Source organism: Salvia miltiorrhiza, chromosome 2 (assembly GCF_028751815.1).
Source record: "Salvia miltiorrhiza cultivar Shanhuang (shh) chromosome 2, IMPLAD_Smil_shh, whole genome shotgun sequence".
In the NCBI taxonomy this organism is placed as follows: domain Eukaryota; kingdom Viridiplantae; phylum Streptophyta; class Magnoliopsida; order Lamiales; family Lamiaceae; genus Salvia; species Salvia miltiorrhiza.
In genome coordinates, this window is record NC_080388.1 from 36,833,751 (window position 1) to 36,905,839 (window position 72,089).

Sequence of the window (72,089 nt, forward strand, 5' to 3'; positions counted from 1 at the left end):
TCTTCATACTACACATTTTTCCGTTTCTTCACCCAATAAATAACATTTTATAATAATGTATCCACCATGTCACTTATGCATAATCAGATCAATCATCATTTACATTATTTTTCATGTCACTAGCTACTTCAATATAATTACTCGCAATTAAGTAATTAATCCACAAAGCCCTTGGCATCAAGAGTTATCTTAGATCTACTATTGTGGTTTCAATAATTGACTATATCTTCTTGATTAATTAATTTAGAATATTTACAACCAATATGAGGACTAAAATGTGCTCAGTCTCCACATACACAGACCGAGATCTCTATACCACACAAAGACCTCTACACCACATAAAGGACGAAAAATTATGCAAATGACACAAAAGATGGAAAAACTATGCAAATGAATTATTATTTTATTTTAAAAAAAATTACAAGAAGTATCTATTATATACGGGTGTAAACGAACCAAGCCGTTCGTGAACTATTCGGGGCTCGGTTCGAAAAAAGCTCGTTTGAAATTCGTTCATTTTCTAAACGAGCCGAATTCGAGCTCGATAAAATTATCAAGCCGAACTCGAGCCGTGCATGTTCGGCTCGAACCTATTCGCGAATAGGCTCGCGACTATGTTTGCGAATAGGCTCACGAATAGGGTCACGAATATGTTCGCGAATAGGCTCGCGAATAGGTTCATTAAATAATAATTTTATATATTTTATTTGTTAAATATTTTTTAACTAATAAAAATAATACTCATAATTAAAAAAAATTACTACTAACTTGATAAATTATCTATTTGTTAAAAATAAATTATAAATTATGATTCATAAATAGTCTAATAATATATGAACAAATATAATTTTTTTTATTTTAATGAAATCTTAATATATAAATAAATAATTCGAACCGAGCTCGAATTCGAGCTTGAAATTCGAGCCGAGCTCAAGCTCGAGATAAACGAATAATTAACGAGCCGAATTCGAACCAAACTCGAGCTTGGTATTATATAAGCGAGCCGAGCTCGAGCTCATTTTTAGGCTCGAATTCGAGCTCGAGCCGAACTCGAGCCGAACCAAATCTTAACGAACCGAGCCCCCGAGCCTGGAGGTATTCGGCTCAGCTCGGTTCGTATACAACCCTACTATTATACAATCAAATAAGCTGTTAGGTCCGGAGGGTCTCGAATAGGTGTATGGGGGGAGAAATACACCTATAGGCTATTTTTCAAAATCAAGGTCTCAAAACAGAGATCAAAAGCGAAACTACAAACACAAACTCAGACACCTGTTTACTGAAAAGAGTTTTGACCAAAACAGGGTTGACGACTGATACTGAAAGACTCTTCAGTAAGGAGTTATCAGTTAAGTCACAAGAACTTAACTGATGCACATTAGGCTTCAGTCGAGTTTGATAAACAGAGATGTTATAAATCTCACTGACTATCAGAGGACAGATCAGTCAGATTGATAACACACGCAGCGGAATTTTTTTGTTTCGCAATAGCCTTTTGGGTTGAGCACATTCTTAGTCTTATGTATCTCTTTGCAATTAATCAGTTTTCAGTTGAAGTGAGGAAGAGCACAAGTAAGAAATGAAATACTGAAAGCTGTAAATAACACAGAGATTTTTACGTGGTTCGGAAAATACTTCCTACATCCATGGTCGGTTGATAGACTAACAACTTCACTCTGCAAGTGCTTACGGGTGCACTGCAAACCGATGCTCGTGCTTACAAGTGCACAGCAAACCGAACCGTGTGCTTGGGGGTGCACACAACCGAAACAACTGAAGATCCAATCTTCAGTACCAACACACTTTGTTGGATTTCTCACTCTTAGCACGAACTGACACTAGGACCTCACGAAGACAAAGTACCTTCCTGAACTCCTTTGCAACTCAAACACTCGATTCTATCGGTCGAAGGGAGGTTTGAAATCTTGCCAACTGAACTTCAAAGAACAAGTTCTTTGGAGTTTGTTTGACCTAGGCTTTGGATAATCAAGGTTTGCCTAAGGTCTAAGAGAATTTATGTAATCAGCAGTGACTGATTTTTGGCTTTGGGATTCTCTTCTTCGATTCAAGCTTTGGGGAATTTGAGCTTTGGCTAAGAAGCAACTTTGGCAGAGCTTCAGCTTATGTTGTTGAATCGGTGAAGATTGAAGTGATCCTCGAGCGCTACTTATAGGAGAAGTCTTGAATAGATCCGTTGGCGGAGAAGGTCTTCAAGATTTCTTCCGTTATAGAGTAATTTGAACTCGGGCTGAGGCTTCAATCTTTGAGGTTCCTTATTTGGTGAGAACGGCTATGTTGAAGAGCAGGAGATGCGACGTCTCTGACAAAGTAGTTACCAAATAGGAATGGCCTCTGCAGAGAAAAGACGATTCTGAGATCTCTACATTTAATGCGACTGTACTTCTGGAGTATGTGGCTTCCTTTGAATGTTGGAGGTTCAGTCCGAGGAAGAATGTTTAACCGATACTTGACTTTAGTATCAATCCGCTGATTCCACGTGGCTCGCATTAAGTAATCAATTCTAGACTGATTCTTCAACTGCTGCTTCAGTCGGTAACTTCAATCTTCAGTCCTTCGTTCTTCAGTCTTCAGAACATCAACTAAACTAGAAAAATAACTCTAACACTTGAATTCGAGCAGTTCTAGTCTATTACAAATGAAACCTATGAATTTTGGTATCATCAAAATAAGGATTAGGATATTCCATAAAGTTCCAAACATAAGCAATACATATGCAGGCGGGACCTCTACACCACACAAAGGTGGAAAAACTATTTGCACGTAGGTGAGACCACTATCCACACAAAAATAGGAAAATTACCCGCACGCAGGCGGAATCGAACCCAAGACCTCTCATAAATGAGAGTTTTTGGGTGTCTCAGACTCTCAACTTTGCCACTTGAACTAAACCACATTGGCAACACAAATAAATTATTGGTTACGAACTACGATCCTATCAAGGGGATTCGATATATGTTTTTTTCGGTGAATATTGCTAGAATAATGATAATATGATGTTATACGTTTTTAGGTTCATATTTATTACAGTCAAATGCAAATTTATTAATGAACTAATTAACAAGTCATTATCTTGGTTGGATACATGATCGATGATCTATTTCTTCATTTATGTGAAGAAAATGAATTTCAAGTAGCGCCTTAATTACTTAATTTGATTTTTTTGGATCAATATGTGCCAATTAATGTGCAAAATTAAAGTCCTTCCGACATCCTCTTAATTTTCTGAAAGTGGCTGGCCCAACAGAGTGCCGTATTTAGATCTGCCCTAAAACTTAATGATTCTCAACTTCGTATATTTCTTTATGAATAATTGATTATACATAATGGAAATAAACCTTCCCTTATTGATGACAATTGCAGAAGACCTTCCCAACTATCGATATTTGCATAGAGAATCCATCACCTATTCGCCGTTACAAGCATAACGTACCCATCATTTGATGTGACAATTTTAATTATGAAAGAGAATTAGCATATCTTAGTACACTCTAATTAAAATTATCTTACTCTAATTAAGATTACCACATCAGTGGTGGTCACATTATACTTGTCCACGGTGGATAGGTGATCGTTTCTGTATTTGCATATAGAGCTCTAACATTTATTTGATTATTATATATGTTATTATCTTTTTCGTGTAAGATATTGATTGATCAATTGAGTTGATATGCCAGACGATCTAATACAAGACTGCTTCTTAATTGATAGTTAATTTTCAACTCACACAAATTATGTAAAAAAAAAAAGGCATATTTGCTATAAAAATCACAACCTGAATTTGATTTTCAACATATTTTATAAATTATCGCAACACCTTTTGATTTGTGGTAAAATAGGCACGCTCAGTACATTTTATCGATGCCTTTTCGACTTCAATTTCTATACGACGTTGTACCCTAAGTGATATGCGGTGAGTATATGTTCAAATTTTTGCAAGCGTAGACAAAAAAATTGATGTTATGTTATTTTTTTTCTGTCATCGTAAGAACTCGGGTATGCTTAGTTCATGAAAAATGATTTTTTCATAAATTTTCGATAATTAACCTATTAAAATATTATCACCAACTAGAGAATCATACTCACAGCTTAAGAGTAGTGTATACATTTATGGTTCCATCATCATGAACAACTCTATGAAGTGAATTAACAATTTTAAATTAATGTTAAATCGAGCTATAGAAGTAGAGAGTGACAAATGTGTAAGGAAATTAGTACTGGTAGGGGACGCAACGACCAATAGTTAAGCGTATTTATGTGTAGCACATAAGTGTTTGGGTACCAAAATAGAAAAATATAACATATGGTGCAAAAAAATGATTCTTGAAGCTATATTTGGACCACTTAGTTAGGTTAGCTGACAATCTATATAGTGAGGGGTTGGTCACAGTTGATAACATTGTACGTGCCCGAAATGTCGCAAAAGCTGCTCCAATTTATCTCCATGTCTTTTCTCCCTTTCAATTTCTACATTATACTTTGGATTTTTCAAAAAATATCACCGACTAATGCTTTGATTTTGAAAAACCTCCAACTTCACAAAACCTTTGTGTTTGTTTTACATGATGCATATGGTCAGAGGCCCTCAATTATCAACATTTTACGTGCCCGAATTGCCTTCCAAAGTGGTTTGTGGATTTGTATGCTCTTCAATTTCTTTGAAATAATAATAATAATAATAATAAAAAGCATGAATTTTATGTGAAATGGTGTTTCTAGATCGCAGTTCAGCTCAATTATTTCTTTTTGATATATTACGGCAACTTTCGTGGAATTTTTAAGGGGTATTGGCTTGTAAATATTCAAATTTTTTTTTCTAGTTTTGCACTCAACTTTAAAATCTGCGTGCAAATACCTGAACTTTGTATTTTCTTTTGATTTTGTATCTGGCGAATTTTTACCCACAAATCGTTTCTAACATGCACTACAAAAAAACGCACGATTACCGACGGCATTTTGCCGTCGGTAATAAGACACGGCCGCCGGTGATAAAGGTTACCGGCGGCAACTCGCCGTCGCTAACCGGCTCGTCGGTAATGCCATTACCGACGGCGATTGGCCGCCGCCGGCAATTAACGGCGGCGAAGCCGCCGGCATTTCCGCCGTTAAATACCGTCGTTGAACGGCGGAGAGTTGCCGGAAAATTACCGACGGCAAATGCCGTCGGTAATTAGCGGCGGCGAGATCACCGTCGGTAATTTCCACCGGACGGTGGTGGCGCACACGCCGGAGTTGTTCAAGGTATTACCGAGGGCAAAATGCCGTCGGTAATTACCGACGGCATTACCGACGGCATTTGCCCTCGGTAATATTTTTTAATTTATTTTTTTTATTTTATTTTATTTTATTTATTTATTTATTTATTTATTTATTTATTTTATTGTATATCCACAATTTATTTCGGTATTTATACAGTATTGCATAATTTAGACGAACTTCCCAGTCGGTCACCCATCTTAGTTGTGCTCTAAGTCAAGCACGCTTAACCTTGAAGTTCTTTTCGAATGGTCACCAGTACAGAACACTCGTATTATTGATATATATAGTATCTATTAATTCATTTAAAGTCTACTTCAATATACAATATCATATATATTCATAACCTTAGTGGTGAGGAGCAATATATGCAGAGTAGGGAGAGAGTACAAATCAGAGGAACCACTCTCATCAGAGGAGCCGTATGGGTCAGAAGAACCATTTATACCAGAAGGATTTCATCCATCAGAGGAATGACTCTAGCCAGAGGAGTCATCCGCACCAGAGAAGTCATTCTTGACAGAGGAGCCCTCTCCTCCAGAGAAATCATCCGCGCCGGAAAGGTCACCATCGTCAGGGAGGTCATCGTCATCAGAAAAGTCAACTCCATCAGAGAAGTCACTACCGCCAGAGGAGACGCCCTTGCCAGAGAAGACGTGTTTATCAGAGGAGTTCTTCATGACAGAGAAGACGTGTTTACCAGAGGAGTCCCTCATGCCAGAGATGTCAATATCACCAGAGAAGACGCCTTCGCCAGAGAAGACATTTCCATCAGAGGAGCCAATAAACGCGCGGGAAGGTCTCCCGCGTATTATCGAAATTACCAACGTACCCTTCCACCACGCAGGACGCATGCACCGAAGATGTTTTTACTATTTTACCCCTCCGCTTGTAAATCTATAAATAGGGTCCGAGCTCGTGTATTATTTCTTACGCTATCTCTTATTTTCCAAATACAACAGTCATTTTTCTCTCTCGTATTAAGTTTCCGATCATTCTACTTCGCTCTTTCCGATCAGTTCCAATAGGTATAGTTTACTGTTTCATCGTGTAGTTTTAGGTGTTGGTTTCATTAAACACCAACTGGCGCCGTCTGTGGGAAAAAATGGGCTAAGGCGTGAGAATTCCACCCCCTGCGTATGCAGATCCGGAATCGTCGCCGGATTTGCATGCGTAGGTCCCAATTACGCCATCATTCGGAGGTTTCAAGTTATTGTAGATCAGTTTTTATGTTTTCGTGCAAATTTACTTACAAGTTCGGGAGATCTACGTTCAATTGTGTTTTTGTGCATGGGGAAAAGGTGGCGACGGTTATAAATTATGAATTAGGGAAAATTTACGTTTCTTCACTGTGGATCGGGGTAATTATGGGCAAATGTGAGTTTCCTTTGGAGAATGGAGAGATTATTCGTAGATCTAACGGTTTTATCGGTGAATTATGGAATTTTAGCTCTGTTTTTGCTTAATGATTGACTCTGTGTTGGGGATTTGTGGGTTTGCAGCGATAGGGTGTTAGTTAGCACTCCATTTTGGTTATGATTGGGCTTGCGTGGTTGATCTGTGAGTGTTTGTTGTTCGCGGATGGTGCTTATCAGTATTTTCCATGTTTTTATGGTTAATCCTCGTGTTTTATCGGTGGATCGGGGAATGGTGTTTTGTTTCCGTTATGATGAGGCTGATACTGTTAATTTACTGGTATTTTTCATTTAAGAAGGATGTTTATCAGTGTTTCCATGGTTTCTATGGTTAGTCTTCGTTGTGCTTGGGCTCGTGTGGTTAAATCTGTGGGTCTTCTCCGTTTAAGGTTGATAATTACCGTTACTTCATTTGCCTGAATGACAAATCTTCGTTCTATACCGTTGGATCGGAGTTGCTGCCCTGTTTTTGTTCTGTTGGCTCTGTGCTGGGGGTTTATAGACGCTTTTCGTTTAAGGGAGGGGGTTTATGGGCGTTTTCCATGATTTTCGTGGTTAATCTTCGATTTCGGTGATTGAATTGGGAAGTTATGCTTTGATCCTGATGTATTGGAGTTCTTTGTTGCGGATTTATGGGTTTTTGTGGTTAATCGTCGATGTCGAGAGTATTTATTGTCGTTGATACAAGAGTTTTACCTCAATAATATGATGATTAAACACTTTGTCTTAGTTATGGTGAGATCCATATTGTTGTTTTGTGAATGATCTTCACTTATGGGAAACGATTATTCATGCTTCTCCATGTTTTCCTTGACTAATCTTCGAAATTATTAGCTTCGTCTCTTACATAATTCCTTTTCTTATCATGTTTAATGCAATCGTGCTAACGTATCTTCTGGTGGTAGCTCTGTTTGTATTTATCCCTGGGTATTTTGCGTCTGTTGAAGTTTTATTGAGGGCTCTGTTTTCTCAATCTATACTCTGGGTTTATTTCCCCGAGTGTAGAATTACTTGGAAGGGAATTTTTTAACGGTCTCTGCACCGGAAGCCGGGATTTCTTATTGGATTTCTTACATTGGGACCCCAATCGGTAATAAGGGGTTTATTCTTTCGTCGTTAGAATAGCTTCTCACTTTGTTTATGTGTAGGTACCATGGGATCATCAGATGCACACCGCAACCTAGAAAGGGAGTTCGACTCCGCTGCTCTCACCACTGAGATGCCACCTTCATTGTTCCCGGGCCTCCAGGGCAATGCTACCTTCACTGCCCCACCAGGGTTTCAGGCTATCCCCGCCACTCCGTTGACTGGGTTGAATGCAAGCCTCCAGAGATCTGCTCTGGTGACTCCAGGATCTGACATGCCATGCTTAACTCCCGCGTCTGGAGCGGGACAAATCACGTTTGGATCGATGGAACAGATGATGGCGCTACTTCACTACTCCGCTGTGCGTCAGGCACTAGGAACTCCCATGTTGTCCGCTGTTCCCACTGTAGCTCCACTGGGGGGAACGGCTACTCTGCAGGGCGTTGAGGCCCCACCTCCCGCTGCTCAGGAGGTAAACACTTTAGCAATCAACAAACAAGCTGCGATGCCTCTGGAAGTGCAAGGGGACCCGGCTGACAGGGAAGTGGAAAGAAGACCAGAGGGGAGTCGGGTCAGACTCAACAGTGTTGTGAGAAAGGAGAGGGTTGACGAGTCTGATAGTCAGTCCGTCTCCTTGGTGTTCGAAGAAGAGAGACCGAGGGAGAAAGCTCGGCTAAAAAACCAAGTGTCTCAGCTGAAACATCAACTCCAGGATCTGGAGGAATCACTGAGGGAGAAATCCCGAAGGGAGGACAGGGAACAAAGGTCAGGAAAATCGCACCGGGTGGAGAAGTCCCATCGATCGGAAAAATCGCGCTACACAGAGAGATCAGAGGAAAGAGAGCCGGAGTATTCCTCTGGCAGACATGAATATAGAGTCCACAAGCGCCACGCTCATGAAGTACCCAGGGACAGAAGGGAACAGGGGAGGCATAAGGGGGACAAGAGAGCTAAGACATCGAGGTTCCACCCGATCCACAACCGCAGTCCTTTCTCGGACGATATTTTGGCAGATGCCTTACCTAGAAGCTACAAGCCCATCTCACTGGATTACGATGGCACTACCGATCCGGAGGTACACCTCAATCGGTTTGAAGGGTTGGTTACGTTGCACATGTACACGGAGGGCATCAAGTGCCGGATCTTCTCCACTACCCTTACTGGACCAGCCCAGTTATGGTTTGGGACGCTGCCCCCAAATTCCATTCACTCTTTCGAAGAATTACAGACTCGTTTTTTGCGTCAGTTCGCGAGTTCACGGAGGGTAGGGAAATCAGCCCTTTCGCTGATGGATATTAAGCAGGAGCAAGGAGAAACGCTTCGGGAGTACACAGCAAGGTTTAATCTTGCTGCTCTGGAGGTGCCAGAGGCAGAATCGCAAATTAAAAACTGCGCCTATGTCAGAGGACTCAGGCCAGGAATCTTTTTTGACGAATTACAAATTCGACCAGCAAGGGATTTTGATGACATCATGGCAAGGCTGCCGGGGTATCTACAGTTGGAGGACGCCAAAATGGCGAGGAAGGTGGAAAATGAGAAACACAGAGTCAAGAAAGCTGAGGAAGCACCCGAACGACAAAGACAGCAAGATAGGGCCCCATTCAGAGGGTTGCCTCCTAGGGTACTCCCACCCCAGGGAGGAATGCCATCTAATCAACAGCGCACAGTGAATGAGGTTACGCGGTTTGCCGAATACACGCCCTTGATTAAACCACAAGAAGAAATTTTTCATCTGATAAAGGATCAGCCGTTCTTTAGGGCACCGGGAACCTACCGGACTGGGCCGCCGCAGGAAGGGCCTAACAATAAGTTGTGTGAATATCACAATGCCTTCGGGCATTATACTAAATATTGTGGACACCTTAAGCACCAATTGGAGTTATTGGTGCGCCAGGGATGTCTCGACCCCTTCATTGACAGGGGAAATGAAGGTCAGAGGAGGACTGATCAGAGGGATCAGCGGGATCAGAGAGATCAGCGAGATCAGAGGGATCAAAGAAATAACCGGGATCAGCGACGAGAGCAGGGGAACAACAACAGAGATCGCAGGCTCGATGATAACCAGGATAATCGCAGAGAAGGGGCTGATAGACAAAATCTTCCTCCCCCCCATATAGAAGGGAAGTTCACATGATTTGTGGGGAAAACGGGATGCCCACATCAAATAGGGCTAAAAAGCAAGTCGTCAGAGCAGTCAAAGCAGGGTATTACCCTAAAAGGGTCATGGAAGTCACCAGCGCGGCAGAGGAGCCGGCAATCACTTTTGGAGCAGAGGATATACGCACATTAATGTATCCACATGATGATGCGCTGGTCATCACGGCAGACATCGCCGGCTGCATTATTCACCGTATTTTCGTGGATTCGGGCAGCGCTGTAAACATCTTGTACAAGGAATGTCTCCAAAATATGGGAATTAACGCTCATGTTGAGCCGACAAATGCTCCTCTGTTTGGGTTTGGAGGAGAGATGGTCATGCCCCTAGGGTATGTAGAGCTGCCGTTGATCCTTGGCAGTACAGTGGCGGGCAACAAAACAAGGATGGTACGTTTCTTAGTGGTGGATATGCCCAAACCCTCGTACAATGTCATACTCGGCCGGCCCGCCTTGACGGCGTTCAAGGCGGTTATCTCTTTATTTCACCTAAAAATGAAGTTTCCAATCGAGGGTGGAAGAGTGGGAGAAGTTTGTGGCGATCAGACGACATCAAAAGCATGCCACGTGCAAATGCTCACACAGTCAGCGGGGCAGAAAAGGGAAAGATGGACAGAGGGGTCGAACGCCCGGAAGAGGGGGAAAGTGGGCGAGGTGCATGCCCCAGCAGAAGAACGCCAAGAGTTGGCGGATTTATTAAAAGACAGAGACTCCACAGAGAAAACCGCGCTGGTGTCCACTAGCGATGTTTGCAATATGATAGAGTTATTTCCAGGAAAAGAGGGTTTCCAGACTAAGATTGGATCGGCCATGAGTGATCAAGTCAGAGAGGAGCTCATTGGTTGTCTCCGGCGAAATGCGGATGTGTTCGCTTTCAGCACCGCAGATTTGAAGGGAATCGATAGAGGGTTGGCGGAGCATTGCCTCAACGTGGACCCTAAAGTCAAGCCGGTAAAGCAGCGGACAAGGAATTTTGGGGCTGAAAAGGACGCTGCCATCAGAGAGCAGGTCTATGAACTATTGAAAGCTGGGCATATTGTGGAAGTGCAATACCCAGAGTGGATCTCAAACGCAGTGATGGTACCCAAGAAGACAAACACCTGGAGGATGTGCGTGGACTTCCGAGATTTAAACGCCGCTTGTCCGAAGGACCACTATCCTCTGCCGAGGATTGACCAATTGGTGGACTCCACTTCAGGATGTGCCTTATTATCCATGATGGATGCGTACCAAGGGTATCATCAGGTAAAGATGAACAGGGGAGACATCGCCAAAACGGCCTTTGCCGTCTGTTGTGGCGTATATGGGTGGAAGAGTATGCCGTTCGGTCTTAAGAATGCAGGAGCCACATATCAGCGGATGATGGAGAAAATTTTCAAAGAACAGCTTGCTAAGAATATCTCAGTATACGTAGACGATATGCTCGTACGGAGTAACAGGGCAGAGGACCATGTGGCGGATCTGGAAGAAATTTTCACAGTAGTCAGAGATCACAGACTCATGTTGAACCCAGCCAAGTGCACTTTTGGGGTCACAACAGGGAAATTCTTGGGGTATAAAGTCACACCAGCAGGGATTGAGGTCAACGCCGACAAGGTCAAAGCTATTTTGGAAATGACACCGCCTAGAGGAATCAAGGAGGTGCAGACTCTGAACGGGCGTATCACTGCCCTAAGCAGGTTTATATCGAGATCGGCAGAACGGAGCATGCCGTTTTTCAAAGTACTGAGGAAGGGAACCAAGTTTTTGTGGACAGAGGAATGCCGCGCGGCATTCGAGGATCTTAAAGTATACCTAGCGAAACTCCCCACCCTGACCAAGCCGGTCCCGGGAGAAACGTTGTATTTATACATAGCTATGGGAGAGGAGTCAATCAGCTCTGTGCTAATCAGAGAGGAAGGAAGTCATCAGAGACCTATCTATTTTGTCAGCAGAATTATTCAGGGCCCTGAGCTCAACTACACAGAGATCGAGAAGGCTGCTCTGGCGGTCATGATCACGGCAAGAAAGCTGAGGCCTTATTTCCTTTCACATCGAGTGGTGGTACGCACGTCTTTACCTTTTAAACAAGTTTTGGGGCGCGCGGATTTGTCGGGAAGAATGGTCAAATGGGCTGTGGAACTAGGGGAATATGATGTAGAGTACGAGCCACGAACGGCGATCAAGGCAGCAGGCATTGGCAGACTTCATACAAGAAACAACTCGTCGTCCCATACCAGAGTTCTGGGTGGCTTATGTGGATGGGTCAGTGACAAAAGAGGGGTGCGGAATCGGGGTTTATATTACTTCGCCGGGTTATGGGACATACCAGTTCGCCATCAAATTCACCTGTCGGTTATCTAACAATGAGGCGGAGTATGAGGCCGTGGTCAGAGGGGCTCATATCCTAGTCAGAGCTTAAAGCTGAGTGTGTCATTATAAAGACAGACTCCCAGTTGGTTGCACAACAATTCTCGGGAGGTTACAGTGTCAAGGATCAGAGGATGAAGGCGTACCATACCAAAATTAGCGAAATGAAAGAAAAATTCATGGAGTTTAAGCTCGAACAGATTTCTCGGGAGGAGAACACGAAGGCCGACCTACTGGCGCGCATGGCTAGCGCAGTAGAGCAAACTTGGAGCGACGAGATCATTTTACTTTGTGATACCAGAGAGATGGAAACTTCGCAGGTATTCTCGGTAGAGATCAGAGATGATTGGCGGGCTCCGATTATACACTTTCTGAAAACAGGGGAACGACTAAGCAGAGAGTCCAACCAGAGGGCTCGCTATGAGAATTACTGCCTAATCAATGATCAACTCTTCAAAAGATCTTTTACTCAACCTCTGCTAAAATGTTTATCGCCAGAAGAAGCTAACTTTGCTCTGAAAGAGATTCATGCAGGTTGCTGCGGCGGGCATACCGGATTTCGAGACCTTGTACGCAAGATCATTCGGGCAGGTTTTTATTGGCCTCACATCAACCAGGAAGCCAGAGAGTTTGTCCGCAAGTGTGAAGCTTGCCAGCGGCATGCCGGGAAAATCAACATACCAGGGGAGCCCATGGGTGTAATGTACGCTGCTTGTCCGTTTCGATAAATGGGGCATTGATATAGTCGGGAAGCTAGCCTACAGCACCTGGAGGGAAATGCTTTCTCATTGTGGCAGTGGACTATTTTTCCAAATGGGTCGAAGCTGAGGCCGTGAGCAAGATCGATGAAGTTACAGTGGAACGTTTTATCTGGAGGAATATCTGTTGCAGATTCGGAGTGCCACGCATTATCGTGTCTGATAACGGGACTCAGTTCACGGGGCAAAGGATCGCGGATTTCTGCGACCGAATGGATATCACACAGCGTTTTGTCTCGGTGGCTCATCCACAGGCAAATGGACAAGTAGAATTGGCTAATAGGACCATATGTGAGGGAATCAAGAAGAGGCTAACTCAGAGCAGAGGGAAGTGGGTAGAAGAGCTGGACACCGTCCTCTGGGCTCATCGAACCAGTCCAAAAACGGCGACAGGGGAGGCACCATTCACGCTGGTGTATGGATCCAATGCGGTGATACCAGCAGAGGCACGACTAGAATCATACCGGATTACCACGTATGACACTGAGCACAATGAGGAGCTCCGCCGAGCAGAGCTGGACTTGGTGGAAGCACAGAGGGAGGAAGCCCGTATCAGAGCGGCCAAGTACAAAGGCATCATCAAGGCGGGATATGACAAACGGGTCAGAGTGAGGAAATTGTCGAAGGGAGATTTGGTTCTCAAGCGAGCTGATGCATTAAAGGCGGTGGGTAAGTTCGAAGCCAATTGGGAAGGGCCATACATCGTCACAGAGGTTTTGGGAGGCGGTGCGTACATATTGTCGGATTCAGTACGGCAGAGCTCTACCCAGACCATGGAATATAAACACACTCAAAAAGTTCTATGTATAACTGCTTCTTAGCAGGAGTAATCACTTGTAGACCGGATACTCTTTTTCCCCACAGGGGTTTTAACGAGGTCCGGGGCCATAATATCAATAAAACAGATATGTGGTTCTAGGGAATTCCCTGGTGTTGTGTTTGTTTATTTCAATTTTTGTTTTCTTACATTACATATGCTACCTAACATGTTCGTGCAGAGCACTGCACATGTCACCAGAGGGGGGAGTAGGGTGTATACCCATAATCCTCAATTTTTAAATTCAAAATGCAAACTGCTTCTTAGCAGGACAAGGGAGAAATAAATACAAAAACTGCTTCTTAGCAGGCCAAAGGGAAAACAAGCATCAGGGATGGACGTCTCTCTTTCCACGATCCAACACTACGAGTTCTTCTTCGTGGCTGGGACACGCTCACCTTTCAGATCTACTCCAACTCTACCCTGTGTATGCAGAATACCAAGAAAAACAACAAGTCAAAATGCCAAAAAGAAAGAATACAGAGGAGGAACAAACCAAAGGCCAGATCTGAGGAACCAACGCTCAGATCCGGAAACCCAACGCCCAGATCTGGGAAATCAACGTCTAGATCTGAGGAGCCTGGTTACAAAACACTCAAGCAAGGGAACTCCACTCGTTACAACCACAAAGTTAGAGATCTACACCAGAAGCACAGGGGAAAAGGCGAAGCCCTCAGGGATGTGAGTGTTTAGAGGGGAAATTCCCTTACTTGAGTGCCTTACAACTGATCTAGGGAGGCGAAACATCAGCAGATCCAGGGTTTAAAGGATCGGAAGAGGATATATATAGAGGCGATACCGGGCTTAAGAAATGGGCTAAGGGGTAATGGGCCCGCATGAGCTTATGGGCCGGAGAAGGGAGTAAGAAATAATTGGGCCAACATGTTCATAACAGAGTATTGCACATGTCACCAGAGGGGGGAGTAGGGTGTATACCCGTAGGTCCCAATTTTTAAATTCAAAAATTGCTTCTCAGCAAGGATTAGGGCAAACCAGAGGAATTACGCTCCACCAGAGCAGAGGGGTCATGCTCAACCAGAACAGAGGTTGCTGACAATCGTAAGCCGCAAAAGTTGGTTGTGCCGCCCGGGCCCTCCATGCTCCGCGCAGAGATAGCACTTAATCATAAGCCGCGAAAGTTGGTTGCACCCCCCGGGTTTTCCATGCTCCGCGCAGAGGTTGCTTTAACCGTAAGCCACGAAAGTTGGTCGCACCCCCCGGGTCTTCCATGCTCCGTGCAGGGTGTTCCTGTCAATCGTAAGCCGCGAAAGTTGGTTGCGCCACCCGGGCCCTCCATGCTCCGCGCAGAGATAGCACTTAATCATAAGCCGCGAAAGTTGGTTGCACCCCCCGGGTTTTCCATGCTCCGCGCAGAGGTTGCTTTAACCGTAAGCCACGAAAGTTGGTGGCACCCCCCGGGTCCTCCATGCTCCGTGCAGGGTGTTCTTTCAATCGTAAGCCGCGAAAGTTGGTCGTACCAACCGGGCCTTCCATGCTCCGCGCAGAGGTGGCACATAATCGTAAGCCGCGAAAGTTGGTTACACCCCCCGGGTCCTCCATGCTCCGCGCAGAGGTTGTCCTTAACTGTAAGTCACGAGAGGTGGTGTGCACCCCCCGGGTCTGCCAAGCCTCGTGCAGGGTGTTCACTTAACCGTAAGCCATGGAAGGTGGTGTGCATCCCCCGGGTCTGCCAAACTCCGTGCAGGGTGGACCTTTAACCGTAAGCCACGAAAGTTGGTCGCACCCCCCGGGTCTTCCATGCTCCGTGCAGGGGGTTACTATTCAATCGTAAGCCGCGAAAGTTGGTTCGCGCCATCCGGGCCTTCCATGCTCCGCGCAGAGGTGGCACATAATCATAAGCCGCGAAAGTTGGTTACACCCCCCGGGTCCTCCATGCTCCGCGCAGAGGTTGTCCTTAACCGTAAGTCACGAGAGGTGGTATGCACCCCCCGGGTCTACCAAGCCTCGTGCAGGGTGTTCATTTAATCGTAAGCCGTGAAAGTTGGTCGTGCCACCCGGGCCTTCCATGCTCCACGCAGAGGGTTACTATTTAATCGTAAGCCGTGAAAGTTGGTCGTGCCACCCGGGCCTTCCATGCTCCACGCAGAGGGTTACTATTTAATCGTAAGCCGTGAAAGTTGGTCGTGCCACCCGGGCCTTCCATGCTCCACGCAGAGGGTTACTATTTAATCGTAAGCCGTGAAAGTTGGTCGTGCCACCCGGGCCTTCCATGCTCCACGCAGAGGGTTACTATTTAATCGTAAGCCGCGAAAGTTGGTTGCACCCTCCGGGTCTTCCATGCTCCGCACAGAGTGCTCAAGCTTGAATGGGAAGCAGCTTGGATGGGAAGCAGCGCGGATGGGAAGCACGAAATCGCCAGCAAAGAAATCAACCAAATCCTCGTCAGAGGAGGCGGTGAAGTCCTTTCCAGAGGAATCAACCAAATCCTCGTCAGAGGAAGCGGTGAAATCTTTTCCAGAAGAATCAACCAAATCCTCGTCAGAGGAGGCGGTGAAATCCTTCCTAGAAGAGTTAACCAAATCCTCGCCAGAGGAGTCATCACCATCCTCACCAGAGGAGGCATCATCATCCTCGCCAGAGGGGTCATCACAATCCTCGCCAGAGGAGTCATCACAATCCTCGCCAGAGGAGTCATCTCAATCCTCGCCAGAGGAGTCGTCTCAATCCTCGCCAGAGGAGTCATCACAATCCTCGCCAGAGGAGTCATCTCAATCCTCGCCAGAGGAGTCATCTCAATCCTCGCCAGAGGAGTCGTCATAATCCTCGCCAAGAGGAGTCATCACAATCCTCGCCAGAGGAGTCATCTCAATCCTCGCCAGAGGAGTCATCTCAATCCTCGCCAGAGGAGTCGTCATAATCTTCGCCAGAGGAGTCATCATGATCCTCGCCAGAGGAGTCATCTCAATCCGCAGAAGAGGAGTCATCACAAGAAATTAAAGCAATTCCAAGGGAGGGGATTAGAGAAGCATCAACAACAATCATAATAAACCAATTCAAATCAACAGGGGAAAGACGGAAATATAAACCCCACCTCAACAGGCAGCGAAAACAACACAAATAACAGAGATAAAAGAAGCAAGGAGGTGAACGACATTTCATTAAAGCACGCTCAAGAAGCAAAGCTGTACATCAAAAAACCGGCGGTAAGTGTTTAATTGGTACAAATTAAAGAGTTACAAAATTCTCTTTTGGTAAAGTCAGGAGAGAAAGGGGAAACATCAAGAGGGAGGAACAGGGGCAGCTTGGGCAACAGCAGAGGAGACGGGAGCAGAGGCAGAGGGAGCCCGGGAAGGAACACCACTTGCAGAAGCATGACCCGAAATAGTTTTCTCTGAGAACACGGGCAACAGGCCAGTCTCCTTCGCTTGGGGAAGACGAACTCCCAAATCCAACAACGGCGCAGCCTCCTGCACATACAGATCCTCATTCTGGTACAGATTGAACAGCTGTTCCACCGCGGCAGAGGAAGGGGCAGAGTCGGTGAAGGCAGAAGCCGCTAAGTCAGAGGGCAGGGGAGGCTCCAGGCCGAACTGAGAAAATGTTCGAGAACTCTCGCCAGAGGGATCCCGCAGCCGGTTCACAAAGCGCGCCAGGGTAGCAGAGAACGCAGGCGCATATATGGGAGCAGAAGGTAGCAAGTCAGATCCAATCCCAAGAGAAAAATAGGGAATGGCTTTCTCTAGCACCGGGTACCACCACTCTGGCTTCTCTGGAGAATGTGCAGGGATCCCCATCCGCTTATTTATCTCCTCATCCTGGAGATTATCCATCAGGGCTTTGAAATTCAAAGTGGCAAGTTGCTCCGGGGTGGCCCCCGCCATCTCCAATGCCTTGGAAGCTGTTTGCTCTATCACATAAGCAAAGAGGGGTCCAAAATCCGCCAAATACTCGGGAGTCTTTTTGAAAGCCTCCAGAGTACCTTCCAGCATCAACCCCAGGAAATGTTGACCCCGCGGAGACAAGAAATATTCCAGGCGTTGATCTCGAGCCCCCAGAACGAACGCGCGGTTCTGAGCTTCCATAAGTATCCTCTTCCAACCCCGCCTGGCTTCCCTGTAGTCTCTTTCATAACCAGCTTTGAACTTGACTAAGCTTTCGTGGCTCTCCTTTGTGGCTCTCGACAACTCGGAGGCCAAGGACGCTCTCTCCACCTCCACCTGAGCTAATTTATCTTTCAAGATCAGCGATCTCCGCTTCAGCTTTACTCAGACGCTCTACTACCCCGGCGACATCATCATCACGCTTGGCGATGTCCGCCTGTTCCTTCTCCCGTTCTTTCTCAGCCATTCTCGTAGTCATGAAGGCATTAACAGCCCCCCACATCCCTGACTCCACCTGCAAGAAGATAAAATGGGTTCCGAACAAAACCGTAAAAAGGTTAGTAATTTAAAAAAAAATTCTTAATAAGGAGCATAACATGCAGGATACCTGAAGAGCCAACCGGCAGAGCTGAGTAGCTAAAGCCGGTCGGGTCAGCTTCCCCATCTTCTCTTGGTCCTTCGAGTGGACACGAGCTATCAAGGCGTCAATCAATTCCTGCCCCGATAAGCTCGAAATCGGTCCAGGAACAAGATCCTCTGGTTCGTCAGTCCGAGGGCATTGCAGCTTTGCCCTTACCCTTTCCACCGGCAGAGGGGAGAACCTTGGAACCACCAGCTGACTTCTTCGCTGGCCCTTTGCCCTTGTCCCCAGCAGGAGTGAGAATCTTCACACCACCAGCAGACCTCCTCGTTGGCTCTGAGGACTTGCCAGTCTTTTTCAGGCTTTCCTGTCTCTCCTTCTCACCCATAGAGATCAGGGAACCTCTCTTCTGCTTCTTCGTAAGATCAGCAAGGGTGGCATCGGGAGCCGAATCAGGTGAAGGAACCTCATCAGTAATATCCACGACTTGGATATCTTCTTCACGGGTGCCAGTGACATCACCAACGCTGGAGTGTCTACCCCTGCGAACAAGGGCCCCCGCATCAACTTCCTCCGCATCAAAGGGGCGCGAAGCTTCCACATTCCTCTCTGGGATCTCAACTACAGGGGGAATAGGGATCAGTTCGGACCCAGCAGGTTGCTCCGAGGGACTTATTCCGGAAGCAGAACCGCCCGAGCCATGTGCTCCGCGGCCAGCAAGAGAAGGGGTGTCAGGCAAATTGTCCCCACATTTCGATCTCCAAGACATATCTGCAAACCAAAATTTCACACCATTAAAAGCAGGGTAACAAGAGCTAATGTATTTTCTAATGTATATTTTTTACCTATTGATCTCTCTGGATACAGGGGAAACAGACCATTATATGCCAGAGAGGAATTGTTCTCGGCCAGGTACCTACAGTCTAGAGGGTGGGCCTTATTCATAGCATTAAGGTGAGCTATAATATTCTGGTCACGAGTAGAAGGGACTTCGGAAGAGGCTGGTTTATAAGTAGTGCGACTTGTATGCCATTCCAGCGCCGAAGCACCATAATCGCGCCAGTTGCCGAAAGGGGTGCGCACATAACAATAATATTTCAGGAAACCCTTATCGAAAGAATTCAGAGAGGAAAGGAAGGTGGTAGGATATTTCGGGTGAGCAGCAAAGCTATACAGGGGATTGCCCTGCATGCGGAGAGTCTGGGTCTGACAGAACAATTTGGCGGTGTCCCCAACACCGTGAGCTCGACACAAAACATGAAAGGCATATAATCTCCTAATGGCAGAAGGAGCGACTTGGAAAAAGGGGATGTGAAAATAGTTACAAACATCAACCAGCAGAATAGGAGGAGGGAGTCTCAAACCAGCATCTATTTGAGCTTTCCAAACAACTATCACCTTGGGATGACGAAGGCTTTCAGGAGGCGTTGAATCCTTACAAAAGGCCTCGAATTTTAAACCATCAGGACGCCTACATTTGCTTTTCAATTTTTCCACCTCCGCGACACTAAGGCGGGATGGAGGAATACGTTTGGGGGGTAGGCGGGGCTTTTTCCCTTTTCTCCTAGGTGGAGAAGGAGGGGGTGCAGTTTGAGATTCGTCAGAAGTAGAGGGGGAAGGAAGATTTTCAGGATCTGGCCGCGTTGGGGAGGAAGATGAAGGGTCTTGGGCAGAAGGAGAGGGCGAGCGAGAGGGATGAGGGGCGGAGGTGCAGGCCATGATGGGAGATGCCAACCCTAGGGTTTCTAGCACGCTCAATCAGAGCACCAACAGTTATACCACTACACTACGATTAAATACAAAATTGCAGTGAAGAGGATACACGAGTTACCTAGACCGGAAAAAGATGGACGGTAAAACCTGGAGCGGAAGGGTCGTGGGAGAATGCCGGAACAGTGAGGAAATCGCCGGAAAATGCAGAAAATTCGCTCGGAAAACTTGGAGAAGAAGAATAGTGAAAAAAGGGGAGTTCGAATCGGCTAAGTAAGATTGTACGCGGGTAACCACCAGCACGCGGGATGAACGGCACGTGGCATAAGGAAGAAATCAACGGATGGGAATTAGGACGCAAAAGTTTAAAAAGTAACCTCGGGCACGGGGAAAATACTGTAGACTGGGCAGACATTTAATGCGGATGACGTCATCCACGCGGGCGAATCCTCTGACTAGTTGCACCTCTCCAGAGTGAACTAGCCAGGCCAGGGAGCGGGAGTAACAAAAATGCCAGAGAACAATTTACAGGGTCTCTTTTTACTCTCATAATGTCAAAATGTCAAAATGCTTATGTCTTTATGATTTACAGGGGCCAAGGAAAATAACAAAGCTTTGATGCTGATAACACACCACTGGTTGAACGCGAAGAATACCCGGTTCAACCAGACTAGAGGGGGGAGTGGTTGGTGAGGAGCAATATATGCAGAGTAGGGAGAGAGTACAAATCAGAGGAACCACTCTCATCAGAGGAGCCGTATGGGTCAGAAGAACCATTTATACCAGAAGGATTTCATCCATCAGAGGAATGACTCTAGCCAGAGGAGTCATCCGCACCAGAGAAGTCATTCTTGACAGAGGAGCCCTCTCCTCCAGAGAAATCATCTGCGCCGGAAAAGTCACCATCGTCAGGGAGGTCATCGTCATCAGAAAAGTCAACTCCATCAGAGAAGTCACTACCGCCAGAGGAGACGCCCTTGCCAGAGAAGACGTGTTTATCAGAGGAGTTCTTCATGACAGAGAAGACGTGTTTACCAGAGGAGTCCCTCATGCCAGAGATGTCAATATCACCAGAGAAGACGCCTTCGCCAGAGAAGACATTTCCATCAGAGGAGCCAATAAACGCGCGGGAAGGTCTCCCGCGTATTATCGAAATTACCAACGTACCCTTCCACCACGCAGGACGCATGCACCGAAGATGTTTTTACTATTTTACCCCTCCGCTTGTAAATCTATAAATAGGGCCCGAGCTCGTGTATTATTTCTTACGCTATCTCTTATACAACAGTCATTTTTCTCTCGTATTAAGTTTCCGATCATTCTACTTCGCTCCTTCCGATCAGTCCCAATAGGTATAGTTTACTGTTTCATCGTATAGTTTTAGGTGTTGGTTTCGTTAAACACCAACTGGCGCCGTCTGTGGGAAACAATGGGCTAAGGCGTGAGAATTCCACCCCCTGCGTGTGCAGATCCGAAATCGTCGCCGGATTTGCATGCGTAGGTCCCAATTGCGCCATCATTCGGATGTTTCAAGTTATTGTAGATCAGTTTTTATGTTTTCGTGCAAATTTACTTACAAGTTCGGGAGATCTGCGTTCAATTGTGTTTTTGTGCATGGGGAAAAGGTGGCGACGGTTATGAATTATGAATTAGGGAAAATTTACGTTTCTTCACTGTGGATCGGGGTAATTATGGGCAAACGTGAGTTTCCTTTGGAGAATGGAGAGATTATTAGTAGATCTAACGGTTTTATCGGTGAATTATGGAATTTTAGCTCTGTTTTTGCTTAATGATTGGCTCTGTGTTGGGAATTTGTGGGTTTGCAGCGATAGGATGTTAGTTAGCACTCCATTTTGGTTATGATTGGGCTTGCGTGGTTGATCTGTGAGCGTTTTTTGTTCGCGGATGGTGCTTATCAGTATTTTCCATGTTTTTATGGTTAATCCTCGTGTTTTATCGATGGATCGGGGAATAGTGTTTTGTCTTCGTTACGATGAGGCTGATACTGTTAATTTACTGGTATTTTTCATTTAAGAAGGATGTTTATCAGTGTTTCCATGGTTTCTATGGTTAGTCTTCGTTGTGCTTGGGCTCGTGTGGTTAAATCTGTGGGTCTTCTTCGTTTGAGGCTTGATAATTACCGTTACTTCCTTTGCCTGGATGACAAATCTTCGTTCTATATCGTTGGATCGGAGTTGCTGCCCTGTTTTTGTTATGTTGGCTCGTTATTATTATTATTATTATTATTATTATTATTATTATTATTATTATTATTATCCTTATTATTATCCTTATTATTATTATTATTATTATTATTATTATTATTATTATTATTATTATTATTATTATTATTATTATTATTATTATTATTATTATTGTTGTTGTTGTTGTTGTTGTTATTATTATTATTGTTATTATTATTATTGTTATTATTATTAGGGATAATTGCGTGAAAATACACAAACTTTGCCAAAAATCCATATTTGACGCGAAGTTGTTGTTGAAATAGAAATTTTATTAGAAAGGAAAAAAAGAAAGACAAGAGCAGTCTTAAACACCCGCGAGAAACCACGGGTAAACGAAAACAAACACCCAAACTATGAGAAAATATTTAGAGATTCATCCTCATCCAAAGAGTCGTCGTCGTCCAACATATCTCCCCATCTTTTAGAAACCACCGCCGACATAGCTCGAGCAACGTTGGAAGAAGAATGAATCACAAAATTTTGTAGAATCGCACCTCCATCCTGAGCATGTTGGACTTTATTCAAGAACTCCACTGGCACAATATGTGCTCATGCGCCCTGCAAAACGGCACCATCCGCATGACTCTTACTCATATCCATACCATTCTTGATTATACGCCGGAGCCGGTGCTTTATAGAGGAATCAGAAACCCTCCCCTTCTTGGTAGAACCCTTTGGGCGCCCACGGCCGCGAGGTATGGGAGAATCCTCCTTCATCGCCTTTCCTGGCATCACCACCAAAGCTAGATCCGATTGCGGGACCTGAAGCATAGTCTCCGCAGAGGAAGACGACCCAAGTTGGGCCTCAGGGAGGACCTGATGCAGAAACACCGCAGAAGAGGGAGACCTGGGTCGGGCATCAAGAACAGGCTGCCCACCAGAACCCGTCGGAAATGGTTCCCGAGGTGAAAGGGACGCCGAGGGGTGAGGATCCTCAAACGGCCCCTTAGGCAAAGGCTGCGTGTCATGTCGCTCTGGAGTATCCGCTTCCTCTTCAACCGAAAATTCCCCCTCCTCAACATCGAGACCAGCAAATTGATTTTTTCCCGTGGCCAGAGACTCCTGCTGCTCTTTAGGCTTCCAGTTACTAACTTTAGCAGGAGGCTTGAAAGTATTCAACACCTGTTTGCTGACTTCCTTCGCTGGCATATTGGCATCCTTGTTCGTCCCCTGATTATTGCCTTCCTTAGTTGGAGCCTGCTTGGAATCATTACCATCGGCATTGATTTTAAGCCGCTTGCATTCATCGAGAACGTGGCCTGTTATTTTGCATAGAGAGCAGTAGCGAGGCAAATGTTCATAGACAAATTCCACATAAAAGGAAGTAATATCGCAATCAATTGTCATAGAGTCAATTAAAGGAAGAGACAAATCAATCTCAACAAGCAATCGAGCAAAACTTCCCACTTCCCGATTTGCCGAAGCGCCATCCAATTTGATAGGAAATCCTAACGTACGTCCCATGGCTGCAAAAACCTCTGGGTGCCAATATTCAGCGGGCATATTATATATGCGAACCCAAACTTGACTGAGGGAAGAAATCTCCTTATGAGGATCAAAGTTGCGAGTCCATTCACGCAATCGAAGTGAGCCAGAAGAAAGATCCCAAACCGTTTTGGCCTTGGCTATGTCTTTGTCTTGTTGCGTTCCGAACTTCAGCGTGAAAAATCCTTTTCCCATCGGAATCAATTGCCAACCATTTTTCAGGTTCCATAAACGTTGCAAGTCGGATTTGATGTCTTGTGTAGATCTCGGTTTGTCACCCTTTTGTAGGAAAAGTCGCCCAATAGCGGCATGCTTAAAGCCCTCCAAGTTCTCATCAATGAGGGCCTTAGGGATGGTGAGTGAGAAACCGCTCCCCGTTCTCTCGGAATTCAGCGAAGTGAATTTGTGGATGAGTAAATCAGGCTTCCGCTGAGACGATGTATGAAGCAGAGATGCAAAGGTCCTTTTCGTAGCCTTAGCAGACCCACTGTCTCCAGTATCCGCGATCGGCGCAACACTTGTGTGAACAGCCTTTGGCGTCGGTGTGGTAGCCGCACTTTGTGCCTGAAAACCAGAAAAGTTGGCTCCATGGTTCGCATCTCTCACCAGATGGGAGTTCGGGGAGAAGTTGTTAGAGATAGGAGGGAAATCAAAACGTGAAGGCAAGGCCGCCGAGGAGTTCGGGGCTGCGAGAGCCTCCGGCGCCGTCATCAGGAGATCGCCACTTTGAGCAGCTGAGCCGTGAGCGCCGGTGGAAGTCCGGAGTCGCGGCCTGCCGGAGAAGAGCCCTCGCGGTGGGGAGTCTGGATCGGAAGGCGCGGCGTGCTATCAGCGCCGCCGTCCGAGCAGATGAGAGCAGCTGCGCCTTGAACGCCGGTGGAGGGCGGCGTCGTCGGTGACGATCTGCTGCTGCTGCGAGGAGCGGAGGGCCGATCTGCTGCTGCTGCGAGGAGGGCCGATCTGCTGCTGCTGCGAGGAGTGCGGCGTCGTCGGTGACGCAACGGCCAAGGAGAAGCCGGGGAGGGGGAGATGGCACCGGCGTGGCTCCGCACACGCACAGTTGGTCAAAAAGCTTGTGCTTTCATTTTTCGCGTGGGGGACAAAAGCTCCCTACTTTTTCAATCTATTTGACGCGAAGTTAGGATTTTACATTTTAATACACCAACTTTTGTTGTTGTCCAAATTTGACACGACTTAATTCTTAAAAATTCAAAAAACAACCCATTTTTGTAAATAATTATACAAAGACCCACTTATGTTATTATTTGGGACATTTAAACCAAAACAAGATATTTCCTTATGATGTTTTCTTTTAATCTTTAATTCGCGCCTAAAATGGTTTAAAAGAAAACATCATAAGGAAATATCTTGTTTTGGTTTAAATGTCTCAAATTATAACATAAGTGGGTCTTTGTATAATTATTTACAAAAAGGGGTTGTTTTTTGAATTTTTAAGAATTAAGTCGTGTCAAATTTAGACAATAACGAAAGTTGGTGTATTAAAATGTAAAATCCTAACTTCGCGTCAAATATGAATTTTTGGCAAAGTTTGTGTATTTAGGTGCAATTTTCCCTTATTATTATTATTATTATTATTATTATTATTATTATTATTATTATTATTATTATTATTATTATTATTATTATTATTATTATTATTATTATCAAATAGTTAGTGAAAGATTAGTAAAAGTAATCATAATGCATAAACACTACCCTTTTAGTCTTTTACACCACCTTTTTCAGCTTTCTTAGTCTCCGTGCCGAACCCCAACTGAGAGTTTTTTTGGTGGACGGAGGGAGTAATTTTTTTTGGGCTGGAGGGTGGGTGGGGGGTTAGCGGTCAGAAAATCAAAATTTTCTGTCATATATACTTTTTACATTTAGTTTTAGTCATATTTGTTTACATTTAATTTTAGTCAATTACGTAATTTGGATGTAGATTGTTTAAGGCCCTTTTTGTATCATCGAATTTGTCTTTAATTTTTTTCTTTAAATTTGATTTAATTTATTAATTTTTGGAACTATATATATATATATATATATATATATATATATATATATAGGGTTAGGTTATATTGAGAAGCTCAAATGTGTTGAGAAGTTGAGAAGCAATTTAATAGATGAACATGCCAATTAGTTTTTATGAACACGAGTTTGATCTGGGGTTCGATCATTGGCGATGACGTATTTTTTAACAAATTAAATAGATTCGTATGTTCGTTAGTTATATTTGGTATCTTCAAAGAATTTATTGATATAGGGTCTAATTACCATGTTCATCAAAATGTACTAAGTGGTTCATCTATCACATTGCTTCTCAATTTCTCAACATATTTGAGCTTCTCAATTGAACCACTCCCTATATATATATATATATATATATATATATATATATATATATATATATATATATATGAGTTTTGATATGCTGAGCGACTAAAGGTGAGCGACTATGTGGGCGACAATCCTAATCAGCATTTCTTTATTAATTTTTTCCACACGCTTATAAAATCAAAATTTGTTGTCTTATAGAGTATTATTGATTCAAGATTTAAGAACCCTTGCTCCCTTGTTTTACAAGCAAAATGGTCGATAAAATGAAATCAGAAAATCATCTATTTTTTCATGTCAAATTGATGAATAAAAAAAGCAACAATGGTTGCTTTGCAAATTTGGATAGTTTCAAACTGCTTCGCAAAGTCTGAGAGAAGAGAGCAAGCAAAGGTTCTCATTATTTCTGTCGATGTTAATTTTTGTCTAATTTGAAATCCAAGTAAAAATTGAATGATCTGAATACACATAGGAGAAGATCCGTTGTAGACACAATTGGCGCAAGGAAACAAAAATCAAGAAGAAAAAATAATTAATGAATTGGGAACAACAATTGGGAAAAAAAGAAAACAACGTGAGAAAGATGGAAACAACAATTGGGTAAGTTATACAGAGAGAGAAAAAGAAAGAGATAACAATTGGGTAAGTTGGGAAGAGAGAGAAAGAAAGAGATGGGAGAAAGATAAGCGAGTGAAAAAAATATTAAAAAGTGCTGATTAGGATGAGTGCTCACGGATTCGCTCACCTTAATCGCCCAGCGCATCAAAACATTATATGAGTTTTGATATATATATATATATATATATATATATATATATATATATATATATATAGATATGGTTGGGTTCATGTGGATCTCTATGCTTATAATAGATCCGTAGATCCAAATCTAGACCACACATTTATGACATGTGGCGCATCAAGATGCATAAAGGCATTTCAAGGCAAAATCTGGAGAGGGGTAAAATTGGAATGTAATTTTCGAAATTAAAAAAAAAAAATTAGATTTTCTCAAAATAGGTATATTTTAGATGCATAAAGTTTCATACGGGAATGCATGAACTTTCATATAAAAATGCATAAAGTTTTATATAAAAATGCATAAGATTTCACCACACCCCTGAACCCCACCCCACCCCACCCCAGAATCCCACCCCCTACCCCCCACCCCCCACCCCCCTCCCAAATTTTTTTATTTTTTTATTTTTTTAAAAACTGATTTTCTGACCGCTGACCCACCCCTACCCCCCACCCCCCACCCACCCCCCACCAATTTTTTTATTTTTTTTATTTTCTCAAAAACTGATTTTCTGACCACTGACCCCCCACCCAATTTTTTTTTGAAAAACTGATTTTTACATGCATAAATAAATTACATGTTTTACATGCATATATTTTCACACAAAAATGCATATACTTTCACACAAAAATGCATTACTTTTTCTGAAAAAATATAATTTTTTTGGGCTGGAGGGTGGGTGGGGGGTTAGCGGTCAGAAAATCAGTTTTTAAAAAAAAAAATTTGTTGGGGGGGTGGGTGGGTGGGGGGTGGGTGGGTCAGCGACTCAACAATCAGAAAATCTGTTTTGAAAAAAAAAAATTAGGGTGAGGGGTGGGGGTGGGTGGGGGGTCAGTAGTCAGAAAATCAGTTTTTTTTTTAAAAAAAAAAAATTGGGTGGGGGGGTTTGGGGTGGGTGTGGGTGGGGTGGGGGTGGGGCAGTGGTGGGGTGGCGAAACTACCAGATTTATTAAAATGAAATGCATTTTTTGTATAATTTAATGCATTTTTATGTGAAAACTTTATGCATTTTTGTTTGATTTTATATGCATGTGAAACATACCTATTTTTGGGGGGTGGTAATGGGGAGGGTTGGGGGGTGGTGTGGGCTGGATTGGGGGGGTGGTGCGGGGTGGGGTGGTGAAAATACCAAAACTGTAAAAATCAAATGCATTTTTCTGTTCAAAGTTATGCATTTCATGTGAAAACTTTATGCATCTTCGTGGAAAACTATATGCATCTAAAATATATCTATTTTGAGAAAATCTAAAAGAAATATATATATTTTTTTAATTATTAAATCCAAAAATTACATTCCAATTTTACCCCTCTCCAGATTTTGCCTTGAAATGCCTTTATGCATCTTGATGTGCCACATGTCATAAATGTGTGGTCTACATTTGGATCTACGGATCTATTATAAGCATTGAGATCTATATGATCCCATTCCTATATATATATATATATATATATATATATATATATATATATTAATTTATCAAATTTTGGCCCGACCTGCCTGGCGGCCCGTATAGGGCCGGGCTGGGCTTCATTGTTCGAGGCCCGTTGAAATTTTGGGCTGGCCCGACCCGGCCCAAAAAATTGCCTAGGCCCGCTGGGTTAGGCTGGGCCGGCCCGGCCCGCAAGGTTTGACAGCCCTACCCATGAACAATACACTAAACATTCACTTCATAAAAAAATTGAAAATGAACCGACCTTGACCAATTTTCTTGATGAAAACCCAATTTTTAGGATGTCATAGTCATCCTGCTCCGCATTGGATGAAATTTATAAGCTCGTCTGTCAAAAAATGATAAACCAATTAACGATTGACTAGCGTATTTGCTGAATTCAAAATGCCATCATCCCGCACCAGTTCATCGTTCTCGTCTCCAAATAGTTGATATTTTGGAAGAGCTAGCGTTTTCATGAAAGCAAGAATGAAGATAGCAAAACTCTCAAACTATACTCAAATAAGTTGAATCGCATATTACAATTTATGCATATCATTTTAACTGTACTATGGTATGATTGATAGATAATAATTACTCCATCCGTCCACGATAAGTGTGGTGTGGATAGGAGGGCACGAGTTTTAAGAAAATAGTGTGGGAGATGTGTATAAAGTAGAGAAAGAGTCCCACCAAAGTTGAATTGTTAGTTAATTAATAAATGATATATGAGATGAGTTTTTTGTAAATATTGTGTGTGAATGAGGTAAAAGTATAAATGTATATTTCCTAAAATGGAAAGACCACACTTATCGTGGACGGAGGAAATTATAGTTATCTTTATTTAAAAACAATGCCTCAATATAATAAATAAATATATTAAGTATCTTTAAACTAAAATACACATCTGTGGCACAAATATATTACCATTAGACGTAATTCATGAATTGTTTAAATTTAATCTATACCATTATTAAAAAAAATTATCCTCAAGGAATTTTACCAAAAAATTAAATATTCCCTGACACAACGAAGTTGAGGCATAGTTCTTTTTGAGCCGTCCCAATGTACTTGAGTTGTTTATTCTTCTTTTTCGGGCAAAAATCTTATTTAACTCAATTAATCTTTTTGGCTCTCATCTCTAACTCGTCACTCACACTCTTACTTTCTCTCTCTCTATTCTCGAACAAATCCCTCCTTCTCCATCTCTCTATCTTTTTGCACTGGACGACCTTTTGTGACTTATTTCATTGCGATCAAATGCAAACGGCGATGTCGTAGTTTGAGACGCACTACAAGAAAATGCGGTCCAAACAACCAAATTTTCAGTAGCAAAACACAAAAAATGATTGTTAATAGATGCAACGATCGATTTAACGATTGTTTGTATGTGTTGTTGTTTGTATCGTCGTTTTCGACGTTAACGGTAGTTTTTTTCGATAGTTACGTTAACAACCATTTTTTAAAAAACAACCACCATTTTTTTGGTATTTAAATACTGTATTTTCGTCGGATATTTATGACATAACAAAAGTATAACGATCGAACGTACAGTCATTAGATAACGATCGTTTCATTTCGATCGTTGATTGTCCTTGCTATTTAACGATCGTTTCTTAGACAGTCGTTAGTTAACGACTGACATTTATTTTTAAATATACATTTATTTTTAAAGTAGTTTTCGATCGTTAAATAAAAAATTATGCTTTTTTATTATTATTATTTTATTTTTCTATTTTGTTTAACAAAATAAGTAACACGAAATCAAACTACAACAATAGCATTGAAAATCCAAAATGCATAAAAGTAGCAAATATGTCCACAAATTTAGACATTCATGATAAAAGTATTCAAAGTATGTATCTAGTAGTGTCTAAATAAAACGAACTAATCAAAGGTTAGGGTGAGACTGATCGTAGGCATTCAAGGAGGAAGGTCGATATATCTGCATGAGGTGCATGATTTGCATCTACATCTCCTCAATCTTATGGTTTATATCCTCATTTTTCCGTTTTCTTTACTCTAGCTCCTCAGTCAATGTGGCGAGCTTAGCCTAAAGAGCAAGTGAGTGAGGAACTTGGGAGGTGCTAGTGGACTGCGTGCTAGATCCGCCGGGGGAAGATATGATCTTCGACATCATCATACCTAACCCCATGATGCGCCCCTTAAGTCAAGAGTCACGACTTCGCGAAAGATGCGATCCACGTATGATGATGCGAAAGAATGGTGGCAGCGCCTCAGGGGATTAGGGTTTGAGAGAGAAAGGGAGTGCAAAAGTAAGAAAAGAGAGAGACTGTGTTTTTTACATACAAGAAAGAAGGGGCCACTACTACAAAATTTCACATACATAACACTTCATACATAACGGTTTTTTTAAAAAACCGTTATGTATGAGCGCATTTTCTAGAAAAGACAACGGTTTTGAAGAAATCCGTTATCTATGTAGTGTTATCCATAACAATAGATAACAGTATGATGTAATCCGTTATCTTTTAGCGTTATCTATTAGTTACATACATAACGGTTTATCCAACCGTTAAGCCAACCGTTATCTATTAACACTTTTTTACAACAGTTTTTTTACCGTTAAGAAATGCGCCTCTCAATACTGTTATGTATTAACATTATTTTTTTTCTTTTTTTAATAAAGTTTTTTTTAATTGTTATACTTTAGGTAAAATTCGAAACCTAACTCCAAATATGATTTTCAAGCTTCTGCTCCAATACTCCTAACACACCCGCCGCCTCCCCCCGGTGACGCCGCGCCGGACGACGCTGCACGAGCAACCGGACGCCGGTGCCAGTGAGTCAGTGACCGCCCCTGCCCCCACCCACCCTGCATCGCGTTGCCTCTGACGCCGCTCTTCTCGCAGCAGCAGATCGAGCGGCGGAGCACCCTTCTCCCCTCCACCGAGCACGAGCAGACCACCCCTCTCCTTCGCCGACGCCGCTCTTCTCGCAGCAGCAACAGCAGATCGGGCGTTTTGCTTCTCCGTCTGACACCTACCACACCCGTCTCTCTCTCTCCGTCCGTTAGGCCTAGCAGCTGTCGCCGGTCGAGCTCTCAATCGCAGACCCTAGGAGCCGCCGATGTCGCCGCCGCCTTCTACAATAGCCACCACCAAGGTAGAATCCCTAATTATTCATCCCTTACGCAAATCTCATTCCAAATCCCTAATTTTTGAACTTTGTTGGTAACAATATGATTTAGATTAGGGCTTTTGCTCGAATTTTTTAAATTATCTGAAGCTATTTTGCTCAAATTTTTTAATTTTGTCAAGCTATTTTGCTCAAGTTTTTGAATTATCTCTTTGTTATTCGATTTTCCTCAATTGTAAGAATGAAACACGTTCTCATACATAATCACTTTCATTTCTTCATACTGTTACTGAGACCAGTCTGATTACAATGTTTCTTCGGAGATCAAATCTAGTTTGGATGAGGTTGAAATCAAAACTTGAGAAAGAAAGGTGAGATGAAGATTATTTGGACAGTCACGTTGTCAGCATAGTTTACACATCATAGCTACCTATTTAGCATTACCTGAAACATTATTTGTTTTTTCTATTCTTTGTTTTCTTTTTCTAATTGCTGCATTTGTTAATCTTTCTAGGAAAGAAGAGTAACAAATGACAAGTTCTCATTTCCCATATACTTGTGCTATATGGTTTATGCTCCTCTTTACATTGCTGGACCAATCATTAGCTTCAATGCATTTGCCTCGCAGGTTTGTTCTGGCATTCACCCTAACTTAATGAGGTCTTAATTTGCTCAAAAATAGCACCAAATCAATCTGTATTTTTATACATTGTGTTCCAAATGAATATTTTTACTTGAATATCCATTTTGTTTTTTAACTTGATAGCATTGGGGTACATGTTACATAGTGATTTGTCATTAAAAGGTTCCTTCATACACTAATCCCCTTTGTTAACCAGAAGAGTAGGACATGGATACTTAAACAAAAGAGTAATGTAGTACAACTGCTCAATGCCAAATTCTCTTCAACACATGGTGAATTTGCTTGTACCATTTTCTTTTGTTCTTTCCTTTATTGCCTATGTTTAATTTTAATATTCCCAAATTAACACATGTTTTTTTGCACAAACCGTATCCTACAATTATGAATGGTTTCTTTAGAAGGTATTTATAAATATATTTTCAAATTTCTGGCAGTTGGATTCTCCCCAGAACATATACTCATCCCGAGATATTGCTTGGTATGGATTCCGATGGGTTTTTTGTCTTTCACTAATGGAAGTCATGACACAGTTCTTTTACTATAATGCCTTTGCTATTAGGTAAGCATTTAAATTTATAGCTATTTATAACAAGGCGGTATTAAACTTTATACATTGAGAAATTGAATTATTGTCTGCAGTGGTTTGTGGAAACAATTGTCTCCAATGGACATCTTTATCATTGGATATGGTGTAAGTTCTGCTCTTAATATGCTTTGGTTCTCCTAAAACTGAAAGCAGTTCTACTTCTGTGAATACCTACTTCTACTGTATTCTAGCTGTTGAAATTAGTCTTTGTAATTGTGAAATGTGGAAAAATCTAATTAACTTATGAAGAGTTCCTAGCTGCTTATCACTTAATGTGATTTGAATACGAATTCCATCATGTGTGTGTCTCTTTCTGGAAAGTTGAGTAGCATCTGACTTAGAAGTGGGCATGGCTCAAACTCTTATGCTGGGTACTAAAGGTGGAACTGCAGTGCTTAGTAATTGCTTTCTCTTCACTTGGCCATTCTTACATCTTCTCCTGCTCTATTGACTTGTATACATTATTTTTTTCTGGATGAAGTTGTTTGCTGATATTTTATTGTTTAGGTATTGGAAGTTGTCTCTAATGGTTTCATCCTGACAAATCTTCTCATCCTCAAGCTCACCAATCTTTTGTTAAGTTGAATAAAGCATTTAAAGATTTACAGGATCCTGAGAAGGTGAGGTTTGTTAAACGTTTATGGCTTTGTAATAACATTTTGATTTTTATTTTATTTTATTTTATTTATCTCTGCTTCTATCTGTGCTGTGCTTGTGAATAGTTTGGTACATGCGTTGAACCGCTGGAAATTTAATTGATTCGGAAATAAAATGCTTCTTATTCGTTGTCACTTGCCTAAACCTCTGGACAAAGTGGAAGACTTTTTGTGCTTATATGCTTCTAACTACACAGGAAATGAGAGAAGTACATTAGTGTTGCAGAATCTCATAAATTAATGCATTGTATAAAGCTAGTTTTTGCCTCTTTGCTTACGAATAACTAAAACCATATGCATGTTTCTTGATGTTTTAAGTATATGATTTTTAATTAATCTTTGTATCTTAATCTATTACCATTTTTTGTAGCGAAAAGCACTAGATGACAAGTTAAAGGAAAAGGAGGAACGAGAAGCATTTCAGGTACCAGTATCTCCATGATATGATAGTCTGTTAGACACCTCCTGCTGTTTATACTTGCAGAAAAATGTTCTATATTTGCAGATAGAGCTGAAAGCAATGCGTGAAGCTGCTCAATGGAGACGTCTTCAAGGTTTAGCATCTTCTGTAAATTCCTTGGTGTTGCTTGCATGTGATGGGCTTGAAGCTCTGAACAGACTGAAGTAATATAATTATTCATTAATTGCTTGGCGTCTATATTGTTTGTTTGCTAGGGGAGCAGGTGGGAACTCAGATTTCAGTGATGAAATGGGCAATGAACTTAGCTAAATGAGTGCGGCACCTGGGCTAAGGTGATTTTCGTGCCCAATCTTTTTTTTGTTGTCTGCTTTTTAGATTAAATGTGCCTTATACTTCATGTATCCATCTATGTCTTGCATGCTGCCATATGTTTTGGTGTAACTGTAGGTTCTTGAATCGGGCAGCGCTGAAGAGTCTAGATGAGTTTGGAATAGAAGGTTCCATGATAAGTCCATGGAAAAGATGCTGCTATTTGGGCGATATTAAGAAGCTGGTGCTTGTATGGTGGGAGAATTGTTAGACAGAAATGTATGTGATGTTTACTACATGCGCATGTAGTAAAACATGTATTAACAGGCAACTTGTGTAGCTCGAATTGTTGGATGCTATGTTATATATGCTAATATTATCTTGTCAATCTTATTTTATTATTTGAATTTTTCTTATTGATTTTTAGATATAAATAAAAGAAAAAATTGAGAATAAATGAAAAATATGCGGAAAACTGTCATCTAATACATGTAAAACTGTTATCTATAATGAAAAAGACAACAAAATAAAAGTCATGTATTCTAATTAAAGATAACGGTTAAAATCGTTATAAAAACTGCAAAAATCGTTATAAAAAGTGCAAAAAATCGTTATAAAAAGTGCAAAAAACCGTTATGTATTCTATCAAAGATAACGGTTAAAACCGTTATAAAAAGTGCAAAAAACTGTTAACTATGATAAAAAAAAATTAATACATAACGGAAAAATCTTAATACATAACGGTGAAAAACCGTTATGTATTCTATCAAAGATAACGGTTAAAACCGTTATAAAAAGTGCAAAAAACTGTTAACTATGATAAAAAAATAAATAAAAAATTAATACATAACGGAAAAATCTAAATACATAACGGTGAAAAACCGTTATGTATACCCTTTATAGATAACGGATGCGTACTGTTATGTATGACGCATCGTACCGTTATCTATGCTACTATACATAACGGTTTTGAAACCGTTGTGTATGACGTATAGAATAGATAACACCACTATACACAACGGTTTTTTTGCTCATAGATAACGGATTTTATCCGTTATCTATGAGCGTTTTTCTAGTAGTGGGCGGAGTCATTCTGTCCAAAACATTTATTTTAATTATAATTTATTGAAATTATGTTTGGGGAATAACTAGTGATTTTCACTATTTTGTATGACTAATCTAAAATTCGCCTCAAATTATTATTACGGCTTTTAGGACCCATTTGTAAATGTATTGTGGAATAAAATTATATTATTTAGTTAATATAATAACAATTAATTGTCTAGAGTAATTTTCAAACTATTTTTCTAAAAATATAAACTATTGCAATCAGAGTTATACGTAAAAATACTTAAATATCTTCTTACATGAATAAAGCTGGATAAGATGGTGCCTTGAAAAGATTTTTCCAGACGCTCTAGGGTTTTTCTAGGGTTCTGAGAAAAGAGTCGTTCGCAGCCGCACGCGAGAGTTTCTTCTATCTGGTGAAGGGATAGTGAGTGAGTTTGAGCATTGTTCTGATCTAGGAGAGGGATTGGACATGGATCCCGAGGAAATCCAACGACTTGTGGATCAACTAAAATTGGCAGAAGAGTCGGATAAATCTAATGTGGCTCTCACTGCCACGCTTACGGAGAACCTACGAAGCAGTACTAAATTATGTCTAGTGGGAAGAATCTTCACTTGCAAGCAAATAAATCGTGATTTATTGCTCTCACAGTTACTGATTATTCTTTAGACGCAACAAAGGGTTGATGTGGAGATTGTGGGGCCCAATCTCTTTATTGCACAGTTCAACTCTATTATGGACAAGAAGCATGCGTTACACGATGGCCCTTGGCACTTTTTTCAAGGATTTGTTGTCTTTTGCTGAGATAGAGGGTTTTCAAAACCCTTCAGAAGTTAAATTTGAGACATTTACGGGATGGATCCAATGCCATAACCTGCCCGTGGAATGTATGCATCTGAATGTGGTGAGACGAATATGCGAATAGATTGGAACAGTTATTGAAATTGATATGGGAGTAGGGGGCTGTGCATGGGACGTTTTGCAAGAGTTAGGGTTTGTTGGAGCCTAAACAAACCTCTCCAACGCTTCGTGCGTTGACTGCTTGACGACGCAATGGAGGGCTCTATTATTCTTCTTTTGTATGAGAAGTTACCAAAATTTTGTTTTAAATGTGGAAAGATCGGCCATCTGCTACGTTTTTGCGAGGAACATACAAGGGGTAATAAGGAATTGAAATATGGTACATGGCTTATGGCACCAAAGGCATTCGAGGCTTGTAGGAGGGTCAGTCCCCATATGATCCTGGCAACTGGAGGAGCCTGTTCCTCGAGTCAGAGTCGTGGAGAGAGTGGTGACTCGACAAGACTGACCTCGAGGGGGAAATAGGATGGAATGAAGGTTATAAATAAGGCCCAGATTGAGACGGGGGTAAGAAGCAAACAATCAGACACGAGTAGTAGCACTGGGATGGATATACGTGACAAGGATAATCCTAGTTTGGGTATCATACAGGACCGAACTGAGAAGACACCAACAAGGGATAAGGAGAGGAGTATAAGCAAGGGAGGGACTGATGAGGGGAAATGGAAGGAGCAGGGGGGGGGGGGAAATGGGTTTATGCAGATGGAGATGGAGGGTGGAGCGGAAGCTGAGGACCAAGGGGTGAGGGAGATTGTTGTGGAGACTGGTACATGTAGCAAGGGAGGTGAGGGTGACGGTGCTCGTAAGACCAGTTGGAAGAGGAGAGCTAGGGAGGATACTATTCAAGAGGAGGGAAGAGGGAGGTGAGGAGGTCGTAGAGGTAGGGGATCAGCCCGAGTACGGAAGGGAGAGGGGCAGCGCGAGGGAGATGAGGTCGTGGGGGGACTGGTGAGGGAGTGGAGAAAAAAAAGAGTGACTGATGGCCCGAGTGTGGAACTTGCTGGAAAGTCCCAAAAGAAAAGAAAATAGGACTCTATACTAGAGGTGGGTATAGAGACCCCTGTATCAAAACACCCACGCTTGTCTGAGGAAGATGATATAAATGTAACGGCTGAGGCTGTGGCGTAGCCCCGCTGAGAGCAATGAGTTGTTTAGCTTGGAATGCGAGGGGACTAGGAAACCCCAAAGCATTCCATGAATTTTGGTGTTTAATCACCGCAACCTCCTTGGGGATTATTTTTGTGTGTGAAACAAAACTCGTTACTAGCAAATGTACACGATGGAAAACGCAGTTGGGATATGATGGTTTGTTTACGGTGGATGCGAGGGGCAAGAGTGATGGTTTGGCGATCATGTGGAAACAACCGTGGGATGTCCATATAGTTTCCTATTCTCAGGGGCACGTGGACTGCATGGTGCATATGGGAGAGACGTCTTTTAGGCTGACTGATTTTTATGGAAGTCCTGAGACCGAGAACAGAAGGTTCTCATGGACTTTACTGAAGCGATTGAGTGATCAAAATGGGATGCATGGTGTCCCATAGATGGTGGCGGGGGATTCCAATGAAATCCTCACAAGTTCTGAAAAGATGGGTGGAAGGGATTCCACCTCGGCAGAAGCAAGATTTCCATGAAACTGTCATGTATTGCAGGTTGCACGAGTTCGAGAAACCAAATACTGAATTTACTTGGTGTAATAAGAGAGAGAGAGAGCTATGATGTTTGAAAGGTTGGACAGATTTGTGATTAACCGTGAATGACAAGGCATGTTTGGTTGGAATGAGGTGAGGGTTTTTAGTTACTTTAGATTTGACCATCGGCCCATCTTTTGTAGTTTTGAGAAAGAACGACAACCTATCATTTGTTGGGGAAAGGGTCATTTTCATTTTGAGGATAAATAGTTTATGGAGAGAAATTTTGTGCCGGATTTTTTATGTGAATGGTCTTCGCTGAGTTTTGAACCAGATCTTTCTACCAAGCTGGAAAGGTGCCGAGTTTTTCTGCAGAAATGGGCAGGTAAGAAGTACGATGCTCTAGGTAAGGAAGTGGCGAAACTCAGGAAAGACAGGAATGAGATGATGAAGATGGTGGGCAGCAAAATCAATGAGGCAGATTTCTCGAGATTACTAGAAAGATTGCAAAGATGGTGGAGGAGGAGGCGCGCCATTGGAAACAACAAGCGAGGGTGAATTGGCTTGCTAATGATGATCGAAACACACGTGCTTTTCATGATCAAGCTTCAAAAAGGCGGAAGAAGAATACTATTAAGCAGTTGAAGGACGAGAATGGTGATAAGGCGAAGGTTATCCAGAGGTATTTTGCGCGGCTGTTTACTTCTTCGAATCCCAGCGCTAATGATATAAACAAGGTGGTTAATACTATTGAGGAAAGGATTCAGACGACGATTATGAGACTCTGAATAAGCCTTTTGATACGGAGGAGGTTAAGAGGGCCATGTTTGACATGCACTCGACTAAAGCACCTAGTCCGAATGGGTTTAATGCCTGATTTTTTCAGCAGTTCTGGCCTGCTATGGGTGATTTTATCACTAAGGAAGTGTTGGATATTCTTAATAGGCGCAGAAGAGTGGATGGGTGGAATGACACCCTCATTGGTCTAATACCGAAAGTGGATAAACCGGAGAGTGTGGCGGAGTTTCGACCCTTGAGCCTATGCAATACGTCGTACAAAATAGTCTCCAAGGTTATTGTGAATAGACTTCAAGGGGTTTTGGGGAGATTAATTGATCAAACGCAGAGTGCGTTCATCAAAGGCCGGCAAATTACAGATAATATTCTTATCAGTTTTGAATGTCAACATTAGATTCGTAGCAAAAAGAAGGTATGGTTGCTTTCAAACTGGATATGAGCAATGTTTATGTAGTGCCCCAAAATATTTTTAACTACAAAATTTTTAAATTCTTTAATTTTTTGCTATTTAAATTTTAAGTCTTATAAGTCGCGCCTAGATATTGCATGAGCATGAGCATTTTAATTATAATAAATTCTAAGCATTCATTATTATTATTATTATTATTATTATTATTATTATTATTATTATTATTATTATTATTATTATTATTATTATTATTATTATTATTATTATTATTATTATTATTATTTTAGGTAAGATTTACCCTAATTTACTTTTCCTTTCTTATTAAATCTAAATTTTGGTAAGATTTCTTCTTGATTGATTCATCTGCCAAAATAAACCCTTGCCTTCTAGTATAAATATCACCACTCTTTATTCTTTTCCTCACACTCACAAATCACCAAACTCTTCTACCGAGTGAGGTAAAATCTCTTTCTTGCGTCTTCTTTTCTATTACTATGGTTGCTGTTCTTTTTCGTCCAAGAGAAGGACAATATCTCTTTTCTTTTGCCACTAAGCCATTACCTTATTTTTAATGAATATGGCACATCTTTCTTTTTTTTTCTATTTCCCTCATCTTGCTTTGTGTCATATTTTCGTATATATATAGTTATAAGCAATACTTTTCAATTTCTGTTTAATTTCTTTCTCCCAACATGCTACTGCAAGTGTATTATATATATATATATATATATATATATATATATATATATATATATATATATATATATATGTGTGTGTGTGTGTGTGTATGTAATGATTACCTAGTTTATGCTATTGTACGTATATAATCTATTAGGCAATACTTATTAGTATTTTTATTTGAATTGACCTAGTTTATGCTATTGTACGTATATAATCTATTAGGCAATACTTATTAGTATTTTTATTTGAATTGTTTAAAGTTGAGCAATCATTTTTTTTAATCTATATACATATATTTGAAATATGCGATCTGGATTTATATATATATAGGCATACTTGTTTTTAAGTGTGCTTATTTTAAAGTATATTCTTTTAAGTATTCTAATTTTTATTCTATTTTATTTTATTTTATTTATAAGTATTAAGAATATACTTTTTATAGATCCATCATTACGTGCACTCATTGTTTTAGCATATTTTAATTATGATTTTATAATTCATTTTAGGAACGGCGCGCAAGGCTTAATTATTTAATTGCGAGATTTATCCAAGAAAGGTTAAGGTGGGGTTATAACGTTGCATTTAACATTTATCCTTATTATACGTTTTACTCAATTTATATGTGTGAGAAGCAGGCAGAGCCTCCGGGCTATGAGACAGAAAGTTATAGCCTATGGGCTATATGAGACAGAAAGTTATAGCCTACGGGTTATATGAGAAAGAAAGTTATAGCCTACGGGCTATATGAGATAGAAAGTTATAGCCTACGGGTTATATGAGAAAGAAAGTTATAGCCAACGGGCTATATGAGACAGAAAGTTATATAGCCTTCGTGCTAAGAGACAGAAAGTTATTGCTTTCGGGTAATATGAAAGAGCAGACAGTTTTTTTGCACTTATATTTTGTTGTGATTCTTATAATATGGATAAATGCACCCCACTGAGTTTATTGTACTCACCCCAAAACAATATTATTTTCAGGAGATGGCTCGGGCGATGCGAGGCAGGGCGAATGATGGTCAAGATAAAAAAAGAAATAACATTTTATTTTCAATTGGAATAAAGACTCAGTTTATGATGTTTATTTACTTTTCTCAGTTGGATTTAGGTTTTAGTTATTTAAATATTGAAATCTTATTATTTTTAATCAAAGTACTTCTTTTTATTTAATAAGAAAATTGGGGCGTCACAGCTTATGATCGGGTGGAATGGAATTACTTGGAGGCATATGGGTTTCCCAGAAAGATTGAGGGAGCTTATTATGAGCTACGTCCGATTGTTTCTTTTAGTTTTCTCTTGAATAGAGGAGTGTATGGAGAACTTAAGCCAACTCGTGGAATTCGGCAGGGGGACCCTTTATCCCCATTTTTATTTGTGATGTGTGCTCAAGGTTTGGCTTCCATGATGAGGCGAGCTGAGACGGAGAGAAAGATACATGGAGTGAATTTTATCCCTAATAGTTGAGCATTGGGACTTTATAAGAGAGCGTCTGGTCAGAGTATTAATTTTAATAAGTCTTCGGCTACTTTCAGTCCTAATACTCATCAAGGACATCAAGAGGCAGTTCTTGCTGCATTGGGGGTTCAGGCTGGGTTGGCAGTTCAGAAGTATCTGGGACTCCCGGCTTTTTCGTTGCGACAAAAGCGGGTTCAGTTTGGATATTTAGTAGAGAAGGCGCAGAAAAAGTTAATGGTGTAGAATAACCGAGAGTTTTCAGGTGGTGGCAAAGAAGTTCTCATAAAGGCTGTGATACAATCGATTCCAACATATACCATGCAACGTTTCAAAATTCCCGAAGGCATCTGTGATGATATCAATCGTCTTTATGAAAATTTTTAGTGGGGTGATAAGGAAGAGAAGAGGAAGTTACACTGGCAAAAATGGGAGAGTTTATGTAAGCCGAAGGAATATGGTGGATTAGGATTCCGGGATCTAAAAAGTTTTAATAAAGCCCTTGTAGCAAAACAACTTTGGCGGATGATCAGAAACCCGCAATCGCTTGTTGCTCGGGTTTTTCGTGTGAGATACTACAGCAGCGGGAACATTATGGATGCTCCGGTGCGGACGGATACGTCATATGTGTGGCGATCCTTGGCTTGGAGTCGGTCCTTGATCAAAAAAGGCAAAATCTGGAGAGTGGGTGATGGCCTCAATATTCGAGTGTTTAAGGATAAATGGGTGTCAAGTTGGCAGAGGGAAAATTTGAAGACTGGAGGGAATGAGGAGGATCAAGAGATAAGAGTGGCGAAGCTTTTGACTGCTGATGGAAAATGGGATAATATAAAAGTCCGCCATCATATTGAGCTTGGTGCTGCTGAGGCTGTTTTGAAGACGCCAGTTGGTGAACATGGAGGTATAGGTGAAGAACGGTGGCAGTTTTAGGCGCGGGGGGATTTCACAGTAAAGTCCGCCTATCTAGCAAAGATTGGATTTTATGATGAACATTTGCACATGAGCGAACAGGATCCGAAATGGTGGAGTAAGCTGGTATGAAATCTTTCTATTTCATCTAAGACAAAGATTTTCCTTTGGCGGGCGTATTCTAATCTTATACCAACGGATGCTAATTTGAAGAGTCATCATGTTCCGGTTGAAGGGGTGTGTACGAGGTGTTGGAGTAGGTTGGATACTTCGGAACATGCAATGGTTTTCTGCACAACCATTAAGGATATTAGGAAGACGTCACGTTTTTAGAGGATTTTGAAGCGAGGCAGGGGGCTGGACTTGGTCAGTTTGGCATGGTGTATAAGGCGAGAATTTAGTGGGGACTGGAGAGGAGTTTGAGTTGTGGTCTATTTTATTGTGGCAAATTTGGATTATGCTATGTAAGTGGAAACATGATGGAAATTAGTAGACTAAAGTTGCGTCGGAGGCTGATAGTATTGCTGCTTGGGAAGCCTTCCAAGCTGCCAAACTAGCGTTTTCCTTACCAACCATCATGGGTGTTGAAAAGGGGTTGATGAAGTGGCAGAAACCTCGCCGAGGAACTTATCATGTTGATGTAGATGCGTTACATGATGTGCGCGAGGGAATTTTTGGAGTAGGAATTGTGATTCAAGATGAGGAAGGCAGAATAAGGTTAGCCATGGCGAAAAGAATTGGGCCGTCTTCGAATCCTTTGATAGCGGATGTGATGGCTGTTGTGCATGGGATAACGACGAGTATTGAGGATGATTTGATGCCGATAACTATTTTCACGGACTCCCTTCTTGCTGCTCGTGTGATGGCGGGGCCGGAAGACGATCGCAATTTCCTGCCGGAGGACATTCGTGACATTCTTCAAGTGGCACGTGAGAGTTGTTTATTGGGGGTGCGTCATATGTTTAGAACGACAAATGTTGTAGCCCATAGTCTTGCGTAACATGCGCGTAGTATTGAGTCATCGGTAGTTTGGACTCAAGTTTTTTCGAGATGGATCCAGGATCTTGTAAGGAATGATGTTTCGTAATAAGATTTCATGGATTCCGCTTAAAAAAAAAAGTTGGATAGGATCCTTTGTTTCATAATTTATCGTGTTTCACTTTTAATTTCTCTATTTTATAATTATTTTTTATAAAACTTAATAGTATTATTATATAATAAACTCTAATTAATACTCCCTTCATCCACAAAGAGTGTGTGGTGAAGTAGAGGTAGAGATTTTAATAAAATAGTTGGACAATGAGATTTTAGTGCTGAAACGTGAAAGGTCCCACAAATGATAATATTGGACCCACTAAATTATAAAAGTAAAGGGTGAATATTTTGTAAATATGGAGTATGAATGAAGTTTAAAATATAAGGGGAAGTTTCTAAAAAGAGAAAACACACCATTTTTGTGGACGGAAAGAGTATTTATCACTAAAAATTAATTTTTTTAAAAATATATACCCTAATTTTAAATTAATTAACGAAAATATATCCATTATTAATTTAAATAAATATAAAAAATAATAATAAACTTTAATTGAATGAGTAAACTCTTATCTATATCTATATATCTATATATATATATGAAACACCAGTTTTTGTTCCAGCCAATTTTTCTCTTTCCTCCAATTATGCATTTTTTTCCACATTTTCGCTCTCCGCTCTCTATCACACGTTTTGTTTTTTCACTATTTTTTTTCATACAATTTCTCTCTCTTTCATACTTGAGTGATTTTCTTTAAAAAAAATAATTAAAATTGATATATGAAAAGATATTCTATATGTATCTTAAATTAAAGATAATGATAAGATATTTAATTTGGTATAAAAAAAAAATCATAAAATATGAATTTGAAACAAATAAGTTATTATAATTAAAAAATTTATGATAATTATCTTTCTCTCTATTCTTTTATATTTTTATCTCTTCCTTTTTTGCACTATTATTATTGTTGTTATTATATCCTAATTGTTTTATTGTAATTTAATAATTGTTGTTATTATATATATATTTTTCTCTCTCTCTCTTTACTACAAAAAATCTTTTATCTTTCCTCTTTTGATAAAAAATTAATTTAGAATGAATAAGTTGTGATTATTTAAGTTTTTATCTTTCCTCTTTTGTTCTTTCCTCTCTATTTTAATGAGTGTTAATTTTCTCTTTAATGGAATGTTTACTTTTTTCTATTATATTAATTTAATTATTTTTCATTTTTTCTTTTTTGTAGTTTTAGATAAAAATAAGTAAATATCATCTGTTTGTGTTTACATATAGTTTTTAAATTATAATAGTTTAAATGTAACTCTTTTTTAAAAATAAGTTTTTTGTATTAATGTTAATATAACTTTGTAGATGAAATTAGTATATATATTAAAAAATATAATTTCAAATATTTTTTTTATATTTGTGAATCATTTATTTATTATGATGCATCATACTTTATAATTATAATAAAGTATAATGCTAATTTTCATTATCAGATAATTATTAAGTATTTAATAACTATAATTGTCATTACACTTTATACATTGAAAATTTACGTTTTCAAATCCATAATTTTATCGAGTAATTGATGTCGTTTAATTTCGATATTCGCCGTGCATCGCACGGGAGATCGTTCTAGTTAAATTAATATCAAAGAAAAATTAAAATTTACAACAAAAATTGTAAGACGTAGGATCTCATTTGGATTTAGTATTGGAACAAAATATACTCCGCATATTGATATTTTGATTTTTAAACATCTCTTCTCCAACTTACCCCACCAACAAAGTTCTCGATTCAGAATCCCTAAATCTTTTCGCACAAACTGTAATTTTCATAAGAGTAACAGAAGCAGAATCCTCGCACCAGAAAATATTCATAGTAGGGCAGAAATGAAAAAGGCCAGAGCTTTTCCAGTAATTCAACCTATGCGCTAGAATCTGCAAACCCCGATCAAAGAGAAAGGCAAAGAAGAAGCACAAGGGGTTTTGGTTGAGACTTTCTGCCGAACATGTGGTGGGCTGACCTGAAAGCTGCTTTGGGGCAGAGAATCAACCTTGAAGGCATCGCTTGCGCCGTGGGAATTGTGTCGAAAGAGCAGCATTTGGCGATCCCGCATGTCAGTGTGCCTGACATAAGGTATATCGATTGGGCTGAGCTGAAGAAAAGGGGATTTAAAGGCGTCGTCTTTGATAAGGATAACACCATTACTGTTCCTTACTCTTTGAGCTTGTGGCCACCCCTGGGCTCGTCGATAGACCAGTGTAGATCTTTGTTCGGCGATAATGTCGCCGTGTTCAGTAACTCTGCGGGTAATTTCATTGATTTTGAAGATTTTTTTGTATTCTCTTTGTTGAGTGGTCTGTATTTGTAGGATTGAGTGAGTATGACCCTGATGGTGAGAAAGCTAGAGCTCTCGAGGATTCTATTGGGATCAAAGTGATAAGGCACAGTAAGTATGTTTTTGTCTATCTCTTGAAAATACAGTTGCCATGATCGAGTAGCGTATCAAAATTGTAGGAACGAAGAAGCCTGCGGGATCAGCTGAAGAAATTGAAGAGCTCTTTGGTTGTGAATCCTCTAGTCTTGTTATGGTGGGATCCTATTTTCTTGATTGATTGTTTTGTTTGATTTGGGCTAAAGTGTTGCGTGGATCACAGGTGGGGGACCGTCCTTTTACAGATATCGTTTATGGGAATAGGAATGGGTTTTTCACAATACTAAGTGGATCCTTGAGTCTTGCAGAGGAACCTTTGATCGTTAGGCAGGTTGGTCGCTTCAACCCATTTTCCTTACCTTAACTTGCTTTGTTTCATATCACAACTATTACTATTACTTGCTTCCACTCATTTAAGTGGTTTTGCATTCCCCTCCAAGAATAGTATCCATTAGTGAGACAAATATTTGCAGGTGAGGCTTCTTGAGGTTGCTCTTGTAAAACGATGGTCTGAAAGTGGAGTGAAGATGACCACTCAGTCTTGTTCCGGATTCTATGGTGTGTGTAAAAGATATACCACTCTCATAGTCATCTATGAATATGGTTTCCAAAATGATATTGTTTTTGTGGGTAATAGGATATTTGAAAAAATTCGGACCAACTCCAGCATTCTTGATTAATGATGAAGTTTCTATGTCTGCTTTCGATATTGATGATGGTGTGAACGTGCTTGCATATTTCTTGTATGTGTATCGATTTGTAATACTTTAAAAGTTGAGACATATTGTATAAAGGAAATCACAGTCTCATAATTATGGATGTAGTGATGAAATAAATAAATGAAGAACACACGCGTAATGTATTCATTGCGACTTGGGAGATATCCTAATTGGCATTCCTTGAGAAGGAAATGGGAGAGGATCTACTGTAATTGGCTCGTCAAGATTCTCTAGTGTCCAATTATACCTAGTCACAACATAGTGTACAAATATAAGTATGTTGAGCTTTGCCAATTGGTATCCTGCACACAGCCTTGGCCCTCCACCGAACGGAACGTACGCGAATGGCTGAACCGGGTCGTTGAATCTACCCGGTTCGAAGCTCAACGGATCCTCAAAGTACTTGGGATCATAGTGTGTTCCGTATGCTGTCCACAGCACCTGCAGATGAGAGAAAAGGGCAATCTTTTAAGCTGATAAGGAAATATTGATGTTGTTTCTCGATCATGAATTGATCACTTACCTTCCAGCCTTTGGGGATTGTGTATCCATCGAATTCAATATCTTGGATTGCTTTTCTGAAAGACCCGAAAATTGGAGGGAAAATCCTGATGCTCTCGCGCGCAACTTGCCACGTGTAGTTCATCTTCTTCGTGTCTTCGTACGTCAGACCTTCGTCTGCTCCGGTCTTGCTGCGCATGATTTCGTCTTGTTCTGTTTTGTGTGTAAATAACACAACATTTATCAGAATTTTGCAATTTTCACATGACGTTTAAAATGCAGCGAGTACAACACTCCCCCATTTTTCTTTTTTTACCAGCAAAAGAAAGGAGTTAGTGGTGAAATTGATACCTTTGTGAAGGAGAGCATAGCAGTTAGGGTGATGAGCCAGCATCCTGAAGGTCATGGCAATGGCAAAGGAGGTGGTATCGTGAGCTGCAAAGACGAGCAGCACGATGTTATCAGCCACCTCGGCCTCAGTAATCTCACCGCGGATCATGGCAGCAACAAATTTGCAGAGCAGAATCCCTCCCCCATCACTCTCACTCTCTTGCTGTTCCATTTGGGCCCTCTTATTCCTAACAATCTCCATGAGCATCTCCTGTATCTCCTTCCTGGCCTTCTTGGCCCGGGAGAACTTGGAGCCGGGGAAGCTGAAAGGGGCGGCGAACACCCCTTCTAGAACCTTCTCGAACATTTCCAGCATCCCAGGTCGGACGTCAATCCCCAGCAAGCATTCCAGCACAACAGTAAACGTCAAAAGTTTTGTTAGCCCATAGAGACTAAGAGTTTTGTCCCCAGTCCCAGCATCAGGATTCCAGTATGTGTCCAAGTGCATGGTGACGGTGGTGCATATTCTCGGGACGAGATTGTCGAGGCCGGAGGAGCTAAGGGTGGTGGCGATGATGGCACGCAGGCAGCGGTGCGCCTCCCCTTGCTTCTCCATGATGGAGTTCACTCCCATCAACTGCACGGACGACGACGGCCACGAGCTCACCACTAGCTTGAACTCGTTGGAGAGGAACAACTTGTTGGCCTCGGCGCCGCTCACCACCACCGTCGGATGCCCCATCAGCCTCGTCTTGAAGGTGGGGCCGTGCTTCAGCATCCGCGCTCGGATGAAATCCTCGTACAGTCTGTTCTTCTTCTGCGCTTTGTAGAAATCTATGGTCTCGCCGATCCACGGCAGACCCATCCGCCCCGGCGCCAATCGCCGCTCCGCCCTTCTTCTCATCATCACCACTACTGCTAAAGACACAATCACAATAACAGCAACAGAGAAACTCACCTCCACATCCATTGATATTCAGAGAAGAATCTCCTGGCTATTTTAATTTTACACACAAGATTCACAACAAATCAAAAGAAATAAATAAACTCAATCACTTGTGTCTTAATCCCAACAAAATCTGCTATTTATACACGCACACGCACTCCATGCATGGATATAAAATTAATAAGCATGAGTATATTAATTAGGTCAACCTATCGACCAAAAAAGGTCGGCGAATCATGCAATCATAAATAAACATCCCATGTTTCTTTTGCTTTTCTCTTCTAATCTACTCTATCGTTAATATAAAGCGTAATTAAAAGCACACATCTGAAATAGCTAGAGCTGATTAAACAACGATTCGTTTTTAAAATAAGTACTGCCATTAGTCAAATAAGGATTGGAAATTCTGAATCAACAGAGAATCCCTAGATATCTGCTCCGTCCAATACTTAATACTGGGTTTCCTAAGTTGAAGAATTATTTAACGATTAAATAAATGGTTGACCCAGAAAATGGTTAATTAATTAGCCGAACCCAGAATTTGAGAGATTAAAAAATGTTGAAAGAGATGAAGTTGTGGATCTGTATTTGATTATTTAAGTATGTGACAACAAGGTTGAAGCTGCAAAGGTATCAATTGATGTAATAACATCCTAAATGGATTTAATTGTATTGCTTGATTTTTATGGCAATATCGTTCAAAATTAGCCTCAAAATAAAGATTGAATGCACCGCCCAAATCCTTTCAAAGAGCTGTAAGAATCTGGATTCTTGATTAGTACCTTAGCATATTATTTAATTGAAGGATGTTGTAAGATCGTACATCTTAACAATATTTCAAATGTTAGATCTAGTTATATTATATCAATAAGTTACTTGAATGTTTGGATAGTCGAGTTAAGTCGGATGAGATCTTCTGTCTCATAATTTATTGTGTTCCATCCATCTTGTCCCACTTTCAATTTATAATAAATTTTAATTGTTTTCTCTTAAGATAAAAATTATTATATTGTATAATAAACTCTAAGTAATACTTATCACTAAAATTAAAATTTTTAAAAATTATACTACCTTTGAATTAATTAACCCAAAAAAAATCATTATTAATTTAAATAAATATAAAAATTTAATTATAAACCCTAATTGGATGAGTGAACGCTAATTAATTATCTTAAAATTATGTTAAAACATAATAAGTTAAAATTTAAGAAAAAACAACTAAAAATTATAAAAAAAAATTAAGAATGGGACACAGTAAATTGTGGGAGAAAGGATCTCATCCGGAGTTTAGTTGGATAACTCCGGATGAGATTCACTAATCCATATTTTTTTGTGTGTCATCATGTCCAGCTATTATATTTATTATTTAATTTTTTTATAAAAATAAATATATTATATATATTATTATGAATAATAATTAATTTTAATTTCAAAATTTTGAAATTAAAATTAAAGTTTTTATGTCCTAATTTTGTATTTATCAACCCTAATAATAAAATATTAACTAATAAAAATGAAATATTTATATTAAAATGCGGTTTTATATAAAAGGAAAAGAAAAAATGATCTCATGAAAGCACAAAGACGCAGACTAGGAGATCGGGACTCAAAAAAGAGATCAAGAAAACAACGAAAAAGAACTCACAAGCCAGAAAGGCTTCAACACCCTAAACACACAACTAACTAGTAAAAAGGAAAATCCATATTTGTGTGCTGCTCTTGCAACTCCATTTCAATAGCCCATCTACCGTTGGCGATATTATTCATAACCTGCATGCTAGCACTTCTGCCATGATCAATGACAAAGTCTCTAGGCTTATAGCCCATTTCCACTGCGTTCCTGAGGCGATTTTTTATAGTATCTTCTGAACTCTGTGGAACACGTGGACGTTCCATCCCCTTCGGAGGACGGCCCCGTCTCTTAGGCGTCACATTTTCAGCGAGCATTTGCATGCCCTGGTTAACTTGCTCCTCTAACCTACCTAGACGACTAGCAAAATCATCCGTCGTAGTAGTGTTCGAAACCTTGCCATAATGAGAAGTGATTCCCGCTGCCGCAAGTGCATCCTCATTCCCGCTGCTTGTCTCAAGAACCGAAGCCTCACGGTCCAAATTTGAGGAAGTCAGGTCATTCCCCAAAGCAACCTCAGCTGCGCTTCCATCCGGCATCTCAACCTGAATCTCCTCGTCCACCTCCACATCGCTCCCAGCCTGCTGAATATCATCCCCCTTGTCATCCGGAGCCGTCGCCGCAGCTGGCAAATCAGGACTATGAGGCCGCAGCTCCTGAACAGCCGAAACAACCTGGAGTTGTTGCTGCTCTTGCTGTATTTCTTGCTCTTCCGTCGAAAGAAGAGCAAAGGAGTTCCCCGGAGAACGCTGTTGCGCCCCGGCGGCCAGATCCATTGAAGCCACATGCTTCTTTCCCCTCTCAACAACCTGCCACTCAGTGCCAGGCAGTGTCTTCGGATCTGGTAGTTCAGGCACGTCTTCAACAATCGTAGAGTCGATCTTAGAGGCCGGCTCTACACGTCTTTTTTTCCGACACGTATCCTGTGCATGACCAGTTATTTTGCAACTATCACAGTAGAGCGGTAAATTTTCGAAGACAAATTCAACGTAAAATGAAATATCCCCGCGGTCAATCAGAAGAGAAGAAGGGGGATTGTGAGACATATCCATTTCAACTAGTATGCGTGCAAATTGCCCAAATTCGTGCCCCACCGTCGCTCTATCAATCTTCAAAGGATGACCCAAAAACCGTCCAATCCCGGAGATCACCTGTGGATTCCAATACTCAATTGGCAGATAGTGTATGCGAACCCAAACATTCGCCAAAGGAGAGTTCTCTTTAAAAGGATCAAAATTTCGGGTCCATTTACGGAGTCGGAGATGCCCCTTTGAGAGTTCCCAAACCATTTTCGCCTTTGCTATCGTAAAGTCCGCTGCCGAAGTAAATCGGAGCGTAAAATAACCTTTTCCCAACGGAATGAGTTGCCAATGAGAGGTTAAACTCCATAAGTCCTGAAGCTCCAGTTTAAGTTCCATAGTTGATCGAGGCTTATCACCTTTCCGAAGCAGCAAGCGCCCCGTCAAAGCAAATTCGAATTCCTTGACTTCCTTAAGATAAAGATCCATCTGTATTTTGAGGGAGAACTGATCACCCTCTTTCGTGGGCTTGAGATCATGGAAGTTATGCGCTGCCAGATCCGTCTTCTTGCCTGTGGCAATCGCATAAGAAACCCTAGTTTCCTGCGCGTTAGGGTTCTTGGAGGAGTTGTCGACTACAGAAGTAGGGACGATAGAACCGATCGGAGCCTTAGCAGCAGCGGGCGAGCGCGGCCGACCTGCAACTGCTCCGGCAGAAGATCCCGACCCCATGAACAGAGAACGCTGAAACGGAGAAAGGGATGAATAAGTAGATTGAGATCAAGGTGCTTCAAAATTGGCTGAAACCGAGGGGAGATTGAGTCCCCCCTTATCTGGACCGACGACCGTGAAAGCCATCTGCCGGAAGAACGGACGGCGGCGGCGACGGCGGTTAAGGATGTCATGAGGCTAGGGTTAGCGAGGGAGAAGAGAGCGTCATCGCCAGTCCTCAAGAAATCTCTGTTCATTGAAAAAATGAAATATTTATAAAATTATAGTAAAGCATACAAAATTGAGATTAATGAAAAAAATTAAAATAAAAATAAAAATTTGAAATTAAAAAGAAGACACAAAGTGTAATACACTAGGTCCCAAGTGGATTTTGGGATAGAGTTAATTTTTTATTTATTTATTTATCACGATAACTCTAAAACAAATTGTTTATACAGCAAGTGACATGGAATGAAAATGCCGAAAAAAATAACTAGATAAATGAAAGGGCCGAAAAGACTCTAAAATGAAAGAATGTAGGCTCATGACAACTTACATCATCGCACATTGCGCCATGAGTTTTAACATGAATTATTGTTCTGTTTTCATAGAGGTATTATAATAAGGAAACTTTGTAATAAAAGTTATACTTTCTCCGTTTCACGAAAATATGAATAATTGAGAGTAGCACATGTCTTAATAAATATTAGTTGAGAGTTATTATGAGTGAAAAATGAGTCTCACTTTATAAAGTGTTGTGAGAGTAATGAGTTAATTGAGGAAAAGTAATAAGGGGCCATGATGGTTTTTTTTGTGAATAAGTATAAAAAGGAGGAATGAAAAATAAGGAAATGACGTACAGAAATGGAAATATTCACGTTTTTGTGAGACACTCCAAAATGACAAATTGATCATATTTTTGTGAAACGGAGGGAGTATATGTTTATGTCGACAACTTCCCTTTTATTGATCTTTAGCCATCAAATAGTCAACAACAAACTGCTCCACATTAGTAATATTTAAAGGTTTAAGGTACAAATGCCCCCATAAACAAGACACCCCTAGAGCGTATCCCTCCTCATTCTCGATGTTGGTCCAAATAAACCCCCAGAGTCAATAAAAAGGGTACATTTAAACCCAGGCTCTAAACGGCCGTCTAACACCGTTAACTGGCTGGGTTTAAATGTACCTTTTTTTATAGTCTTTGGGGGTGTATTTGGGCCAAGGTCGAAAATGGGGGGTATACCCCTTCACCCCCCCTCCGCAAAACCCTCCGGCACCGCCGCGTGCGCCGCCCCTCCCTTCTCTTCTCTGCGACGACCTCACTTATGCCAGTGGACTTCCCTTGGATTTGGATAATCTCAACTCTCTTGCAACTCGTCGATTACTGCAATTGCCATCGACCCAAGCCGATGCAGAGGACGTGAGTGACAGACGGCTCGGGGCTCGCCGGCCAGTGTGCCGCGCCCAATCGCTTTTCGCCGTCTGCATCGCGCCTCAGATCAGAGATGCCTCTGTCCCTCGGTGACATTCCCACCGACTCGGGCTTGGAGTCCAGCGTGAGAGGGCAGATGACTCGCTTGTTTCTAGCGGTGGGCTTGGATGCCGGAGCGGGAGCAACTACCAGCGGAGATCTCACGTGGACAGACCTCTGTGTGGCGGTGACGACACCGCTGTGAGTAGTGGCGAGGAGGATGGTCCTCCTTCGTTTTTCTCGTCCCACCGCACCGACGTTGGGAGACGGAGCTGAGTGTCCTTGAACGGGAAACGACCGGCGAGGAAGCGTGACGTCTGAAAACGTCACAATCTTTCTCCGGCGTGGCATCGAACGCGGCGGCGACGAGAATCAAAAGAAGGCGGCGGCTGCTGCTTAAAAGGTGGGCCCCACGAGGAAAAAAAAAATAAGTTAACGGTGTTAGACGGCCGTTAAGAGCCTGGGTTTAAATGTACCCTTTTTATTGACTCTGGGGGTTTATTTGGGCCAACATCGAGAATAGGGAGAGATACGCTCTAGGGGTGTCTTGTTTAGGGGGGCATTTGTACCTTAACCCATATTTAAATTAAAATGTGAATTTCAGTTATTCATGCATCGTCGTTATTCATGGTGCATTCTCAAATGTTAAATGATAGATCTATATATTGAAGTATAGAAATCGATTATTCGAGAATTGTTTGTCAAACGAATTATCATACAATAGTTATAATCCTAGACATGTTCCTAATTAATTAGTTAACTGCAACACGTTGATGTTAGGGATCGGATACTTAGTTGCAAAGGTGTAAATGAGTTTTTCAACCATAGCTATAATCATAGGCATGCTCCTAATTAATTGCGAAGGTGTAACTGAGTATTTCAATAACAGACTCTCTAGTTCTGATTTTCTGGACACCCGTAGTTTATTTGTTCTTTCCATGATTGAATTCGTGTTTCAAATTCGTGACCCTGCACCAAAATTCTGCTATTGGGTGAGGGATAGTTTTGATTTTCTAGACTGTGATCCAGAGCCAAAATTATGCAATTGGGTGGATGATAGGCTGAAGAACAATATCATAAGAATTATGTGAGTATGAGTAGTACGTACCAGTGAACTTTATAATTGTACCTGAACTTAATCAATTTGCACAATTTAATACATCAATTATTTTAAGTTCTTCAAAGGAGTATCACCATCATAAACGAATACAGTATCCTAATATAAATTACCAAATGTCATACACGAACTTCTGTCACCCAAAATATAGAGAATATGGAGTTCAAACTAACTCTCACCAATAGGAAGTCAAACCAACATACGAACACATATACACACTTGTAACTCGATTATGAGTAAGGTTCCCGTCTTCCCGACAATCACCAAAATCTATAGTTCTTCTTCTTAGGTCAATTAATTAAGAAGACGATGCTTCATTGTGGTGCTCAATACATGTTAGCGTAAAAATATAAATAAATAATCAAGAAAGTATCATTAACTTCAATACATGTTGCAGCCTAAATTCATATATCATCGTCAAATTATCTCGATTATAATTTAATATTATTAATTATCTCATAAAGATTAATTCAATTATATATTCTTATACGATCTATAACATGCTGTATGATCTATTTTATATAATGAAATACTCCCTCCGTCCCATGAAGCGTGACACAATTTTTTTCGGCACGAGAATTAAGAAATTGGTATTTTGTGTGTTAAGTGTGGTAGGTGAAAATGTGAAAATGTGATAAAGGGTAAATTTTTTGTCATTTTTAAAAATATGTCATGCTTCGTGGGACAGACCAGAAAGGAAACTGTGTCGGTGAGACGGAGGGAGTAATTGAATAAACATATGCAGTTATAAACATTTCAAATAAGAGAATAAATAGTAATAAGTGATAACATATTATACCAGCAATATAGTTAACTTTTGGACATAAGTATTGGGTTTCCTAAGTTGAAGAATTATTTAATGATTAAAATATAAAAGGTTGACCCAGAAAATACTTAATTAATTAGCAGAACCCAATGTGAGAGACTAAAAAGATGTTGATGAAAGATATGAAGTTGTGAATCTGTATTTGGTTATTTAAGAATATGACAACAAGGTTGAAGTTGCGAAGGTATCTATTCATGCAACAACATCCTAAATGGAATTAATTATATTGCTTGATTTTGATGGCAATATTGTTCAAAATTATCAAAAGATCGAATGCACCGTCCAAATCCTTTCAAAGAGCTGTAACAAAATTGATTGTTGATTAGTACCTCAGCATTTATTATTTAATTGAAGGAAGTTGTAAGATCGTACATCTTATAACATATCTTGTAAGTAAAATATAAGTTGTAAAAATAATTTTCTCAGAGCTTATAAATTTTCTAAAAAATCATTTATCTTAATTTATTTTTTCATAATTGTATATGCAATACCTCCTCAGTCCCATTACAAATATCCCACTTTTCATAGTGAGATGTCACATTACAAATATCTCATTCCTTTTTTGGCAACATATTTTCTCTCTATACGTAATATTTAGAAAAATTTCATCAATCCACTTTATTTATTTTCTACACATTTCTTAGTCTCTGTGCCCCAAAAGTAATGTGACATTTGTAATGGTGTTATTTGATCATATATAGCTAGTTTATCTCTCTTTAAATTTTCATATATTATAAAATCATGGTTTGTTATTTGATCATATATAGCTAGTTTATCTCTCTTTAAATTTTCTTCTCTAACACAGATTTTTTTTCTAGCACAAAATTATCTCTGTAACACAAAATTCTCACTGTAACTTATAAGCTCAATTATCTAAACACTTTGACAACTTGTAAGCTCTAACTTATAAGTTCAATTATCTAAACATTTTGACAACTTATAAGTTCTTGAGAAACTACATTTTATAACCTCTTGAAATATCTTATAAGTTCTTTGAAATAAGCTTAGCCAAATATCCTCTTAGTTTTATCAATAAGTTGCTGGATGTTTGGATAGTCGAGTTAAGTTGAGTGGGATTCAGTGTCCCATAATTTTTGTGTGTTACAGTGTTTCGATGTTATATTTATTATTTTTTTATAGAATAAATTTTTATAATATTATGATTATAATTAATTTTTATTTCAAAACATTGAAATTAAAAATATTATATATTTGTATTATCAATCCTAATAATAAATTACTACTAATAAGAGTGAAATTTATTAATAAGATATTAATTATATATTTGGATGCAATAAATCTTAGTTAATGATCTATAGGGTTAATTACGCCAAAGCCCATGTAAAGAAATATTAAATTTAATTAATACTCGATTAGCCCGAGGATCGTCTCTTGGATTATCTTAATTCACCATACATCGATTAAACCTAGCATGCTCCTATTAATTTAAGTGCTGCACCTTGGAGTTAGAATCACTTAATTGTGAATTGAACGCAGAGGCTGTTGACGATTGAATCAAAAGACTCCAGTTCTGACCCAATTCGTTACTGAACAGGTCAGCCAACTTCAACGCTCCATTTGACCCCTCAAACGACCTCCAATCGTATTTTTTGCAGAAATACGACTTCTTCGTCTTCGAAAGAGATTTCCGTGACCGCCTGTTTCACCTCAATCGGAGTTCTGTAGAGGAAGTTATGGCTGTTTTTCGGAGACTGCCAGAACTTAGTTTCCTGCGAAAATCTGACTCCAGCTCAGATCTTCTGAACTGTATCCCGCTCAGTTCCCAACGTTGGATGGACAACGAACTATGAAACTCTCAGAGAATTCGACCCCTACAGTTGGTGCCTTCTTATTGCTCTGCTCTCTAAAACCCTAATTTTTGTGTGTCTTATTCTGAGAGCATATATCTGTATTTTAAAGACAAAACACAGATCTAGGGCCTTAATAACTGTAGTAGGCGACTCCTACTGGGCTCAGGAGACTTTGGGCCAGTCCATGGATCAGATACAAGGAATAAAGATGGGCCTCAAATGAATTAATTCTTATGATCAGCTCAGATCACAATTAATTCATAAATATTAATTCATTCCACTAGAGAATCAATATTGACTTACCCCTTTATTATTGATGATGAGTCGGGCTTGTATTTAGACTTAATTCATCGAATGGATCTCTTGAAGTATCCAGTGGCACCCACTTGACAACTTCTTTGATGACAATTGGTCCGCTGGTGATGACTTCCCACATTCGGCAATATTGAGCAGTAAGGAAGCTTTCGAGTCGAAACTTCCATATGTCGTATTTTTGAATACTAAACATCGAGAGTGAAGAGACTTTGCGGTGGTTAGTTTCCATTGAACAAGAAACCAGAAAAAGACAGATAGGGAAAGCAGTAAGCACTTTGAAAAAGAAAGAGGTTTTGAGACCTTCTAAAGAACATGATCTAGTTCAGTAGAACTTGGTCAAAGCAAAATTGTTCTTGCGAACAACATGCTCTGATACCAATTGTTAGGTCCTTGAGGGTCTCGAATAGGTGTATGGGGAGGGAATACACCTATAGGCTATTTTAAATCGAAAACAAACTGACACAACCTTTTTCAGTAAAATGAGTTTAGCAAAACTTAGGTTGGCGACTGATACTGAATACTCTTCAGTAAAGAGTTATCAGTTAAGTCAAAGACTTTAACTGATACACGTTAGACTTTAGTTGAGTTTGTAAAACAGAGGAGTGTTATGAATCTTACTGACTATCCGAAGATTTATCAGTTAGACTGATAACACTGACATCGGAAAACTTTTCTTTCGAAATAGCCTTTGTGATTTAAACAAGTTGTCAAGATTTATGTTTCACTTTGCTATTAATCAGTTTCAGTTATCCAAAGGTTTGTGCACAGATAAGGAAAGTACATACTGAAAGCGATAAACAACAAGGAGATTTTTATGTGGTTCAGAAAACACTTCCTACATCCACGGTCAGTTGATCACACTGACAACTTCACTGGGCTTGTGCTTACGGGTGCACAACAAACCTAAACAACCGAAGATCCAATCTTCAGTACCAACACACTGGGTTAGATTTCTCACTCTTAGCTTCACTAAGACAAAACTATGTCTTTCTGCAAAGACTAAGATCTTTTGGAGTCAGAACACTGGTCTGAATTCCTTACAACTCAAACTCTCAATTCGATCGGTTGAAAAGAGGTTCGAAAACTTGCCAACTAGATTACAAAGAACATGTTCTCTGTAATCAGTTATACCTAGGCTTTGGATATACAATATTTGCCTAAGTTCTAAGAGAATGTATATAATCAGCAGTGACTGATTTTTGGCTTTGTAATTCTCTTTTTCGATTCAAACTTTGGAATGGCTTTGAATTGTTGAGTGACGAATTCAGCAATGTTTCAACTTGTGTAGTTGAATCGGTGAAGATTGAAGTGATCCTTGAGCTCTATTTATAGGAGAGGTCTTGAATAGATCCGTTGGCTGAAATAGTCTTCAAGAATTCATCCGTTGGAGATAGATTTGAACTTTGTTGAGGCTTCAATCTTCGAGGTTCATTGTTTGGTGAGAACGGCTACTAAGGAGTAGGAGATAGGACATCTCTGAAAAAGGTAATCACCAAAAAGGAAGGCTCTGCAGAGAAAGGACGACCCTTGAGATCTCTGCATTTAATGCGGCTATACTCTGGGAGTGTGTGGCTTCCTTCTAACTTTGGAGGTTCAGTCCGATGAAGAATGTTCAACTAATACTTGACTTTAGTATCAGTCCGCTGAATCCACGTGGCCCGCATTAAGTAATCAGTCGTAACTGATTCTTGGACTGTTCGTCAAATATCAGTATTTGACTCTGCCTTTCATCGTTACATCAGTGGCAACTTTAGTCTTCAGTCTTCAGTCTTCAATCCTCCGGTGTTCAGTCTTCAGAACACTAACTAAATTAGAAAAAGAACTCTAACACTTGAGTTCGCACAGTTCTAGTCTATTACAAGGAAAACCTAAGGATTTTGGTATCATGAAAACAAGGATTATGATATTTCATTAAGTTCCCAACAATTATATATGCAAATAATGCATCTTTTCAAATGAATAAAATTTTAAAAAATGATATTAGCTATTAATTTGTGAAAAATTACTTGAATAATGATAATTGACTAACCATAATAATTTAATAAAGGGTTAAGGGCCAGATCCACCCCTGAAGTGGAGGCCCTTAGAGCGTATAACCTCTCATTCTCGACCTTGGATCAAATAACCCCCCCTAGTCCAAAAAATGGTGCAATTAAACCCAGGCCAGACGGCCATTAATCGTTCGTTTGCTTAATTTTATTTATTTTTTAATTCTAGAATGTGGTCCACCTGCAACCATTTACACGGTTTCCTTAACAACTTAAGGATATGAAGAGTTTTCATACCATTCGAAAACTCAGAATCTGCAGAGAAAATCAAAGGAGAAGAAGGGCTGCTAAGGCAAAATTCTTCACTTGAATCACTAGTTCAACAACCGTGGATTCTAAACCAACTCCCAAAAATAGGTAAGTTTTTATTAAACTTGAATCATTATTAAATGTGAAGAATTCCGATTTTTGTTATTTATTTTTTAGATGAAGCATGAATGAAATGTCTAAAGTGTGTTTTTTTCGTCTGTTTTGTTGTGCAGCATGTCTCGTATGTTAAGTTTTATTTTCAATTTTTTGGGTAGTTGGAAAAAGGTGGAAGAAAGTGGTGAATGAATATATGAAGGTGTTAACTCTATGGAAATAAAAGACACAATAGAAAACATGAATTTTGAAAGGTTTTAGATTATCTAGAATTAATTGGCCAAGAACAGATTGAGTTATATGCTGACTATGAAAGGTTTTTGTAGATACAAGGAAGTGTACATGTAACTGCTGTCCCCCTCTCATGCAATTGCTGCCTTTTACTCAATCTCTATGGACCCTCTATCTATCATAAGAAAGTGGTGTCATAGGGATACATACAGGAAGTGCTATGAACATGCAATTCAGCCTCTACCCGGAGTGAAGTTCTGGACAGTGAAATAGGAGGATGCAATTGAGCCTCCACCAGTTAAAAAGAAGGTAGGAAGGCAAAAGAAGAACATGGTGAGAGCTCCTAATGAGCCAAAACTGAAACACAAACTCTCAAGAAAGGGAAAGATTCAACATTGCAGCCTTTGTGGAAGTACAAGCCACAAGAAGGATGCATGTTCTCAAAGGCTTGCACAGGTATGAATGAATTCACCTATAAACTTAAATAAGCCTTTTTATTATACCTAATGAATTTGTGTTTAATGAGTGTAGTTAAGTAAGAGTACACAGGCTTCTACGTCTTCAAAGCTAAGAAGGAACATGCCAAGAAGAGGCTCACAGGCTGGGATAGGTCTTTATGTCAACGTTGACACTGGAAAACAAATCCTAAATGAAAGTTTCAACATTGTTGCCTTTATAACACTGAATTTTTCATGTAATATTATACTAAATACGTGGTCTTTGGTTGATTTCACAGCCTGGAGGATCCTAATTAGTTGTAATAGATGAAGGCACACCAAGGGATGGTGATCAAAACATGAGATTTCTTATACCAAATGAAGCTAAGATTAGGAAGGAAAAGAGAAAGAGAGGTCCAACCACTTCAATTGGAGGGATCTTAAAAGTGAAAAAGTTTGCACCAAAGCCATTCAAGGCTCCAAGAGGAAAGACAAAAGATAAGAAGCAAGAACTCATCCTTAGAAGATCACCTAGAGGAAAAAATGACAACTGTTGGTTCTACAATTACTAGTTGAAAATGGCAATTTAGCATTGTGTTTTGTTATGACTCATCAATTTTAATGTTTTTTTTTTTATCAAAACAAATTCTGAAAGTCGAATTTTGTGTTTTTGTTTTTGGACATGTGATAGTTTATCATTCAAACTCAATGGAATGAATTTGAGATTACTTGATTTCAGTGGCTAGTATATAAGCAATCTCATATATGTCATTTCACGTATAAACACAAACTAATCTAAACTGTGAAATTCATTTCATTCATTGCAACAATACCAAGATACATTAGGATGGAAGATTAACATACAACATCAAAGATTAACATCAACCAACACACAACCACATTCATGCTAGAACAACATAGATTATCACCAACCAAGATACAATAAAATCATCAAAATAAATCTATTTTTCCTTCTAACTCTCTTTGATTCTTCTTTCAAACCTTCCATTACATCCCAAAGATAACCAATTTAAGCTTCCACATCCATGGGGGGCGCCGAACTTTCATGCATCTTTACAAGCTTCATATTTTACTTCTTCAATTCGTTTATAACTTCCCTAGCTCTCTCACACATTGGTTCGTCATACCATTCAAAAAATTTAAAAATTTCCATCTACAAAGCAAATAAATAAGTGTTAATTTCACCAATTCGGCCACAACGAAATAAGGGGTGATAACAAGAGATATACCTTCCAATTTCTACAACCATAGAACATTCTCCCTGAGTTGTCGTCTATTCATGACGTGATTCTCGGAGCTTTTAACTTCTTGCCTTCAATCTCGCAACGACAATGCCTGGAATTACCCTCATACTCCTTCTCTATCTGTCGTCGACCGCACGACAAGCTAGACCCACATCCCGAGTTGAAACTCATGTTGTAAGCTCGAATAGTAATATTCAAATAAATCCCTAAACTAATTTGACCAAATTTCAATCATTTCTCTCAAATTTGGAGGCTGCAATCGCGATTTAGGGTTCATAATATTTAAAAAATACGCCCAAATTAAAGGACCGTTGCAAGTGGTTGGAGGTGAGCCCCATTCCAGAATAAACAAAAAAGAAAAGAAAAGCAAACGGACGATTAACGTCCGGAGTTTAATTGCACCATTTTTTGGACTATGAGGGTATTTGATCCAAGGTCGAGAATATAGGAATATACACTCTAGGGGTCTCTACGTTAGGGGTGAATCTTGTGATATCCCGACCTTTTCACTGGAATTAGTATATCAAGGAAATTGATATAGATATACTCTCAATAATTTTTATTTTATTTGATTATCGATCGATTTAAATTTTAATCAAATGCCGAATTATGTGAAAAACATTATTACTAATATTCCTCGTTTTATTTAATCTTTTTACCCGTCGTCTAGCTTATTTATTTATTTTTATTTTTAATTATTTTGAGTCTAAGGCCCAAATATATGTACATATATCTTAATAGTTATGTGAAAAACTTTGGTGTCTTTAAGCCCAAACAATTGTGGATTAGAAATTTTATTTTATTTAGGGCCCAAGAGTGTTGCAACAGCGTGAGAGAGCTATGATAACAATCTGACAAGATCAGATTTCCTTTTTCCTGCCAGTATCTATAAAACCAGATTTCCATCCCTGCCAGTATCTGCAAATCAGATTTCTTTTCCCTGCAGCGTCTTTACATCTACCCAGAGACCACTTTCTTTCAAATCTGCCCAAACTCTTCCTCTTCCCAACACATCACTTTGCTAGAACATTCTCACTCTTTTTACATCAAATCTGCAGTAACTCACCTTCCTCCTCTCACTTCCTCACTCTCACTAAACATACTTTTCAACTCAAAAGGACAGAAGCTTCACTATTCTACTTCTACTGCAGGAATTCAAGACCACAACACTAACTAATCAAGGTAGTACTTTATTCCTCTCTGTTACAAAACCACCAACCTTCTTTTTGTCTCATTCATTAAAATTATATAGTGCTTTCATCTTTGTTACAGCAAAACAACAAAACACAATCACACCTGTTGGGAACCTTGTGGAATATCCTAACCCTTGTTTTGATGATACCAAAATTCATAGGACTTATATGTAATAGACTAGAATCGTTTTGAACTCAAGTGTTAGAGTTCATTTCTAGTTTAGTTGCGGTGTCGAAGACTGAAGACTGAAGAACGAAGACTGAAGACTGAAGATTGCAGATACCAACTGAAGTATCAGTTGAAGAATCAGTTGAAGACTGATTATTTAATGCGCGCAAAGGACTGATACTAAAGTCAAGTATCAGTTGAACATTCCTCCTAGGACTGATCTTCCAACGTTCAGAGGAAGCCACGTATGTACAAGTACAGCCGCATTAAATGCAGAGATCTCAGAATATCTTATCTCTGCAGAGGTCATTCCTATCTGGTGGTTACTTTTCAGAGATGTCACATCTCCTGTCCATCAAAGAGAGCCGTTTCCATACAGACAAGGAACCTCGAAGATTGAAGCCTCAGCCCAAATTCGAATTGCTCTCCAACGGAAGAAATCTTGAGGACGATTTACGCCAACGGATCTATTCAAGAGTTCTCCTACAAATAGCGCTCGAGGATCACTTCAACCTTCACCGATTCAACGACATAAGCTGAAGCTCTGCCGAAATTGCTACTCAGCCTAAAGCTTAACCGCCCCAAAGCTTGAATCGAAGAAGAGAATTCTAAAGCCAAAATCAGTCACTACTGATTACATACATTCTCTTAGACCCTAGGCATATATCTGTTTACCCAGAAGCCAAAGGTCAAACTTGCTTCAAAGAACTTGTTCTTTGTAAGTATAGTTGGCACTCATTCAAACCTCCCCCCCCATAAGAGTTTTTGAGTGGTTCGGAGTTTAGGAAGGTACTCTGAACTCTGAGTGAAAAGTCTGAGCACGAGGTGTGCTTAGCAGGGAAATCCTACGCGAGGTGTGTGGGTGCTGAAGAAGGGTTTTCTTCAGTTTACGGTTGTGTGCACCAGGCAAGCACACGGGTACGGTTTGCAGTGCACCAGTGAAGCACTTACGGAGTGGATTGTTGGTCTGATCAACCAGCCGTGGATGTAGGAAAGGGTTTTTTCGAACTACGTAAAAGTCTCTGTGTTATTTACAGCTTTCAGTTTTACATTCTTACTTGTGCTATTTCTATTGATAAAACTGAACACTGACTAATAGCAAAGAGAAACCTTAATCCAACAATCTGCTCCACCGAGGCTATTACGAAACTAAGTTTAATTTCCGCTGCGTATGATATCAATCTGACTGAACTATCCTCTGATAGTAAGGAAGAGTGATATCATCTCTATCTTTGCAAACACGACTGAAGCCCTTACTTGGATCAGTTAAGTTCCAGTAACTTAACTGATAACTCATTATTGAAGAGCTTTCAGTATCAGTCGTCAACCCTGTTGGTCAAAACTGATTTCAGTAAAACAGGAGTCCTTGTTTCCGTGCAAAGTTTCGTTTTGATCTCTGACTGAGATCCCTCTGATTGAGGTCAGAAGATTAAGTCAAAAATAGCCTATAGGTGTATTCCCCCCCCATACACCTATTCGAGACCCTCAGGACCTAACAATTGGTATCAGAACAGGTTGTTCGCAAGAACTATCTGCATCTGACTAGGTTCTATTTGAACTAGATCCTTTTTCTTAAAGGTCTCGAAAAAGTTTTACTTTTTCTTTTTATGCTTGTTATTTGCTCTATCTGCTGTTATTTGTTCTCTCTTTTTTTATGGAGACTAACCACAGCAGATTATCTTCTCTACCTATGTTTAGTATTAAAAAATACGACATATGGAAGTTTCGGCTTGAAAGCTTCCTCACCGCCCAACATTGCCGAATGTGGGAAGTCATCACCAGCGGACCGATCACCATCACCGAAACTGTCAAAAGGGTTCCTAATGATCTCCATCAGGATCCTTACGATGAGGTCCAGCCCAAGTCAAAAGCAGACTTCACCACAGAAGAAAGGAAGCAAGATGAGTTAGACAACCTCGCCAAAAGCATCATCTCCGGCACTGTTCCCGACAAGCATGTCATGAAGATCATCAAGTGCGGAACTGCAAAGGAGATGTGAGACATTCTGGAAAAAATGTGCGTAGGTTCCGAGAAAATCAAGGAGAATAAGCTATCGATAGCTTGCCAGAAGTTCGACTCCTTCCTCATGCTCAAGAATGAATCTGTCGAGGAAATGGAACAAAGATTCAATCTTACCTTGAATGAAGTTCAATCCATTTCCAAAGACAAATACACTCAACGAGAAATCAACCTGAAGATTCTTCGAGCATTGCCACGTGGAGAATGGCAGATCTACTCAGTCGCTCATCAACATAAGCCAGGATTCAGTCAGCTCCCGACAAACAAGCTTTTCTCCGATCTCATGGCAAATGAGTTCGACCTTCTGAGAAATCTTGGTAACAAGAAGGCTGGAGGATCAGACGAAGATGGTCCATCAACCTCAAGAGGAGTAGCACTGAAGGCCTCAACCAGAGAAGGCAAGAAGCAGATCAAGGAACCAACGGAACTCAACCCAGAGGACTTCTTCAGTCAATATGCTTTGTTAACTGAAAGATTCAACAAGATGGAGTCCAAGTTTCGGAAGTACAGAAGGTTCCACAAGCAGCACTACAAAGGAAAAGAAAGAGAAGGCAACTCCAGACATTCCACAGATCGAAGCGGAGAAAGGAAGTCAGCCGCTTACGACATCAAAGATATGGAATGCTTTGGATGTAGAAAGAAAGGGCACTTTCGACATGAATGCCCTAATCTGACTCCAGCTGAGCGCGGAGAACTGAAAGCTAAGAAAGATCGTAGCTTTTCGAAGAAGAAAACGATGGTTGCTGACGATGCTGACTCTTCCAAGGACACATCAGAATCATCCGACTTCGACAGTTCCAGCTCAGATGATGAGAGCCGAGCCCTGATGGCCAACGAATCAGAAAGCGTGGCTGACAACAGCTACGACAATGGAATGAATGTCTCAGAGGTAAACTCTCACTCAAAAACTCCATTTACTGATAACTTCCTGATGCTTTCAGGAGACCACTCAGAATCTGGAGATAGCTCATCCGATGAAACTGACGAGTTTGATCAGCTTATGACTGATCACTGTCAGCTGAGGAAAATGTTCGAAGATTTCCTCAAGCAGAATCAGAAAATAGACAAGGAGATCAATGATGAACGAGCTAAGAATCAGACAATCATCTACTTTCCGGATGAAACTTGTCTTGATCAGCTAATCATGGAGAACAGCCGACTGGAAGAAGAGCTCAGATTCTCCAACTCAGAATGTGAAAGAGCATCTCATGAAATCAAAAGGCTCAATCACAAGCTGGAAGAAACAGTCAAGAACTGCATGATGCAGTCTCCCATGATGAGCAACTTTCCATCGAAAGGACTGGTCAACAGCATCGGAGGAAAGGTTGCAGCTGTCAAAGGAAAGGATATCATGATCATCTCAAAGGACGATCCTTCTGAAATCATAACCTCAGAAGAATCAAGAGATCATGATATGGATGAAGTTCGCAAGCGCAGACTGATGGCTAGATCAAATGTTCCACCTCCACGAAGCTTCAGACGAGCTAAGAAGGCCCCCAACCAGATCATTCTATTGAGAAGGCTGGAAAGCAGATTTCAGTCAAAGATCAGGGAAGGAACATCAGAAGCCAAGAAGAATCTTCCTCATCAATCCAGGGGGAAGAAAGGCCACATCAGTCAGAAACTGACATCCTCAGTTCAGTTTCAGAAGGAACAACATCCATGGAGACCATGCAATGCTGAGTCCAGACGAACCAAGAGCCATCCACGACAACTAGCTACTGGACATCAGCCAAGTCTTCAAAAGTCTGCAAAGACTCAAGTATCTCAGGGAAGATACTTCGCCGAGCAAAGAAGACCTCAACCACTCATAAGACAGAACTGCTACAAGAGTGAGGCCTTCAAAAGGATTTCTCAACAGAAGAATGCACATGTGCCACCTGAAGCGCCAACGACGTCAATCAGACATTCAACAAAGCGCAAGAGATCAGCCAGACCAACTCTGAAGCAGATATGGGTTCTAAAGGGAACTCGAGCTAACATCGAAGGACCCAAAGCTTGATTGGGTGCCTGAAGCAACTCTTCCTTGCAGGTCAATGTCAGGAAACACAAAAAGAAGGAAGAGGCCAAAGCTTCGATCAGAACGTGGTATCTGGATAGTGGCTGTTCTAAGCACATGACGGGCTACAAAGAATATCTATCTCAGTATGTTGAGAAAGCTGGATCCAAAGTTGCATTCGGAGACAACTCAATCGGAGAAACAAAAGGCTACGGTGTGCTCAACATAGGTAACGCCAGTATCAGTAATGTTAGCTTTGTTTCTGGTCTTAAACATAATTTGTTGTCTGTGAGTCAATTTTGTGACAGTGGTTTCACAGTGAAGATCAAGAAGGATAAATTCACTGTTAGAAACAATCAAAAGAAGATGGTTCTGAAAGGATTCAGACAAGGAAGTCTCTACGTCGTTTCTTGGGAAGACAACCCACCAGAAACGTGCCTCATCAGCAAGAGCAGCTCGGAGCTCAATTGGCTATGGCACAAGAGACTCAACCATCTCAACTTCAAGACGATCAACAAACTTGCTAAACATCAACTGGTAGAAGGCCTTCCTTCTATTGTGTTCTAGAAGAAGCAAGAATGTGAAGCATGCCTCAGAGGAAAGCAGACGCGGACGTCATTCAAGTCAAAGTCAGGACACTCCTCTGAAAGGATTCTGCATCTACTTCACATGGATCTGTTTGGCCCGATCACTCCAAGAAGCTACAACGGTAGGAAGTACACCTTAGTAGTTGTGGATGATTATTCACGATATACTTGGGTTATCTTTCTCTTCAAGAAGAAAGAGACACTGGAGGAACTGCCAAAGCTGCTGAGAAGACTAAGCGTTGAAAAAGAAGTCAACATCATCAGCATCAGATCAGATCGTGGGACTGAGTTCCTCAATACTGTCATTAGTAAGTATTGTGATGAACAAGGAATCAGTCATCAAACTTCTGCAGCAAGAACTCCACAGCAGAACGGAGTTGCAGAAAGAAGAAACCGGTCTCTAAAGGAAGCAGCAAGGACGATGCTAGCCGAGTCAAAACTCTCCTTGAAGTTTTGGGCCGAAGCAGTCAACAACGCATGCTACACGCAGAATCGCTCCTTCCTCACTCAGAGACATGGAAGAACTCCATACAAGTTATGGAAGACCAGAAAGCCATCGATTGCCTACTTTCATGCTTTCGGTTCTAAGTGTTTCATACACAACAATGATAAAAAGAGGTTGAACACTTTCGATAGCAAGGCTGATCCAGGAGTCTTCCTTGGATACTCTGGAACAGAACGTTCAAGCAAAGCCTATCGAGTGTTTAATACTCAAACTCTTTGTGTTGAAGAAACACCTCATGTGATCTTTGATGAGTCTACAGATGGTTTCAGGGAACAAGAAGCTGAAAAGTGTGTTCAAAACACTGAAGGTTCTAGAGCTGAAATCCACAACACCGAGCCCTCTACTGTCTTGATATGGGGACCAGGCAAAGATGAAGATACTGAGATGCTTCAGTATCAGAAGATCAACCGAAGGTCTGAAGTTCAGACTGGAGCCAATGCAGACGGCATCAGTCAAGGGGGAACTCCAGTTGCTGAAGTTAGAGTTGAACGCGCAGAAGCCGCCCCAGCTCAACTCACCCCTGCTCCAGAAGGTGCTCAACACCCCAGAACCATTCTGACCGAAGAAGCCCCACCTTCTCCAGAAAAAATCAAGAAGTATCGAAGATGGTTTGAACTCCACTCAAAGGAGAACATCATTGGAGAACCATCAGATGACGTCAAGACTCGGAGATCAATGTGCAACCTCGTCTTCGACATCAATCAGAACTGCATCAACGAAGATAAGAATTTCAGCTGCTTCTTATCAACCACAGAGCCCAAGGATATTGAAGAAGCTCTGAAGTCTACTCAGTGGGTCATCGCAATGCTAGAAGAACTCAATGAATTCGACCGGAATTCAGTTTGGGAGCTTGTGGATCGACCAGACGATGCAAAGGTGATTGGCTGGAAATGGATTTTCAAGAACAAGAAAGACGAAGAAGGAAACGTTGTGAGAAACAAAGCAAGGCTAGTGGCTAAAGGATACAGTCAAGAAGAAGGAATCGACTACGACGAGACGTTCGCCCCAGTTGCCACATTGGAAGCATTCAGACTCTTCTTAGCCTTCGCAGCTCACAAAGGTTTCAAGGTACACCAAATGGATGTCAAGTGTGCATTTTTCAATGGAGTGCTCACAGATAAAGTCTATGTAGAACAACCTCCAGGGTTTGAGGTTGCTGGACCAGAAAAGGTGTACAAGCTGAAGAAAGCGCTCTATGGGTTGAAGCAAGCACCAAGAGCGTGGTATGATACTCTCTCGGAGTATCTGGTTGAACAAGGCTTCAAAAAGGGATCTGTGGACAAAACTCTGTTCACTCTCAAAGAAGGAGAAGATCTCTTGCTTGTTCAGATTTATGTTGATGACATAATCTTGGGATCCAAATCCGAACGCATGTGCAAGAAGTTTGCTGACATCATGACCAACAAGTTTCAAATGTCCATGATGGGAGAAATGAATTTCTTTCTCGGATTGCAAGTCAAGCAGACCAACGAAGGAATACTGATCAGCCAGTCCAAGTATGCCAAGGAACTGATAGCTAAGTTCGGTATTCAGCACATGAAGTCAGTCAAGATCCCAATGAACACAAACTGGAAAGTTGATCCAGGTTCAGAAGGAAACTCTGTCTCTTCGAAGAAGTACAGAGAAATCATTGGATCTTTGCTGTATTTGACTACGAGCAGACCAGATATCGCATTCGCAGTCGGGGTATGTACAAGATATCAACCAGATCCTAAGGAAGCTCATTTGGATGCAGCAAAGCGGATTCTGAGATATCTAAAAGGCACGCCCAATTTAGGATTATGGTATTCAGCAGACGACGACATCAAGCTCACCGGATATTCAGATTCAGACTTCGGTGGATGCAAGCTTGATCGCAAATCAACCTCCGGAACATGTCAATTCCTAGGCAACAAGCTCATTTCTTGGTTTTCAAAGAAGCAGATTTCAGTCGCCACCTCTACAACTGAAGCTGAATATGTTGCTGCCGGAAGTTGCTGCTCACAAATCCTGTGGTTAGTCCATCAACTAAAGGACTATGGGATCGACGAAAAAGAAGTTCCTATCTATTGCGACAGCTCCAGTGCTATTGCAATCTCCCAGAATCCAGTTCACCACACCAGAGTAAAGCATATTGAAATTCGACATCACTTCATTCGTGATCATGTCGAAAAGAAGAATATCTCTGTGGAATGGATTCCCACTGCTATTCAGAGAGCGGACCTGCTGACCAAGGCTTTTCCAGAAGAGAGGTTCAATGATCTATGTGCAAAGATCGGCATCATCGACCCTGAAGAGTGATGTTGTGTTTGAAGATCTTCTCAAACAGTCATGCTGACTGGTGGTCAACCAACTGATGATTCAACGATCGCCGACGTGGAAAGCAATGAAGTCCGAATGCTCATCTGAAGAAGAAGTCATCCTGATGAATCAACCAGGATCACGTGGTATCAACTGACTACTATGTTCAGTTGATCAGTAAGTATTTTAAATGCTTACATTTCAAAATAAGTTATTTCAGTTAAGAGCTTCAAGTTTTTAGTTCAAAATCTTTTCTCTAATTGATCAGTTTCTTTCAAAAACTTTAACTGATTGTTGGAAATTGTTGAAAAATGGAATATCCGAGAAGGACAAGATTTTTATAAAGTGAAAATCTGTTTTGATTGAACTTGTCCTGATCTTATTGCCAAAAATCTTTCCAACCTTTTTGCCTCTGCAATAAAATTTCTTGAAAAGCTCATTGACATGACAGAATGTTATGATGCCTTTCTACTTTTTGAAGACGCAGTCCCTCGCAGTGACGGCGGACGCGAATTTTCTCTTCAATTGCATTTTAGGCACAGTTTTCGAAAAACCTTTCATCTTCTTACATGGTTTAAATCTTGTCTATTTATACCATGCTGTCTTCACGTTTTTTTCTGCATCAACTAACAACTCTCCACAGCTTTGACTGTGAGAAAAATTTTCAATCTTTCCAAAAAGTTGCAGAGAAAAATTGTTCCAACTAAAGGAGAAATCTATGACTGCAAAGTCATGGAGTGGAAGAATGACACTCACATACCTGGTCTTCACCGGACCCTTCCACTGGACCTCAACGTCTCTCCGGCGTCAAAGTTTGCTCTACCCTCACTTGTATCCAGCGAAGCGAGTGTCTTCCATCCTCATGCCCGGCACATGGATTGGAAGTTCCTATCTAAATTGGACAGACTTCACCTGGTTTTCAGGAAGCTTCTCACCTTTTGGTGAAGCCTCCATGTGGTGCAACAGCAATGAGTAGGAGCTCGTTGCCATCCGGCGCAAAATCGACAGTGCTAGTCCTCACGATTACCACTGATTCGATTCTCCATCTTCACCTCATCTTCTCCCCCATGTATGACGAGATGCGTTTTGATACTTTTTTTCATCAACATCTCGCCATGCATTTCCTTCGTTTCTCCTCCCCTCCTCTCGCACTCCTCTATTCTTCTCTCCTCGTCTGTCTCCTCGCACTCCGGATCGTATGTATAGTTGCATCTTATGATTATCTCTAACGATGCTATGCATACTTTCCTTTCCTTCACACTGCTCTTCTCCATTCCTCTGTCTCCCCGCCTTCTCCGTCCTCTCTTTTTCATCCTTCCCCACCCACTCCTGACGTCCTCCTCCTTCTGCATATTCGGGACTCCTCCCCTTCTCAAGTCGTCACCACAACTACTTGAGAATTGGAGTTGAAGTCTCATTTGATCTCATCTTCCATGGTCATCTCTCTTTTTGATGTTGCCAAAAAGGGGGAAAGTTGGGAAAGACAGAGTCAGTGAGCAACCCTTTTGGTTACTCCTGTCCCTATTTCTTGACTGTAGATGGGATAGCTAAGGATCACCAGAAGGATGACGATTCAGAAGAGACCTCAAATCAACGGAACACAAGTGAAAGTGGAACAAGCTTAGGAACATGAAGACACGAAGACAGAAGATGAAGATCAAGAAGTTCAAGGCGCAGCCAAGCAGACTGCTGGAGTCCATGGGTTTCCCATGATGTTTTTGTTTTTCTTTTTACTCCAATGTAAGTCTTGCTCTGTACCTCGACTGATGGCTTATCAGTCTTCTTTAATGAAATGAACTTCTTATTGATCTCAACCTGAAGACAATAACTCTTTGTCCAGACTCTGATTATGGTTTTTCTGTCTTCTTTTTGTTCTGTTTTAGAACTGTTTTCGTTCTTACTCTAAGTACAAGTTTTTAGGTTCTATTGTTAAGGGGGAACTGTTTTCACCCTATGTTTAGAACTTGTACTGTGAGTTCAGTCTTTTTGCTGTCTAGAACTGTTCTGTGGTTTTGGCATCATCAAAAAGGGGGAAATTGTTGGGAACCTTGTGGAATATCCTAACCCTTGTTTTGATGATACCAAAACTCATAGGACTTATATGTAATAGACTAGAATCGTTTTGAACTCAAGTGTTAGAGTTCGTTTCTAGTTTAGTTGCGGTGTCGAAGACTGAAGACTAAAAAACGAAGACTGAAGACTGCAGATACCAACTGAAGTATCAGTTGAAGAATCAGTTGAAGACTGATTATTTAATACGCGCAAAGGACTGATACTAAAGTCAAGTATCAGTTGAACATTCCTCCTAGGACTGATCTTCCA

The 72,089-nt window shown here is 40.7% G+C and overlaps 3 protein-coding genes and 1 long non-coding RNA gene across 4 annotated transcripts; 3 read left to right on the plus strand and 1 right to left on the minus strand.

The window, feature by feature from the left end:
- The first annotated feature begins 31,896 nt into the window (after positions 1-31,896).
- LOC131012243 (membrane-bound O-acyltransferase gup1-like) lies at positions 31,897-32,860 on the plus strand. The gene is made up of 3 exons (XM_057940160.1): positions 31,897-32,006; positions 32,456-32,580; positions 32,661-32,860. Exons 1-3 carry the CDS (start codon positions 31,944-31,946, stop codon positions 32,746-32,748), a joined length of 276 nt encoding a protein of 91 aa, XP_057796143.1. The 5' UTR covers positions 31,897-31,943; the 3' UTR covers positions 32,749-32,860.
- A 278-nt stretch (positions 32,861-33,138) lies between these two features.
- LOC131012252 (uncharacterized) lies at positions 33,139-33,822 on the plus strand. Its single transcript, XR_009097249.1, has 3 exons — positions 33,139-33,227; positions 33,634-33,687; positions 33,769-33,822. It is a non-coding gene; the product is annotated as an uncharacterized LOC131012252 (long non-coding RNA).
- A 10,685-nt stretch (positions 33,823-44,507) lies between these two features.
- Positions 44,508-45,983, plus strand: LOC131012236 (phosphatidylglycerophosphate phosphatase 1, chloroplastic/mitochondrial-like). Its single transcript, XM_057940152.1, has 5 exons — positions 44,508-45,147; positions 45,210-45,287; positions 45,356-45,429; positions 45,496-45,603; positions 45,746-45,983. The coding sequence occupies exons 1-5, from the start codon at positions 44,847-44,849 to the stop codon at positions 45,950-45,952; spliced, it is 768 nt and encodes a 255-aa protein (XP_057796135.1). The 5' UTR covers positions 44,508-44,846; the 3' UTR covers positions 45,953-45,983.
- A 144-nt stretch (positions 45,984-46,127) lies between these two features.
- LOC131012231 (taxadiene 5-alpha hydroxylase) lies at positions 46,128-47,872 on the minus strand. Its single transcript, XM_057940141.1, has 3 exons — positions 46,844-47,872; positions 46,515-46,705; positions 46,128-46,432 (listed from the first exon to the last, which is right to left on the minus strand). Exons 1-3 carry the CDS (start codon positions 47,790-47,792, stop codon positions 46,136-46,138), a joined length of 1,437 nt encoding a protein of 478 aa, XP_057796124.1. The 5' UTR covers positions 47,793-47,872; the 3' UTR covers positions 46,128-46,135.
- Positions 47,873-72,089: the final 24,217 nt, after the last annotated feature.

Coding starts and splice junctions, on each gene's coding strand:
- LOC131012243 (XM_057940160.1), top strand. CDS start 31,944: ATGGTTTATGCTCCTCTTTACATTGCTGGACCAATCATTAGCTTCAAT. Junction 32,007..32,455: donor TCAATGCATTTGCCTCGCAG/GTTTGTTCTGGC, acceptor AATTTCTGGCAG/TTGGATTCTCCCCAGAACAT. Junction 32,581..32,660: donor TATAATGCCTTTGCTATTAG/GTAAGCATTTAA, acceptor TATTGTCTGCAG/TGGTTTGTGGAAACAATTGT.
- LOC131012236 (XM_057940152.1), top strand. CDS start 44,847: ATGTGGTGGGCTGACCTGAAAGCTGCTTTGGGGCAGAGAATCAACCTT. Junction 45,148..45,209: donor CGTGTTCAGTAACTCTGCGG/GTAATTTCATTG, acceptor CTGTATTTGTAG/GATTGAGTGAGTATGACCCT. Junction 45,604..45,745: donor AACCTTTGATCGTTAGGCAG/GTTGGTCGCTTC, acceptor AAATATTTGCAG/GTGAGGCTTCTTGAGGTTGC.
- LOC131012231 (XM_057940141.1), bottom strand. CDS start 47,792: ATGGATGTGGAGGTGAGTTTCTCTGTTGCTGTTATTGTGATTGTGTCT. Junction 46,706..46,843: donor CTATGCTCTCCTTCACAAAG/GTATCAATTTCA, acceptor CACACAAAACAG/AACAAGACGAAATCATGCGC. Junction 46,433..46,514: donor CAATCCCCAAAGGCTGGAAG/GTAAGTGATCAA, acceptor TCTCATCTGCAG/GTGCTGTGGACAGCATACGG.